This window comes from Choloepus didactylus, chromosome X (assembly GCF_015220235.1).
Source record: "Choloepus didactylus isolate mChoDid1 chromosome X, mChoDid1.pri, whole genome shotgun sequence".
In the NCBI taxonomy this organism is placed as follows: Eukaryota; Metazoa; Chordata; class Mammalia; order Pilosa; family Megalonychidae; genus Choloepus; species Choloepus didactylus.
In genome coordinates this window covers 118,618,345-118,690,433 of record NC_051334.1, presented here as the reverse complement: position 1 = coordinate 118,690,433, position 72,089 = coordinate 118,618,345, and the positions used below count along the sequence as shown (strand labels likewise).

Sequence of the window (72,089 nt, the reverse complement as noted above, 5' to 3'; positions counted from 1 at the left end):
AGTGAAGGTACCCTATTGTTGATGTCTTATCTTGGTCACCTTGTGGCCTTAAGACTGTAACTTTGTAACCAAATAAACCCCCTTTATAAAAACCAATCCATTTCTGGTGTTTTGCAAAATGGTGGCATTAGCAAACCAGAAGAACCAGTAAATTGTTCCCTCTGTGTGGCAATTACCAGCACCCATTGCCCATTATCATGGCTGGCCACCATAGGATCTTACTACTAGCTGGTGACAGAAAGGGACATAAAAATCCCCTTTCCCAAGACCAGGAGTGGGTATGGCTGATAGCTGATCATGGCTTTTGATTAATGACTTTGTGATGCTGGGGAGGCCATTGCTCCAACCCACTCCAGACAAAGGCCATGGTGGAGGACACTTAAAGATGTTATGCTTCCTCAGAGCTGTTGGGGACTAAAAGTTGAAGGGCTGCATTCAATCATGAAATCCCAGCTTTGGGGAGCCATGTAAGAATTTCCTACCTGATCTCTTCCCCAGGGCACTTTGGAGACAATCTGTGGCAACTTTGTGGGTCCCTGTCCTTTTTTTCAGCTGGAAACACTAACTTAGGAATCTCCTCTTGACTGTGACAACCCCCCCTCCACAATTTCCTCCCAGAGAAAGTAGCTTGAAACAACAAAGGGAGTGTAAGAATCTGTAGAGGTGGGCAGTGTGTGGTACAGGCTTGTCTGTTTTAAACAACTAGAGAGGGAAGTCTGTCTCCTGGGAAATAGAGAGGGCATTGAAATTCCTGTAAACAGTGGAACTCCAAAACAACTAATAAGCACAAGCTGAGGACAAGACACAATCCCACAAAAGACAAGGAGGACCCTGAACACTGTATTTGCTTTGGGCAGACTTTGCTGATAGGAGGGATGAAGCTCAACAAAATCTGTGTCTTATCACCAGATGATTACAAAATCAAGAAAGAGACATTCCAGGGAGTAAATCCCAGAGTAAACATTTTAAAATATTGAAATATACAGGGTGCAACAAAATAGTATGGGACAAACAAAGAAGCAGAAAATGATGGCCCATCCAAAGGAAGAGGATAAAAATCCAGAAAACAGCAATGCAGAAGACCAGACTGTGGATGTACTAAACAAAGATTTTAAAAAGTGATCTTAAAATGTGCAAGGAGATATAATAAAATACAGAGAAAGAACTAAAGGATATCAGGAAAACAATGGACAAGCAATATGAGAATCTTAGTAAAGAGATAGAAATTTTAAAAGGGAATCAAACAGAATTACTGGAGTTAAAGACTACAATACCAGAAATGAAAAATCCAAGGAGGGTTTCAACAGAAGATTGGAGCTGGCAGAAGAAAGAATCAGTGAATTCTAAGACAAGACTATTGAAATAAGTCAGGCTGAGGAGCAGAAAGGGAAAATAATTATAAAAAGCAAAAATAGCCTAGGAGATCCTAGTACAACATTAAGAGTAACAACTATGAGAATCACAGAAGGAGAAGAAAAAGAGAAAGTGGCAGAAGGAATAATCAAAGAAAAAAATGATCGATAACTTCCCAATCTTAGCAAAATACTTGAATATGCCCATCTGAGATGCCAAGAGAATACCAAAGAGGGTAAACATGAAGAAAAATAAACCATGCCATACATCAATCACATAATTGTATGCAAAGGACAAGGAGAGAGTTCTGAAAACTGCAATAGAAAAGCAACAGGTTATGTACAAAGGAGTCCCAATTAGATTGACTGCTGGTTACTCATCAGAAACCATGGAGGCAAGAAGGCAGAGGGTTTAAATATTTAAAGTGCTAAAGGAAAACAAATGCCAACCATGAATCTTATATCCAGCAAGACTTTATTTCAAAAATAAGAATGCAATTAAGACATCTTCAGATAAACAAAAGCTGAGGGATTTCATCACTACACCTGTCCTACAGGCAATCCTGAAGGGAGTTCTTCAGACAGAAAGGAAAGGACACTAGATGATGGTTCAAAGCAGCATAAAGAAATAATGACCTCCAGTAAAGATAATCATTTTGTATTTATAATTGCCAGTAATATTGTATTGTATTGTTTGGAATGCAACACCATTTTTTACTTCCTACAGGTGATAAGATGCAAATGCATAGATAAGTCTATGGTTTTGGGCATACAATGTACAAAGATAGAACTGGTAACAAGGACAAAATGATGGGAGAATGGAGGGGTATAGGAAAAGTATATGTGTATGCTATTGAAGTCAACTTGGTATCAAATTAAGTATGATTGTTATATATTTTGGATGTTAAATTTTAACCCCATGATAACAGCAAGGAAAATATATGAAAAATATATCCAGATAGAAAAGAGAAGGCACTCACTATGGTTCAATACACAAAAATCAAATGAATATAAATTTAGGCATTAATGGAAAAATTGGCGGCAAAAAAGGTATAGGACTTACAAAGCCTAAATGGCAACATCACAGAACAAAGTCTTGCTTTATTAGTAGTGATTTTAAATGTAAATGAATTAAACTCTCTTGTCAAAAGGCAGATTTTGACAAGAGAAGCATTTCTTAAATTCAAAGATACAAGTAGGTTGAAAGTGAAAGGATGGAAAAGAAATTCCATGCAAGTAGGAAGCAAAAGAAATCTGGGGTAGCAATAGTAAAATCAGATAAAATAGACTTTAAGCTAAAAACAATCATATATAGAACACTGCACCACCCAATAAAATCAGAATACATATTCTCAATTGCACATGGATCATTGTCCAGGGCAGACCATATGTTAGGTCAGAAAACAAGTCTCAGTAAATTAAAAAAATATTGAAATCACAGACTGTATCTACCCCAACAACAATGGAATGAAGCTAGAAATCAAAAACAGAGGGAGGACAGAGAAAGAAGATGGCAGCATAGAGAGGAGTGGAAGTTAGTTAGTCCCCCTGGAACAACAAATAAGTGACCAGAAACAACTAGTAAATAACCTGGGATAACTGCTGGGGGATGAACATGACTGTCCACAAATCATGCATCAACCTGGATTGGAAGGAATGCCTGAGATAGCAGCATAAAATCTGTAAGTATAGACTGCAGTCTCTTGCCAAGAGCCCCTTCTCCCATGGCAACCAGAACTGCAAAACCTCACTGTGATAGAGAGCAGCACTCTCTGAACAAGTGAATATACCTCATTCCAGTCTCTACTGGGGTATTAACAAATATGGACTGCTCAATACAAGCTACATATCCCCAACAGGCAGACAGAGGCTTTTAGTGATGACTGACCTTAAAGAGATGGTGGTCTTCTCTCTGTCAGGAGGGGGAGCCCAGAGGACCAGGTGCTATCTCTGGCTGGTGGGGGAAGCTGGGGGGACCATGGACTGGCCCTGAAGGCTTTCTGTCCCTTTTTTTCTCTCTCAACCTGGGTGGCTCAGTAGAGAAAGCTATAGCCATTTTCAGTTCACAACCTCTGACCCAGACAAGGCTGGAGATAGCAGAGTCAGAGAGACAAAGAGCCTATTTAAACGCAAATGAAAACTCCCTGGAAGGTGTATCTTCCCTAAGAGGAAGGAGGTGGTGCCCAGCCTTACTACCAGCTTCCCATTCAGAACCAGACCCCAGAGACTGGGGGAAAATAGCCAAAATAGAAACAAAAGACTAAGGGGGTCAAACCTCCTTACACCAGTTAGGAGCTACAGGCTGACAGGTGCCACCTTTTTTTAAAAAGGATTTTAAAGATTCAATGCAATCCCAAGAAAAATCCCAACAACCTTCTTTGCAGAAATGGAAAAATCCAATCATCAAATTCATATGGTAGGGTAAGGAGCTCTGAATAGCTAAAGCTTTCTTGAAATGAGAATGAAGTTGTAGGACTCACACTTCCTGATCTTAAAACTTATCACAATGCCACAGTAATCAAAGCATCATGGTTCTGGCACAAGTACAATCATATAGACTAATGGAATCAAATTGAGAGCTCAGAAATCAACCCTCATATTCATGGCCCACTGATTTTTGACAACAGGACAAACTACTCAATTGGGAAGGAATAGATTCTTCAACATAGGGTACTGGGAAAATTGGATCTCCATTTGCAACAAAAAGGAGGAGGATTCTTACCTCACACCTTATAAAAAATCAACCAAAATGGATCAAACACTTAAATACAAGAGCCAGCATTATCAGACTCCAAGAAGTAAATGTAAGGAAGCATCTTCAGGACCTTGTGTTAGACAACGGTTTCTTAGAATTTCCACCCAAATCACAAGTGACAAAAGAAAAAATAAATGGGATGCAATCAAAATTAAAAATTTTGTGGCTCAAAGGACTTTTTCATGCAAGTAAAATGGCAACCCACACAATGGGAGAAAATCTCTGGAAAACACATATCCAATAATGGTTTTTCTTAAATGAAGAAGTTGAGTGTTTTATTGTAATTAAAGTGTTTCTTATTTTGCTGCAAGTCTGTTGCTTTGTTGTATGAAAATAGCACCAGAAAATGTGGTATATTGCAAAATTATGATAGCACTGTTCCTCACCTGACACTGCACAACTAACAAAACTTATCTGCACTCCCAGTTATTTCCAATGAAAATGTCATTAAGTATTTTGACTCAAATCCAGGAATTGATGTAAGCAAGTTACAATATTATGTAAGGCTTAAGATAACAATATTACCAGTGAAGTATGTAATTTTTACAAGTAGTTTTATCTCAGATAAATTCATGAATTCTGAATATAATAAATAGATACTAGCCTAAATCATTGGGTGACATGAAAAAATGCAAACTGTGTTTATCTGCTATTATTAGAAACTTCAGGGGTATTTTCTTTCAGTAGCATAGTTGGAATGAGTAGTTTCTGTTTTCCTATTGTTATTGCTAAAAGTTAATATTATAAATGTCTATCCACCAGTAACTTTAAATGCTTCTGGATTAAGTTGTTTCAGACAAGTTAATTTAAGTGTTCCATTTTCACTCTTCAATAGATTTTTTATATTTCTCATATGCTTCTTCTCTCATTAGTTCAAGTTCTAAAGGATTACTCAGAGCCATCTCAATCAACCATCTTCATAACAAGATTTATTGACAATTTCTGGGATTTCTGCAAGAGCTTAATTAATTTCTTCTGATGGAGGAGTATAAAATTCACTAGCAGCTTTCACAATTTCAAAGCACCAAACTCCTCTTGTTTGTTCACTTTTGTCCCAACCTCATGAAGACTACTGTAAACATCTCCCAAAGCTTCCTGGACAAAAGTGCTGATTCCCACTTTCCCAATACCATTTTCTGTTGTTATCCACTCATGTTTGTCTGTGAATTTCTGCACTGAGAGAAGAGCAGGCCCAGTGGGCAGCATCTGGATGGTGCCGGCTCCAGCCCCAGGGCTGCAGGCAGGACATGGCTGCTGGGACTGAGGACACTGACAGGCTAGAGACAATGATCCACTGGCTCCAGGCTGCAAGCAGCACCATGTTTGCATGCATACCAATAATGGCTTTTATATCCAAAAACTATAAAGTAATCCTTCAACTTAACAACAAAAAGGCAAATAAACCAATTAAAAAATTAGCAAAAACTTGAATAGACATCTCTCCAAAATAGATATACAAATGGCCAGAAAGTTCATGAAGACATACTCAACATCATTAGCCATCAGGACATGCAAATGTAAACCAGATTGAGATATCATTTCACACATACTAGAATGGCCACTATTAAACCTACAGGAAACTACAGGTGTTGGAGAGGATATAGAGAAATAGGAGCACTTATTCACTGCTGATGGGAATGTAAAATGGTATATCCACTGTGGAAGATGGTTTTGTGATTCCTCAGAAAGCTAAGTTTAGAGCTGCCATATGATCCAGCAATTCTGGTACTCGGTATAAACCCAGAAGTAGTGAAAGCAGGGAGGCAAACAGACATTTGCACAACAATGTTCATAGTGGCATTATTCACAATTGTTAAAGGAGGGAAACAACCCAAGTGTCCATCAACTGATGAATGGATAAACAAAATGTGGTATATACATATGATGGAACATTATTTAGCAGTAAGAAGCAATGAAGTCCTGAGGCACACAACATGGATGAACCTTGAGGATATTATATTGAGTGAAATAAGTCACAGAAAAACATAGATATGGTATGGTTTCCCTAATATGAACTAATTAATATATGTAAAACTCATAGACATACAATCTAGAATATCAGTAGCAGGACATAAAATGAGACTAGAGAATGGGGAGCAGATGCTTAATATGTGCAGAATTTTAAAATAGGTTGAATTTAAATGTTTGAAAATGGATAGAGGTGATGGTAGCACATTACAATGAGTGTAATTAACAGCACTGAATTATATGTGTGACTGTGGCTGAAAGGGGATATTTAGAGTCATGTATGTTACTAGAAGGAAAGCTAGAAGTTAAAACATGGGACTGTATAACACAGTGAATCTTGTGGTGGATGATGACTGTGACTAACAGTACAAATATTAAACGGTTCTTTCATAAACAAGAACAAATTGCATGTGACTATTATAAGGAGTTGATAATAGAGTGGTATATGGGGAAAATGCACCTATTGCAGGCTATGTACTATAGTTAACAGTAATATTTTAATATTCTTTCATCAACAGTAACAAATGTGCCACACCAATGCTAGGGTTCAATAATAAGGGAGGATAAGGGGTATAGGGTGATTTGGGTTTTTATTTTTTATTTTTTTTTTGGAGTAAGAAAATGTTCTAAAATTGATTGTGATGATGAATACAAAACTATGTGATGATACTATGAGCCACTGGTTATATACATTTGAGAACACCAATTCAAATGAGAGTGGATATCTCATCTAAAACCATGGCTATCAGAAGAAAGTAACATAGTATTTTTCAAGTGCAAAAAGAAAAGAACTGTGAACTGCAAATTCTATATCTGGTACAGCCATCTTTAAAGAATGAAGAGGAAATTAAAACCTCAGTTGAAGGGAATCTAAAAGAATTTATAAAAAGGTATCTTCAAATATTGGTTAAAAGAAGTTCTTCAAGGAAAAGGAAAATAATAAAAGAAGGGATTTGACAGCATCAAAAGGAGGAAACAATGAAAATAATAGAAATATGCCTACATACAACAGACTATTATTTTCCTTATTAGGTTTATAAATCTTATTAGGTGACTGAAACAAAAATAATAACACCATATGATACTAAAGATAAAAATAGTTAAAAGTGAGTAAAGTTATCTAAGTGGAATAAAGGTATCACACTTTACTAGAAGTAATAAAGTATAAATACCAGTAGAGTGCTGAGAGTCTCATATGTATACTGTGACATATGAGAAACCACAACAAAAACTATACAAAAAGGTACACTCAGAAACACTATTAATAAATCAAGATTAAATCCTAAAAAACTGTTCAAGTAACCCACAGAAAGACTACAAAGGAAAAATAGAAAAAATAGAAAACAGATAAGAAACTAGAAGAATTAGTCCCTAACAACAAATACCCATATAAAATGTAAATCCTCTAAATAAATCAAAAGAAATTGACAAAGAGGAAAGATTTAAAATAACTCAACTCAAATTGGCTACAAGAAACTATCCTTAAATTCAACAACATAAGTAGATTCAAAGTAGAAGCACAGAAAAAGTTATACCATGAAAATCTTAATAAATTAACAAAGAACCATGTCTATGTTAATATCTGACAAAATAGACTCCAGAGAAAAGAAAATTACTAGAGACAAAAAGAAACATTACATAATAATAAAAGGAGCAGTTCACTGGGATGACATAATGATCATAAATGATTATGCACCAAAAAAGGTGTCAAAATGTATGAAGCAAAAAATTACAGAACTGATGGGAGAAATAGACAAATTTGCAATTATGGTTACGTACTTCAACACCATCCTTTCTGCAACTGATAAAACTACTAAACAGAAAATAAGTAAAGATATAGATGATCTGAAAAATACAATCAATTATTAACATCTAATTGACATAAACTTGAAAAAACAAATGGCAGAACTTATGAGAATGAAAGGCACAATGGAGGAGATGGAAAACACAATGCAGGGACACAACAGCAGATTTGAACAGGCAGAAGAGAGGATCAGTGAATTGGAAGACCAGACATCTGAATTCACACACACAAAAGAACAGATGGTGAAAAGAATGGAAAAATATGAGCAGGGTCTTAGGGAGCTGAGTGAAACATGAAGCATAAAAATATATGCATTATGGGTGTCCCAGAGGGAGAAGAGAGGGGAAAAGGGGAAGAAACAATAATAGAAGAAATATTCACTGAAAATTTCCCAATTCTTATGAAAGACAGAAAATTACAGATTCAAGAAGTTCAGTGTACCCTAAACAGAATAGATCCCAATAGACCTACTCCAAGATACTTACTGATCAGATTACCCAATGTCAAAGACCAAGAGAAAATTCTTAAAGCAGCAAGAGAAAAGCAATCCATCACATCCAAGAGAAGTTCCATAAGACTATGTACAGATTTCTGCACAGAAACCATGGAGGTGAGAAGACAGTGGTATGACATATTTAAGATACTGAAAGAGAAAAACTGCCAACCAAGAATTCTGTATACAGCAACACTGTCCTTCAAAAATGAGGGAGAGATTAAAATATTTTCAGAAAACAGACACTGAAAGAGTTTGTGAATAGGAGACCAGTGCTACAAGAAATACTAAAGGGAGTGCTAAAGGCTGATTGGAAATACCGGAGAGAGAAGTTTGGAGAAGAGTATAGAAATGAAGATTATCAGGAAGGGTAATAAAATAAAATAAAAGGAGAAAGAGAGGAAAAAATAATATATGACATATAAAATAAAAAAGACAAAATGGCAGAAGAAAGTACTGCCCTTACAGTGATAACACTAAATGTTAATGGACAAAACTCCCAAATAAAAAGACATAGACTGGCAGAATGGATTAAAAAACAGGACCCATCTATATGCTGTCTACAAGAAACTCACTTTAGACACAATGACAAAAATAGGCTGAAAGTGAAAGGTTGGAAAAAGATATTTCATGAAAGCAACAACCAGAAAAATAGTGGGAGTAGTTATATTAACATCAGACAAAATAGACTTCAAAAGTAAAACTATTAAAAGAGGCAAAGAAGGACACAGTATATTAATAAAAGGGTCAATTCATCAAGAAAACAAAAAAATCATAAATAGTTATGCATAAAGCCAGAGTGCCCCAAAATTCATGAGGCAAACACCGAGAACACTGAAAGGAGAGGTAGATACCTCTATAATAATAGTTAAAAACTTCAATACACCACTCTCATCAATGGATAGAACATGTAGACAGAGAATCAATGAAGAAACGGAGAGGCTGAATAGTACCATAAATGATCTAGACAGATATTTATAGAACACTACACCCCATGACAGCAGGATACACATTTTTCTCAAGTGCTCATGGAACATTCTCTAGGATAGACCACATGTTAAGTCAAAAGCAGGTTTCAGGGGGCGGGGCAAGATGGCAGCATAGAGAGGAGTGGAAGCCAAGTAGTCCCCCCTGGAACAACAACAAAAAACCAGAAACTACTAGTAAATAATCCAGAATAACTGCAGGGGGAAAACGAGACCATCCACTCATCATACACCAACCTGAATTGGGAGGAATGCCCGAGAACACAGCATAAAATCTGTAAGTAAAACCTGCGGATCCAAGTCGTGAGACCCCCTCCCCCATAGCCCAAGCTGCAAAGCCTCGTGGTGCCAGAGAGAAGCTCTCTCCCAGCAAGCGAATATAGCTCAGCTGAGCTCCAACTGGGGTTTTAAGTAGCGAGTGTGAACTGCTCACTACAGGTACACATCCCCAAAAAACAGACAGAGGCTTTGGGTGACGACTGACCTTGGAGGGCCGGAGGGTCACCTTGGACTGGGTCTGAAGGGGACTATCTGTTTCTTTTTTGGCTCAGTGGAGAAAGCCCCAGTCATTTTCAGTTTCCAGGGCTGTGACTCAGGGAAGGGTGGAGACGGCAGAAGCAGAGAGCGAGACCATTGAAATGCTGATGACCTCCACCTGGGGGGTCTGTTTTCTCTAGGAGGAAAGGGGTGGGGCCCTTTCCATTCAGAACCAGACCCCAGAGCCTAGGGGAACACAGCCATACCTCCTCACACCAGTCAAGAATTATAGGCTAACAGGCATCACCTGCTGGGCAGAAAAGCACAGTGACCTGAGGCATCACAGGGTGGAGCAATTTTCTAAGACACACCCTCAGGGAAACCAGATACTGAATATTTCTTCCCTCTGGGACCTGAGCCTGTTCTGGTCTGGGAAAACCTGATTTGGATAACCAAGGAAACCATGCCTAGACAACAGAAAATTACAACCTACACTAAGAAAAACAAAGTTATGGCCCAGTCAAAGGAACAAACGTACACTTCAACTGAGATACAGGAATTTAAACAACTAATGCTAAATCAAATCAAAAAGTTTAGAGAAGATACTGCAAAGAGATAGAGGCTGTAAAGGAATCACTGGGCATATATATGGCAGAAATCAAAAGTTCAAAAAAACAACTAGTAGAATCTATGGAAATGAAGGGTGCAACACAGGAGATGAAAGACACAATGGAAACATGCAACAGCAGATCTCAAGAGGCAGAAGAAAACACTCAGGAACTGGAGAACAAAACACCTGAAAGCCTACACGCAAAGGAGCAGATGGAGAAAAGAATGAAAAAATATGAGCAATGTCTCCAGGAACTCAAGGATGAAACAAAGTACAATAATGTACGTATCATTGGTGTCCCAGAAGGAGAAGAGAAGGGAAAGGGGGCAGAAGCAATAATAGAGGAAATAATGAAAATTTCCCATCTCTTATGAAAGACATAAAATTACAGATCCAAGAAGCACAGTGTACTCCAAACAGAAGAGATATGAAGAGGCCTACACCAAGACACTTAATAATCAGATTATCAAATGTCAAAGACAAAGAGAGAATCCTGAAAGCAGCAAGAGAAAACCGATCCACTACATACAAAGGAAGCTTAATAAGACTATGTGCGGCTCTCTCAGCAGAAACCATGGAGGCAAGAAGGAAGTGGTGTGATATATTTAAGATACTGAAAGAGAAAAACCACCAACCAAGAATCCTATATCCAGCAAAGCTGTCCTTCAAATATGAGGGGGAGCTCAAAATATTTCCTGACAAACAGACAATGAGAGACTTTGTGAACAAGACACCTGCCCTACAGGAAATACTAAAGGGAGCACTACAGGGTGATAGAAGACAGAAGTGCATGGTTTGGAACACAATTTTGGGAGATGGTAGCACAACAATGTAAGTACACTGAACAAAGGTAACTATGAATACGGTTGAGAGTGGAAGGTGGGGAGCATGTGAGACACCACAAGAAGGGAGGAAAGATAAAGACTGGGACTGTGTAACTTGGTGAAATCTAGAGTATTCAACAATTGTAATAAAATGTACAAATATGTTCTTTTACAAGGGAGAACAAGCAAATGTCAACCTTGCAAGGTGTTAAAAATGGGGAGGCAATGGGGGAGGGATGCAATCAGCATAAACTAGAGACTGTAACTAATAGAATCATTGTATTATGCTTCCTTTAATGTAACAAAGGTGATATACCAAGGTAAATGCAGATAAGAGGGGGGGATAGGGGAGGCATGTTAGACACTTGACATTGGTGGTATTGTCTGATTCTTTATTCTACTTTGATTTAAGGTTATTTTTCCTTTTGCTGCTTCCTAGCTGTCATTTTTTTTTCCTCTTTCTTTTGCCTCTCTACCTTCTTTGACTCTCCCTCCTGCCTTGTGGAAGAAATGGAGATGCCCTTATATAGATAGTGGTGAAGGTGGTGAACACATAAATGTATGACCATGCAGAGAACCATCGATTATTTACTTGGGATGGAATGTATGGTGAGTGAACAAAACCATATTAAAAAAAAATGGGTTGATGAGAAAACCTCGAGGGCAATATACTGAGTGAAATAAGCCAGACACATAAGGACAATTATTGCAGGGTCTCACTGATAGGAACTAATTATAATATGTAAACTCATAGACATGAAATATAAGGTACCAAGATATAGGACGAGGCTTAAGAATGGGGAGTGGTTGCTTAGTATGAGCAGAATGTTCAATTAGGATGAACTTAAATGTTTGGAAGTGAACAGGGGTGTTGGTAGCAAGATGTGAGAATAACTAACAGTGCCGAATGGTGTGTGAATGAGGTGGAAAGGGGAAGCTCAGAGTCATATATGTTACCAGAAGGAAAGTTGGAGGTCAAAAGATGGGAATGTATAAAACTGAATCCTATGGTGGGTAATGTCCGTGATCAAGTGTACAAATACTAGAAATCACTTCCATGAACCAGAACAAATGTATGACAATACAATTAGAAGTTAATAATAGAAGGGCATATAGGGAAGAACTATATACCTATTACAAACTATATACTACAATTAGTAGCATTTCAACATTTTTTCATAAACAGTAACAAATGTACTATATCAATAGTATGAGTCAACAATTGAGGGGGGTTGGTTAGGGATAGGGGAGGATTAGAGTTTCCTTTTCTTTTTTCTTTTTTCATCTTTCACTTTATTTCTTGTCTGGAGTAATGAAAAGTTTCTAAAAATTGAACAAAAATTAAGTGTGATGGATGCACAGCTGTATGCAGGTACCCAGGGGCAAGTGATTGTACACTTTGGATCTTTGGATAATTGTATGGTATCTGAACAAGCTCAATAAAAATGAAAAAAAGCAGGTTTGAACAAATTAAAAATTACTTATATTATACAAATACTTTGTTGGATGATAATGGAAGGAAATTGGAAATAAATAAATAACATGCAGAAGGTCATAAAATTCACAAATATATGGAGGCTAAAAACACCCTCTTAAAAAATCAGTGGGTAAAGGAAGAAATTAAAAGAGAAATTAGTAAATACCTCAAGGGAAATGGCAATGAAAATGCAACATATCAGAACTTATGGGATGCAGCAAAGGCAGTGCTGAGAGGGAAATTTATTGCCCTAAAAACCTATACTAAAAGAGAAGACAGAACAAACATTGAGGAATTAACTGTTCACCCAGAGGAACTTGAGATAGAACAGCAAACTAACCCCAAAGCAAACAGAAGGAAACAAATAACAAAGATTAGAGCAGAAATAAATGAAATTGAGAATAGGAAAACAATAGAGAGAATCAACAAAACCAGAAGTTGTTTCTTTGAGAAAATCAATAAAGTGGATGGACACATAGCTAGGCTAACAACAAAAAAAAAGAGAGCATATGCAAATAAATACAATCAGAAATGGGAAAGGAGACATAACTACTGACCATGCAGAAATAAAGGAGATAATGAGAAGATACTATGTGCACCTATATGCTAATAAACTAAAGAACTCAGACAAAATGGCAACTTCCTAGAAAAGCATAAACAGCAAACATTGACTCAAGAAGAAATAAAGTACCTCAACAAACCAGTCACAAGTAAAGAGATTGAGTCAGGCATCAAAATGTTCCCCAAAAAGAAAAGCCCAGGACCAGATGGCTTCACATGTGAATTCTACCAAGGATTCAGGAAAGCATTACTACCAATCCTGCTCAAATTCTTCAAATAAATTGAGGAGGAGGGAAAGCTACCTAACTCATTCAATGATGCCAACATCACCCTAATACCAAAATCAGGCAAAAATACTACAAAAAAGGAAAATTATAGACCAATCTCTTTAATGAATATAGATGCAGAAATCCTCCACAACATACTCACAAATTGATCCAGGAGCACATTAAAAGATCTATACACCAAGAACAAGTTCGATTTATTCCAAATATGCAAGGCTGGTTCAACAGAACCAATCAATCAATCAAAGCAAAAGAACCACATGATCATCTCAATTGATACAGAAAAGGCATTTGACAAAATTCAACATCCTTCCTTGATGAAAACACTTCAAAGACTATCAGTAGAAGGGAACTTTCTCAATATGATAAAGGCAATACACACACAAAAAAACCCACAGCTATCATCATACTCAATGGGGAAAGTCTGAAAGCTTTCCCTCTCAGATCAGGAACAAGACAGGGATACCCACTGTCACCATTGTTATTCAGCATGGTGCTGAAAGTCCTAGCTAGAGCAATTATGCAAGAAAAAGAAATTAAAAGAATCCAATGGACAGGAATAATGAAAACTTTCACTGTTTGCAGATGACATGATTCTATATGTAGAAAATCCAGAAAAAAAGCTACTAGAACTATTCAAAGAATACAGTAAAGTGGAAGTCTATAAGATCAACATGCAAAAATCTGTAATGTTCCTATACACAAGTAACATACAACAAGAGGAAGAAATCAAGAAAAAATTCCATTTACAATAGCAACCAAAAGAATCAAGTATTTAGGAATAAACCTAACCAAGGCCACCAAAGACCTATAAAGAGAAAACTACAAGAAACTGCTAAAAGAAATCAAACAGGACCTAAAAAAATGGAAAAAGATACCATGTTCATGGATTGGAAGACTAAATATAGTTAAGATGGCAATTTTACCTAAACTGATTTATATATTCAATGCAATACAAATTAACATTCCAACAACTTACTTGGCAACTTACTTGGTTATTGGGAAACCAATAATCAAATTTATTTGGAAGGTCAAGGTGCCCCGAATAGCCAACAATATCTTAAGAAAGAGGAACAAAGTGGGTGGTCTCACACTACCTGACTTTGAAGCATATTACAAAGCTACAGTAGTCAAAACAGCATGGTACTGACATAAGGATATTTATATATTGACCAATGGTATTGAATGGAGTGTTCAGAAATAGACCCTTGCATCTACAGGCAATTGATTTTTGATAAGGCAGTCAAGCCAAGCAACCAGGACAGAGAAGCCTCTTCAAATAAATGGTGTTTGGAAAACTGGATATCCATTTCCAAAAGAAAGAGGACTCCTATCTCACACTTTGTACAAACATTAACTCAAAATGGATCAAAGGCCTAAACATTAGCATTAAGACAATAAGACTCTTAGAAGAAAATGTCAGGTAATATCTTAAAGATCTTTTGATAGGACATGGTTCCCTAGACCTCACACCCAAAGTGTGAGCAACTAAAGAACAAACAGACAAATGGGAGATCCTCAAAATTAAATATTTCTGTACATCAAAGGATTTTGTCAGAAAAGAAAAAAATGCAGCCTATGCAATGGGAGATTATATTTGGAAACCACATATCAGATAAGGGTATAGTATCCAGATATATAAAAGGATCCTACACCTGAACAAAAGAAGGACAAACAACCCAATTAAAAAATGGGCAAAAGACATGGACAGACACTTTTCTGAAGAGGAAATACAAATGGCTCAAAAACATATGAAAAAATACTCAACTTCACTGGCCATTAGGGAAATGCAAATCAAAACCACAATGAGATATCATCTCACACTTACCAGAATGGCCACTATCCAAAAAACAGAAAATTACAAGTGCTGGAGAGGATGTGGAGAAATAGTCACACTTATTCACTGTTGGAGGGAATGTAGAATGGTGTAGTCATGCTGGAAGACAGTGTGGCAGTTCCTCAGGAAACTAAGAATAAATTTGCCTTATGACCCAGCTAGTCCATTGCTCGGTATATACTAAGAGGAACTGAAAGTTAAGACACAAACAGACATTTGTAAACTGATGTTTATAGCAGCATTATTCACAATAACCAAGAGATGGAAACAGCCCAAATGTTCATCAATGAGCAAGTGGATAAACAAACTGCAGTATATACACACAATGGAATGTTACACAGCTGTAAGACAGAACAAAGATACAGAACATATAATAATGTGGATGAAGCTTGAGGGCATTATGTTGAGTGATGTTAGCCAGAAACAAAAGGACAAATACTGTATGGTCTCACTAATATGAACTAACATTAATGAGCAAACATTGAGAGTTAAAAGCTGATAACACAGGCTATCAGGACATAGAAAGAGGGTAGAGATTGGGCATTAGATGATGAAGGACTACAGAATGTTCAGCAGGATTGATTGTATAGATCCAGAAATAGATAGCATAATACTGTGTGATGGTAGCACAATATTGTAAGTACACTGAACAAAGACGTCTGTGAGTAAAGCTCAATGAGGTGTGATGGGGCATGTATGACACTAGAGGTAAAGATAAATGATAAAGACTAGGACTGTTTAACTTAGCAAAACTGGAGTGGTCAATGACTATTACTAAATGTTCAAATATAAAAATATTTTTACATGTAGAGAACAAGTGAATGTCAACCATGCAGAGTGTTGAAAAAGGGATGGTATTGGGGAAAATATAATCAATGCAAACTGGAGCCTATGGTCAACAGTCACATTGTAATATGCTTCCATTAAATGTAACAAAGGCAATATACCAAAGCTTAATGTGTATGAGAGGGGGATATAATGGAGGGATATGGGATTTTTGGCCTTGGTGCTGTTGTCTGACCCTACTATTACATTGTATTTTATGATACTTTGTTTTTCATTTTATTACCTTTTTTATTAGTTGTGAAAAAAACAAATGTTTTTTCATAATAATCAATATGTTCAAGTGTTGACTATATGATGATACCATGAACAACTGTGGATAATTGTATGGTATGTGAATATATCTATATAAAATTGTAGGAAAAATATTAACAGGGTTAAAAGTGCTGGAGAAAATATGGAGAGACGGATGTACCTATTTGCTGTTGATGAGGAGGCAGAATGGTGGAGCCTTTCTGGAGGTCAGTATGGTGGTTCCAAAAGAAGCTAAGTATGTGTGTGACATAAGGTCCTGCAACCTCATTATGGGGTATGTATTTGGAAGATCTGAGAGCAGAGACATGAATGGACATTTGCACACTGGTGGTTATGGAGTCAGTATTCATGATTTTCAATGGCTGGAGGTGGCCTAGGGGTGCATCAACTGAGGAACAGAATGGTAAACTGTGGGTTGTGCATAAAATGGAATATTGAGGAACTACAAGAAGGAGTGAAGCTCCTGTGCATTCTTGGTTCCTTCTCCCAGGATGTTTCTCTCAAGTGCCTGGGGGTCCTGTCTTAGCATATCCCAGGGCAAACTCTGGGCTTCATCTCTTAACTAAATGTCCTTCTGTCTGCATCTCCAAGCATTTCTAAGCATCAGCATCAGCTCTTAGCTTCTCTCCAAAATGTCCCTCACAGCTGCTTTGAGCTCTTTCTGTTTGTGAATGGATCCTGCAGACAGCATTTTGAGTGAAGTGTGTGAGAAACAAAGGCAAACACTACAATGCCTCACCAATATGGACTAACTACAATGTGTAAACTCAGAATTGAATCTTAGAAAACAGCCTATCAGGGAAAAGATTATTGTAATTGTCCCTAGACTGTAAGTTCTTACAGCAGTCAAATCTATTCCTGAATTGCAATGACTGTCTCCAAACTCTGAGATGCTGATCCCTTTATGTATAACCAGATCAGTCTCTGGAAGATTGGGTAGCTGTGTTACACTTGAAACTCAGAACTAGAGCTCAGAAGATATGAATGTCAATGTATCAGTAAGGGTTCTCAAGGGAAACAGAGTCAACAAAAGATATCTAAATATAAGATTTTATAAAAGTACCTCATACACCTGTGGGGATGCACGAGTCCAAATTCCATAGGGAAGGCAGCAAACTGGCAACTCCACTGAAGGTGTTCGATGAACTCCTCAGGCAGCAAACTGGCAACTCCAGTGAATGTGTTCAATGAACTCCTCAGGAAATGCTTCAATGGCTAGCTGAAGAAGAAGTGAAGGTCTTCTATCTGTTTTGCTTAAAAGTCTTCAACTGATTGGATTAAATCCAGATGATTGAATTCTCTCATTGTTGAAGACATGCCCTTTGTCGATGTAATTAGTCACAGCTGCAACCAATTGACTGATGATTTAATAAACCAGCCTTCTGCTTATTAACCGGAAACAAATGCCCTTGCAGTAATGGATAAGCCAATGCTTGCTTGACCAGACACCTGGACACCATCACCTGGCCAAGTTGACACATGAACTTAACCATCACAGTCCACCCCTTGTCAACTTGGCAGTTAAACACATCACCTTAAACCATACTTTATCTCTAAGTAGAGAACAATGACAGACATATATTTTGCCTATCAATACTCCACTGTTTTGCATACAATCAGAAATGCACTAAATTTCTCCAGAATAGGATGCAAGTCCTTGGGTGGCATTAACTCTCTAAAAATTGATTTCCTTTAACTTAAATACTACAAAATGAACAATACAGCTAATGCCATATGATAAGGGGATAAGATAGGAAGACAACAAAGATATTTGCTTTATAGACAAATACAAGCATACTCACTACAAAACAAGAAGGAAATGTTGATGCAATCATAGTCCTCATTTCTGTAACTGGCCATGCAGTCACAGTTCATATTTATCACTACCTTCTTCCACTACCCATTCCATATTCCCTTTACCATCAGCAAGCACTTCAGCACGCCAGGGTTCTTTGCCTGGTGGGGTGACTCAAACCTTCATTCCTGAAGTTTCTTGGCCATTTGTAGTCCTGCCTGGATTGGGTTGTTGCAGCTTTCCATTGACTTTAATGACGGGGCACAGTAGTATAAGAGATGCCCTAAGGGATCTCCTGTATTCCAGGAAAACTCTTCTTTACCTGCATTGTGTATTTGCAGTGCTATTTCCCCTTGCTAGTCAGGATCAATCACCCTAGTCAGTACAGTAATCCCCTACCTTGCCTGTTGATTCAGAGGCATAAGAGGACCAAAGTGGCCAGGTGACAGTCTTAACTTCCAGTTCAATGGAATTATTGCTCTGTTTCCTGGTGGAAACACTCCTCCTTTTGGAACTAAGACTTGTAGGCTAGCAGAGCTTAAGCTCGCAGGGAGAGGAAGCAAAAATTTTCCTAGTGAATCAATAGGAGTGATAGTGAGTGGTGCCACTCTTGTTTCCACCCTTTGATTCTTGGACCCATGAATCCTGTCTATGGGAGAAACAGCACCATAAAGTGGATGCTGATTCAGAGCATAAAAAATCTCCTGGAGAACACTGCCCCAGCCCTGCAAGGTATTTCCATCTAGTTGGCACCATAATTGAGTCTTCAACAGGCCATTCCACCATTCTATCAACCCAGCTGCCTCTGGCTGATGGGTAACATGGTAAGACCAGAGAATTCCATGAACATGTGCCCATTCCCTCATTTCATTGGCTGTGAAGTGGGTTCCTTGGTCAGAAGCAATGTTGTGTAGAATACCATGATGGTGGATAAGGCACTCCATAAGTCCACAGATGGTAGTTTTGACAGAAGCATTGCATGCAGGGAAGGCAAAATCATATCTGGAGTATGTGTCTGTTCCAATAAGAACAAATTGCTGCCCCTTCCGTGATTGAAGTGCTCCAATGTAATCCACCTGCCACCAGGTAGCAGGCTGATCACCTTGGGGAGTGATGCCATACTGGGGACTGAGTATGGGTCTCTGCTGCTGGAAGATTGGGCACTCAGCAGTGGCTGTGGCCAGGTCGGCCTTGATGAGTGGACATCCACATTGCTGAGCCCATGCATAACCTCCATCCCTACCACCATGACCACTTTGCTCATGAGCCCATTGTGCAATGAAAGGAGTGGCTGGGGAAAGAGGCTGATCGGTATCCACCAAATGACTCATCTTATGCAATTCATTATTAAAAGTTTCCTTTGCTGAAGTCACCCTCTGGTGAGTATTCCCATGAGACACAAATATCTTCATGTTTTTGCCCACTCAGAAAGGTCTATCCAAATACGTCTTCCTCAGACTTCCTTGTCACCGGTTTTCCAATCATTTTCCTTCCAGTTCCCTGACCATCCAGTGAAACCATTAGCAACAGCCAATGAATCAGTATACAAATGCACCTCTGGCCAGTTCTTCTTCCAAGCAATGTGAACAACCAGGTGCAGTGCTCAAAGTTCCACCCACTGGGAGGATTTCCCCTCATCACTATCCTTCAGGGACATCACAGAAAAGGGCTGCAGTGCTGCAACTGTCCACTTTCAGGTAGTGCCTGCATGTTGTGCAGAACCATCTGTAAACCATGCCCAAGTTTTCTATTCCTCAGTCAACTGATTGTAAGGAAATCCCCAAGATGCCATAGTTGTGGGCTGGGAAAGAGAAAGTAAGGTGGAAGGAGTGGGGGCCATGGGCATTTGGGCCACTTCCTCATGTAACTTACTTGTGCCTTCAGGACCACTCAAGCTCTATCTTGTATATACCATTTCCATTTTATGATGGAGTGCTGCTGTGCATGCCCAACTTTATGGCTTTGTGTGTCAGACAACACTCAGCTCATGATAGGTAACTCAGGTCACATAGTAACTTGATGGCATATGGTTAAGTGTTCTGTCCCTATGAAGGCCCAATAGCAGGCCAAAAGCTGTTTCTCAAATGCAGAGTAGTTATCTGCAGAGGATGGTAAACTTTTACTCCAAAATCTTAAGGGCCTGCATTGTGATTCTCCTGTAGGAGACTGCCAAAGGCTCCAAACAGTATCTCCCTTTGCCACTGACACTTCCAGCACCATTGGATCATTGGATCATATGGTCCAAGTGGCAGAGCAGCTTGCACAGCAGCCTGGACCTGTCACAGAGCCTCATCTTGTTCCAATCCCCACTCTAAACTAGAAGCTTTTCTGGTCACTCAGTAAATGGGCCAGATTAGCACACCCAAATGAGGAATGCATAATCTCCAAAATCCAAAGAGCCTAAGCATTGTGCCTCTTTTTTGGTCATAGAAGGGGCTAGAGGCAACAGTTTATGCTTCACCTTAGAAGGGATAACTCAACATGCCCCACATCAATGGACACCTAGAAATTTACTGAGGTGGAAGGCCACTCTATTTTTGTTGGATTTATCTCCCATCCTCTGACATGCAAATACTTTACCACAAATCTAGAGTAGTTTCTACTTCCTATTCACTAATTCCAATCAACATGATACCATCAATATAATGGCCAATGTGATGTCTTGTGGGAGGGAGAAATGATCAAGATACCTGTGACAGTATTATGACATAAGGCTGGAGAGTTGATATAACCATGAGGTAGCACAGTGAATGCATACTGCTGGCCTTTGCCAGCTGACTGCAAACTGTTTCTGGTGGTCCTTACTAACAGCTATTGAGATAAAAGCATTTGCCAGGTGAATAGCTGCATACCAGGTACCAGGGTATGATGATTTGCTCAAGCAATGATACCATATCTGCAACAGCAGCTGCATTTGGAGTAATCACCTGGTTAAGTTTATGGTAATCCACTGTCATCCTCTAAGACCCATCTGTTTTCTGCACAGGCCAAATAAGAGAGTTGAATGGGGATGTGGTGGGAATCACCACCCCTGTATCCTTCAAGTCCTTAAGAGTGGTATTAATTTCTGCAATCCCTCCAGGAATCCAATATTGTTTCTGGTTTACTATTTTGCTAGACAGGGGCAGTTCTAACGGCTTCCACTTGGCCTTTCCAACCATAAGTCCACAAGTCAAGTAACCAATGTGAGGGTTCGGCCAGTTGCTGAGTATGTCTATTCCAATTATGTATTCTGGAACTGGGAAAATAACCACAGAATGGGTCCAGGGATCCATTGGACCCACTGGGAGATGAACTTGAGCTAAAACTCTATTGATCACCTGACCTCCAGAAGCCCCAACTCTGACTGGTGGACCAGAGTGATGTTTTGTCTCCTGGAATTAATGTCCCTTCTGAACCAGTTTCTCATAATCCCAAATTATCTGATCATTTCCTTTAACCCAATGCACAGTTACCCTGGTAAAAGGCCATAAGTCCCTCTGGGGAAGGCTGGGAGGAAGATTAACAGCATAAATTTTGGGCAGTGTAACAGGGTCCTTCCCCAACTGCACCCAGCCTTCCCCTCATTGAAGGGGATCTGGATCTGTAAACTGTCTCAAGTCTGGAAATTGATTAAGGGGCCATGACTCTCTGTTTTTGTAATTCAAGGTAGACTTTTGTTCACTTGACCTAGAATTCTTCTGCTTATACAAATCAAACAAGAATTTAGTAGACTGCCCATCTATTTTACTACTAGGTACTCCATGATCTAGCCAATGCCATAAGTCTCTGCAAGTCAGATTATTTTGACTCCTGCTTTGAGCCTGTTTTCCATTATGGTGGCCATGCCTACCTTGTCTTCGGCAATTAACTGCTGCCACGCGGCTTCTGCCAACTCAGGATCCAATTATCCCCAAGGTGTTTAAAGATTCCAGCTCAGTAACAGCAGTTCCCACAGTAATATCTGACCTACAGAGAAGGGTGACTACAGAGCTCTTCAGGGATGATGGAGATAGTCTCATAAATTTATTCCTCACAGTGCTGGAAAAGGTGTATCCTCTGGACATTCCAGGGGTGTGTGAACAGGTCTTCCATGATAAATCTACTCTAAGATTCCAATCTCTCTAAGCCTTTGAATCTCCTCCTCTGCATTATAACAGGGCAGTTCTGGCATTTTGACCTCAGGTAACATCAGCCACCTCTTGACCCACATTTCAGCTAACCAACCAAACAATTAACACCCCTTCTAACTCCTTGAACTACAACACTGAATGCAGAATCTTTGCTTATTGGGCCCATATCAGTAAATTCAGCCTGATCTAACTTTACACTCCTTCCACCATTATCCCACACCATTAATGTCCATTCCCACACATATTCTCCTGATTTCTCTCTATATAAATTTGAAAATGCATACAGTTCTTTTGGAATATAGCATACTTCCTCATTGGTAACACTTTCTACCTCACCCTTCGAGGCCTGTTGGGACTTTAGTTATTGGTCTTGAAGCAAAGATTGGTGGTGGGGGTGGGTCATGAAAAGAATTAGAAGTATGCTTCAAGCCATTTACCTCAGGACATTCAGTTGCAGTTTCATCTTGTGAAACAGGATTAATCTCTCCAGACAGAGGAGTGAGAGCACCTTCTTCATGGATGTGATTATAGGTTTAGCAGGCACTGACAGGTTAATCTCTTTAGGTGGAGGTTGGATGTCAGGCTCCTCAGGGTAGACTGGAGGTTGGGAAGCTGTTTCCTCAAAGCAAGCTGGAGGTTGGCTAGCTGTCTCTTTAGGGCATACTGGAGGTGGGGTGGGGCTGTTTCCTCAGGACAGACCACTACAAGTATATCTAACAAAGACTCAGCAGAATTCAGGGTTCCAATGTCCTCATTGCCATTATTATCAATCCATATGTCACCATCCCATGTTTCAGGATCCAATTCTTTTCCAATCAATGCCTTTACTTTAATAGCAGACACCCTGTGAGTTTGAGATTTTAGCTTAAGTTGTAAATCTGCTACTCACACAATGGACTCTGGGTCTGGTTTTCAGAAATCTCAAGTCTGTGGTCAAAAGAAGTAAGATTTTCTTTCAGGGCACACATAGAAACCTTTACTCCTGTCATATTGCACTTAAGTTTCAAATTTGAAGCCTTTAGCTCATCCCTTTCTCTTATAACTTTATCCATCATATCTAAGAGCAACCAGCTAACATCATTATACCACTTAACTCTGCAAAACTCTGTTAAGGTGTCAAAAACACAGTCACTCAGAGCCTTGCATCATGCAAGAGTATGATCAGGAGAATCAAATCTTGATATTTTAAGTATCTCCATTGTCAGCTCACGCCATGGGCTGTCAGTGCCATCTTGATTATTGAAAATGTAGTCATTAGTGCCTTTGAATCTAATCAGAGTAGAAAAACAATTGTAAAAGCCTGTTTTAAGATTCTGTTTCTCAAGAACAACTCCTGGTACCAGGTTATATTATTTAGGGTTCACAAGGGAAACAGAATCAACAAGAGATATCTAAATACAAGATTTTCTAAAAGTATCTCATGCAACTGTGGGGATGCATGGGTCCAAATTCTGTAGGGCAGGCAGCAAACTGGCAACTCCAATGAAGGTGTTCAATGAACTCCTCAGGCAGAGAACTGGCATCTCCGATGAATGTGTTCAATCAACTCCTCAAGAAATGCTTCACTGGCTAGCTGAAGAAGTGAACATCCTCCCTCTGTCTTGCTTAAAAGTCTTCAACTGATTGAATTAAGTCCAGCTGTTTGAATTCTCTCATTGTGGATGACATGCCTTTTGTTGATGTAATCAGTCACAGCTGCAGTCAACTGACTGATGATTAAATAAACCAGCCTTCTGGTTTTTTAGCCAGCCACAAATGTCCTTACAGTAATGGTTAGGTCAGTGCTTGCTTGACCAGACACCTGGGTGCCATCACCTGGCCAAGTTGACACATGAACCTACCCATCACAGTCACTATTAGCACATACAGCAACTGTTAAAAAGAAGTGGAAAAAGAACCCAGACTTCAATTAGAGAAATGAATGAAGCAGATCTGGTTAAGACTAGGGCAAATTGGGCCAAAGGGCAAAGGTTGAAATTGACTGTGTTTTGGAGCTTCAGCTTCCATGTGAGACCAAGGGAAGACATGTTTATTTGGTGGAGGATCTATATTTTCTGAACAGTGTAACTTCTACAGTTTGTTCAAATACCATAATTGCATGGAACTTTGAATAAGAAGTGAGCTCTGGTGGGCTTGTATATGTTGGTGTGAAATAGCGACACATCCCAAAGTTATTTGGCCAGAGAATTAAAATATATATGCAGGCCCCCCCTGAGGAGCTGAGTGAAAATGTGGAAATATTGGACTTTCTCACCTAGATTGCTGCTGATGTTCTCACAATCATTGTGGACTGACAGCTTGGTATGCTGGGCCCTCTATCTTTGGGCTTGCCCTTATGAAGCTTGTTACTACAAAGGAGAGGCTAAACCTGCTTGTAATTGTGCCTAAGGGTCTCCCCCTGAGTACCTCTTTGTTTCTCAGATGTGGCCCTCTCTCTAGCTAAGCCAACTTGGCAGGTGAACTCACTGTCCTCCCCCCTACATGGGACCTGACTCCCAGGAGTGTAAATCTCCCTGGCAGTGCAGGATATGACTCCCAGGGATGAATTTGGACCCAGTATCATGGGATTGAGAACATCTTCTAGACCAGAAGGGGGATGCAAAATGAAACGAAACAAAGTTTCACTGGCTGAGAGATTTCAAATGGAGTTGAGAGGTCACTCTGGTAGACATTCTTATGCACTATATAGATAACCCATCTTAGGTTTCGATGTATTGGAATAGCTAGAAGTAAATACCTGAAACTATCAAACTCCAGCCCAGTAGTCTTGACTCTTGAGGATGACTGTATAATAGTGTAGCTTACAAGAGTTGACAGTGTGATTGTGGAAACCTTGTGGATCGCACTCCCTTTGTCCAGTATATGGATGGATGAGTAGAGAAATGGGAAGAAAAACTAAATGAAAAATAGGGTAGGATGGGGGCATGATTTGGGTGTTCTTTTTTACTTTTATTTTTTATTCCTATTCTCATTCTTTCTGGTGTAAGGAAAATGTTCAAAAATAGATTGGGGTGATGAATGCATAACTATATGATGGTACTATGAACAGTTGATTGTACACCATGGATGATTGTATGATTTGTGAATATATCTCAATAAAACTGAATTAAATTAAAAAATGTATTTGTAAAAAAAATCTAATTGAGATATATGGAAGAGTCCACCTAACAACAGCAAAATACACATTTTTTTTTCAACTGCCCATGGATAATTTGCCAAGGCTTACCACATCCAGGGCCATAAAACCAACTTCAACCAATTTAAAATAATTGAAATCATAGCAGAGTGTATTCTCTGACATAAGGGAATAAAATAAGAAACCAATACAAAAAGACAAAAGGGAAATCTCTAAACACATGAAAATTAAACAACCCACTTCTATATAACTCATGGATCAAAGAGAAAGTTCCAAAGGAAATTAAAAAATACATAAAGATGCATGAAAATGAAACACATTATAAAAAATATGCAGAATGTAGTTAAAGCAAATTTAAATGAGAAACTTACAGGAAAAGATGTTTACTTTAGAAGCAAAAATGCATGCCACAATTCTCTAAGTTACTACTTCAAGCAACAAAAGAAGAGCAAAATAAATACAAAGCTAAGAAAAGGAAGAAATAATAAGAGCAGAAATCAATGAAATTGAAAATAGGGAAATAGAAAAAACTACCTTTTTCTGTTTGTTTAACAAAATTTTTTATATGAAAAGTCTTTAGCAAGTGTACCGGTTTGTATATATTATGTCCCCCAGAAAAAGCCATGTTCTTTGATACAATCTTGTGGGGGCAGACATATTAGTGGGGATTAATTTGGAAAGTTTGGATTAGGTTGTTTCCATGGAAATGTGCCCCACCCAACTGTGGGTGATAACTCTGATTGTATAGTTTCCATGGAGATGTGGCCCCGTCCATTCAGCATGGGCCTTCATTAGTTTACTAGAGCAATATATAAGCTCAGACAGAAGGATTGAGCTTGCTACAGCCAAGAGGGACACTTTGAAGAATGCACAGAAGCTGAAAGAGTAGGTGCAGATGAGAGACAGTTTGAAGACAGCTGTTGAAAGCAGACTCTTGCTCCAGAGAAGCTGAGAGAGGACAAACACCCCAAGAGCAACTGCGAGTGACATTTTTGAGGAACTGCATCCTAGAGAGGAACGTCCTGGGAAAAAGCCATTCTGAAACCAGAACTTTGGAGCAGACACCAGCCACGTGCCTTCCCAGCTAAACAGGTTTTCCGGACATCATTGGCCATCCTCCAGTGAAGGTACCTGATTGTTGATGCATTACCTTGGACACTTTATGGCCTTAAGACTGTAACTGTGTAGCCAAATAACCCCCTTTTATAAAAGCCAGTCCATTCCGGTGTTTTGCATTCCAGCAGCATTAGCAAACTAGAACAGCAAGACTGAAAAAAATAAAAAGATAAAAGACACAAATCATCAGTATCAGCCATTGTATTTTAACATGTAGCAAAAGTGCTTAATGTGTGCTTCCCATTTGGCAACACAGAACATAAAAGATACATATGAATGGCTGTAACAAGACTATAGGAGAATGAGGGAAATAGCCAAGATTATATAATCAAACTAGCAAAGGAGAGAACCTCGATGACCTATGTTTATAGAAAAGACTAAAACTAAGGCCAAAGGATTGGACAAAAGTCAGTTCATAAAAAAATTACATGTACTCAAGTGTTGAGGTTTAATAAAATTAATTTAATTTTAACTATTTCATAAAGGACATTCTTATGTGAAACTGGCATTGTTATTTTTTCTGTGTGTGTATGGCAGTGAAGAATAAAATGACTAAGTGAAATTTTGTGCCACCGCCTTGACTCATGCCAAAGTACTAGCAAAACCCAACATTGATATTGCACCATTACAGTACATGCAAAGACTCTTACAAAAGACAAATAATGTCTTAGTAATATTGTGAAAATGATTTTGTCTTTGGGGACCCTGCGAAAGGATCTTGGAGACCACCAGGATTCTAAAGACCATCTTTTTTCTTCATGTTGGTCTTTTTTCATAAAATTACTTTTTTGAATTTTTTATTCAATTTTATTGAGATATATTCACATATCATACAATCATCCAAAGTGTAAAATCAATTGTTCACTGTACCATAATGTTAAAAATCAATGATTGAAGTTTCCATCTTAAGAAGCTACATGAGTAATTAAACACAAGGTAAGTAGAAGAGAGGAAATAAGAAAAAATGGAAATCCCTTAAACAGAAAACATAAAAACAACATATAAAATCAGTGAAGCCAAGAGTTATTTTTGAAGAGATTAATAAAAATTTTAGTTACCTAGAAAAACTGTTCAAGAATATAGAGGAAAGACAGATTACCAATATAAAGAATGAAAGAGGGAATGACATTAAACATCCTACAGACATTAACAGAACATGATGACATGCTGAGCAGATGAGCAGCTTTATGTCCATAAATTTGATGATGTAGATAAAATGAATAAATTTCTTGAAAACAACAAGTTATCAAACTGACACAAGAAGACATAGAAAAACTGAATAGCTCTGTGTCTAATAAAGGAATTAAACTCTTAATAAAAAATCTCCACAGAAGGAAATTGCAGATTACTTCACTGGTAAATTCTAACAAATATTTAAGAAACAAATAATGCCAATTTTCCAGAAAATATTTCAGATAATATATATGTGTGTGTATATATATATATATATATATACATAGAAAATATTTCCCAACTTATTTTATGAGGCTGGTGTATCTCTGATACCATAACATGAAAAGGACATTTCAAGGAAAGAAAATTGACCAATATTCCTCATGATCACTGATGTAAAACCCTTAACACAATATTAGCAAAACAAATTCAGCAACATATTAAACAATAATATATTATAGCCATGTGGAGTTTATCCCAGGGATGCAAGATTGGTCAAGCATTCAAAAATCAAGTAATGTAAATAACCACAATATAAGAATAAAGGAGAAGAAAGATGAGCATTTCAATAGATGCAGAAAAAGTATTTAAAAACCTTCAACCTTCATTTATGAAAAATAAACCCTCTGAGCACACCTAGAATATATGTGACCTTCCTAATTTTGATTTAAAAATTATAAAAAACCAACAGGTAACACATAGTCAATGGTTAAATACTGAACATGTTCACTCCTAAGAAAGGGTATGACCCAAAAATATCTTTTCTCATCTCCTTTATTTAACATTATACTTGAGGTCTTAGCTAATGAAATAAGTAAGATAAACAAACAATGACAAAACAGGCATACCTATTGAAAAGGAAGAAATATGATTGTGTATATGCACAATATCCAAATGAATCACAAGGTCAATTACAGAAAATGTAATTTTACTAGCACCAACAATTGGAAAATGAAGTTAAAACAAAAACCATCATTAACAATACTATCAAAAACATAAAATTCTTATGAATAAATTTAAGAAATGATTTTCAAGAGCTCTTACACAGAACAGTACAAAATACGACAGCAAGAAATTAAAAGAGACCTAAAGAAATGGAGAAACTGTATTCAAGAATTGAAAGATTCAGTATTGTTAAGATGTCAGTTCTTGCCAGCAGGTTTTTTGTAGATATTGAGAGGGTGATTGTAAAATTAATATAGGAATGCAAAGGAATTAAATAAGCCAAGACAATATCGATGAAGAGCAAAGTTAGAGGATTTGACTATGTGATTTTTATTAAGTGGAGGTCAAAAGTACATGGTAATACCTTAATTTTTTTTCATTAACAGTAACAGGGGTACCACACCAATTCTAGGGGTCAGTAATGGGGGAAGGGGGCCGGTAAGGGATATGGGGTGTTTGGGGGTTTTCTTTTTTGTGTTATTTTTCTTTTTGGAGCAATGAAAATGGTCTAAAATTGAGTGTGATGATGATTGCACAACTAAGTGATGATACTGTGAGACATTGTATACTTTGGATGGAATATATGGTATGTGAATATATCTCAATAATTCTGCAGATTAAAAAAAAAGTATATGGTGAGAGGAGGTCTTAGCAAGGTGAAGTCAAGGATGATTCCCAGGTTTTTGGCTCCAGTAAAATGGGAGGATGCTGGAGCCAGTCCGTAAGACAAAGAACTCAGCAATAGGAGTGGGGTGTAGGGCAGGTGGAGGGGAAGGATAGGACATCAGTGAAGTCAGTGTGGCCTAAAAGGGACTTGAAGCCCCTCGGCGACATGCTGGCAAAGATGTCCAAAAGGTGACAAAAACTGGTCTGATTCCCAGGGGAGGGGAAGGGGAGGAGAAGAGATTGGAGCCTTAGATTTGGAAATCTTCAGTGCTTAGAGGAATGTACCTAGGAGATCACCGAAAGGAAAGAAAAAAAAAACGTGTGGCTTGGGAAGAGCGGCGTTCCGGAACAGAATACCAAGCAAGGAAAACTGGCACTCAAGGTGGCGAAGCAGCTCTCTAGCAGGAACCACCCCAGCGTTCTGGAGTCAGGCAGAACTGCTCTTGAGAGCCGGCTGTGGACCTCAGGAGCTGAGCGCGCACTTGGCTGAGTCGGGTACCTTTCCTGTGCCTCAGCTGCCACACCTGGCGATGATCTGCATCTGAGAGGGATGTTGGACCCAGGACCTGACAAGCGCCAGATGAAGCGCCCGGAGTCAGGAAGCCTCCTCCTCCTCATCTTTTCCCTGATTCGCCTCCTGGGTCCTCCATTCCTGGTTCCCTATGGGAGATGGTGGGAGGCGGGAGGCCAAGCTCTGGGTGACGCGCGGCACTCACGTGACCTACTGGGCGCAGACCATGGCACCAGTCCGGGAGCCTTCACGCCCGCCCTCTCCGTGGTCGGGTCCCGGCGCTGTCTGCTATCTGAGCTGCCTGCCCAGGCGGCAGGAAAGCAGGCTTCAGGTAGCCGGAGGAGCCGCTGATCTCCCCGAGGCCAAGCAAGTCAGCATAACTGGGCGCCACAGGCGGCCCCTGGGCTGGGGTGGAGGAGGGTCAGGGGAGTGGGATCCAGAAGCAGCCGGGAAGGCTGTGGGGGAGGGAGGACCTTTCAGTGGGTCCGGCCCGCCTTCTCAACACCCCAGCCTCTGTGCCCCCAGGCATTTTAAAGCCAGAAAAGGTGGGGGAGGCGCCCCCCCCCCTCAATGTGACAGTGGAATTTAGGCGTATTCTTGAAATAACCCAGCTTTCACATTCTGCACCTAGGAGGAAATGTTGACCTCCAGGTGAAGGACTCTGGGGGAGGAGGCCAGAGACCCAAACACAGTTTGGAAAGCATTCTGGTCTGGTGCCCATGGCCTGAGAATAAACGGCAGCTCTGAAAGGTGCAGGGGTGGGGGACAAGAAACGTTGGGTGAGGAAGATTTGGATGCAGGAAAGGGACCTGTGACCCTGTGTGTCCACTGCTCCTGTGTCTTATATGCAGGACTGCACATCTGTTGTTCCCAGCACCCTGGGAGGCTAGAAAAAGAAGAGGAACTTGCCCAGAATCCTTGCAGGTCATTGGGGGATGGAGGTGGGGCTGGACAGGTACCTGGGGTGTGGAGGCCAGGAATGTGAGGGGGCAAGGGCTAAGCAGAATTTGCAGGTTCCACTGCCTCCCCCAACACATACACGCCCACACCTTCCCACGCTGAGAGTAGAGATGGTGGCAGGGCCTGCAAGGGAAATAGTTGGCTCACATGAATAGGAGGAATGATGGGGTAAGAGATGAACAGAAGGCACACTTGGAAGACTTAGCAGGTTAGGGGAACCCTGACTAGGGGCAAGATGCAAGTACCATCAGTTCTTCTTCCTGTGCCCTTTAGTCTCCTTTGTCTCCTCTCCCCCCATCCATTCCGTGACAGGATAAGGATTGGAAATCTCAACACCAAGAACTCTACAATGAAAATGAAGGAATGCTGGAAGAGGAGGGAAAGCCAGAAGATGTAGTAGAATCTGAAGGTGAAGGAGAGTCAGAGGAGGAAGAAAAGCTGGAAGTGGAGGGGAAGCCAAATAATGAAGGCCAATCAGAAGATGAGGGAAAGCAAGAAAAGCAGGGAAAGCCAGAAGATGCAGGAAAACCACAAGGGGACGGCAAGCTGAAACCTGAGGGAAAGCCAGAGAGCCAGCCAGGGGCTGCTGCAAAGCACCCAGCTGAAGATTATATGCCCAGGAAAGCTGCCCCTTCTGAGCCCTCAACTGTCTTATGGCTCCCAACATGTGTGACTCTTTTTCTTATCTTTGTTCATTCATCTCCACTTTTTTCCTAAAAGAAAAACAGACAGGGGGATGGACGATTCCCCCAAGGACTATCAGGAGGACTTACAGGAAAGGCATTTGAGCAGTGAGGAGATGATGAGAGAACATGGTAATATGTAAAGGGCTCAGGAAGAGCCAAGGGAATAACAGAAAATGGGTGGTTTTCACTGGATGCAAAGAGATGTACAGGATCCTTTCTCCCCAGGGGGCCAATGGGGAGTCAGGGGAGTGAGGGGCAGAGGTAGGGGCCATGACATCTCATACCTTTAATACCTTTGGCCTTCAATTTTGCTTTCTCTGATGAGAATATTGCCAGCACTGTTTTCCCAGGTAGGTATTTGACAGGCTCTGTGCTTCAACTTTAAGCTGATACTTTGCCTTACTTTACCTCTTGTTACTGGCAGCCTTTTGACCCATCTGTAGCACTCTATGTTTCAACAGGCAATTTTCACTCACATGCATGTGAGAGATGTTCATGGTACATTGTAATATAATAATAAAGAAAACAGTTTGCAGAACTGTATATACAGCATCAACCCATTAAATATACATATATATGTATGCATGTATTTGCAGAATACATTTAAGCACACAGAAAACTCAGAAGGTATGTACACTGAAATGCAGGTAAGGGATATTCCTATGTGATGGCAAAAAAATAAGTCTTACCTATTCATGAAAAAGAGTCCAATCACCTTACAGTTAGGTATCTCTATATTAGGCCTCTGCTGGTATGTCCCATCCCCATGTTTTCCCCTAGGAATAACCATATTGCATGGGCACTGCTGCCCCTTCTTCTGAGCCCTCTACTGTCTTATGGCTCCCAACATGTGTGACTCTTTTTCTTATCTTTGTTCATTCATCTCCACTTTTTTCCTGAAGGATATGAATTGTGTTTGTCATAAATTAATATTAATGGAAAAATAACGTTAATGAAATTAAACAACACATGATAAGCAATTGAACTGTTCAGTGAGTTAGGAGGGCAGTGGGGACACTTTAAATTCTTGTTGTTAGAATATAAAATGAGAGATAAACATCTCATTATCTCTGGGGCTAGTAGCTGGCAGTTATCATAGATCCTTTGCTGTAAGGTTCAGTCGCATCATCTGTGAAGTTGGTATATTACTTTCCTCCCAAGGCTGCTAAGTGGATCAGATGAGGTACTGAGTTTGTAAGATGTGTTGAGACCTGGCCCCCATCAGACACTCAGGAGAGGACTGGTTGCTACACCATTCCCATGAGGAACATGGACAGAATCAGACATTTGGGGGAGGGCTGAGAGAGGTCTTGCCTGTGCCTAGGAACAAGTCCAGGCACCTGGGAGGTGAGTTTCACTCTCCTGGCTACTGCCATGTCTGCTGGGCACTATGTCTCTTCTCCTGGGTCCTTTACCCTCTACTGATAGCTGCTAATGAGCTGGAGTCTTGTTTTTCTTCAAAATACATTTCATTATCTTGGACTTTTTTGCTGTTGTTCATTCTAATACCATCTGTCCAGACCTATTCTGGGGACACTGGGCATCCCACAGCTGGGCTAGGACTCACTCTAAACCCTAGCCCTCTAAGCCCAGGTTTACTTGCAGTTCTGAAAGTAGTGGGAGTCATGGGTCAGAGCCACCACCAGGAAAGAATACAGATGCAGCAGCACCAAGGAAAGCTCCTGGGTTACAGAGGGTGGAACTTCATGAAGAGGAGCTCTGCCTAGTGCAACTAAACAACTGGAATTTGTGCTGTAAAAGGACCCAATGGAGGGCTCAGTATATGCCACAAGTGCATAGCTTCACAAGGGAACAGAAGCACACCTGGTAAGGTGTGAGGCCAGGGGTGGGAGGCTTCCCTGGAGGGGTAGCCAATGAGCACATATCTGCAGATGATCTTGCCCTAACTGGCTTGAGAGAATCAAGCCCTTGAATTTTAGAGACAAAATATATTCATATTGGTTTCATGCTTGGACTCCATATGGTTTCCAGTTTTAAATGGTGCCCAGAGCAAGAAAAAGATCTACTGTAGGTCCAGGCTGTAGTGCAAGTTCCTCTGCCACTTCAGCCCCATGACCCTGCACACCCCATTATATTGTGTTTTTGCCAGACAGAGAGGATCCATGAAGACTTGACAAGCCCAACTAGAACTAGAGTACACACTCCTAAGCTTTTACAGTGAAACCATTCCATCTTCTCTTGGCAACTAATCTCCATTTGAGAAGCTGCTCCTGGCTTGTTATCAGATCATGGTAGAGACTTTACCTCTAACCATGAGGTATTAATTTTCTACACAAATGAGACACCCATTATAATCTTCTTATCTACTCTATTCTATGATCACATTTGGTGTGGGCAACAGGTTTTGATCATTGATTTCAAATGGCTTTTAAGAAATCAGGTCTAAGTACAGAAGGCCAAGTAAATTATGTTTGCAGGTGAGTCAGACTCCTGTGGTTCCTACTGCAGCTATATCACTGCCTCTGTCTCAACTTACATCTATAGCCTCATAGGCTATACATCTATAGCCTCATATAACTGGTTCAAAAAGAGGGATAAAACAATGGCTCGATTCATGGACGGACCTTCTTGGTATGTTGATAATAGGTGCAAGCGGATAGCTGCTGCACAATAGACCCACTCAGGTAGGCTCCTGAAGGAGACTGGAGAACAGACATGCTACCAATGGGCAGAATTTTGTATGGTTCATATAGTTTTCCATTTTGTGTACAACCCGTCATAGTTGGTGGTGTTCCAATTTGCTAATGCTGCCTTTTCACAAAACACCAGAAATGGAGCGGCTTTTATAAAAGGGTGTTTATTTGCTTACAAAGTTACAGTCTTAAGGCCATAAAGTGTCCAAGATAAGGTGAGTTATCACCAATTAGGTACCTTCACTGGAGGATGGCCAATGGCATCTGGAAAACCTCTGTTAGTGGGGAAAGCACATGGCTGGTGTCTGCTCCAGAGTTCTGCTTTCAAAATGGCTTTCTCCCAGGATGTTCCTCTCTAGGCTGCAGCTTCTCAAAAATGTCACTCTTAGTTGCTCTTGGGGTGTTTGTCCTCTCTTAGCTTCTCCGGAGCAAAAATCTGTTTTCAAGGCCATCTCCAAAATGTCTCTGTAAGCTGAAGCTCCTCTTTCAGCGCCTGTGCGTTTTTCAAAGTGTCCCTCTTGTCTGTAGCAAGTTCGCTCCTTCTGTCTGAGCTTATATAGTGCTCTAGCAAACTAACAAAGGCCCACTCTGAATAGGCAGGGCCATACCTCCATGGAAACTATCCAATCAGAGTTATCACCTACAGTTGGGTGGGTCACATCTCCATGGAAACACTCAAGCAAAGAATTACAATCTAATCAACACTAATACATCTGCCCACACAAGATTGCATCAAAGATAATGGTGTTTTGGGGGACATAATTCATTCAAACTGGCACAGGTGGTGTTCTAGTTTGCTAATGCTGCTGGAATGCAAAACACCAGAGATGGATTGGCTTTTATAAAAGGGGGTTTATTTGGTTACACAGTTACAGTCTTAAGGCCATCAAGTGTCCAAGGTAATGCATCAACAATTGGGTACCTTCACTGGAGGATGGCCAATGGCATCCGGAAAACCTCTGTTAGCTGGGAAGGCATGTGGCTGGCATCTGCTCCAAGTTCTGGTTTCAAAATGGCTTTCTCCCAGGACGTTCCTCTCTAGGCTTCAGATCCTCAAAAATGTCACTCTTAGTTGCTCTTGGGGCATTTGCCCTCTCTTAGTTTCTCTGGAGCAAAAGTCTGCTTTCAAAGGCCATCTCCAAAATGTCTCTGTAAGCTGACACTCCTCTCTCAGTACCAGTGCATTCTTCAAAGTGTTCCTCTTGGCTGTAGCTCCTCTTAAAAATGTCACTCTCAGTTGCTCTTCAAAATGTCACTCACAGCTGCACTGAGTTCCTTCTGTTTGTCAGCTCATTTATATGGCTCCAGTGATTTAAATTTAGACCCACCCTGAATGGAAATTATCCAATCAGAGTCATCACCTACAGTTGGCTTGGGCACATCTCCATGGAAACACTCAAAGAATTACAGTCTGATCAACACTGATACGTCTGCTCACACAAGATTACATCAAAGATAATGGCATTTTGGGGGGCATAATACATTCAAACTGGTACACTAGGGAAGAGGGGAAATTTGCATCTGTGTAAATTGAGGAATTCCTAGGGCCACACACATGCCCAACACAAGATGCATGCACAAAAAGGAACAGGGAACACCCTGCAATTTACCTAGGCTTATTCTTCAAATTAATTATATGGATAACCTCTGAAGGACAGCATTCACACAGGCCAACCTGCAAAGACTAGGAAAGACATTTTCTTTTTTTCCTTTATTTTTCTGTTAGTCCTTGACATTCAAGGAAAGATCTATAATAATGCTAGCTGGATACAAGCTTAAGGAACAGAAGCTCTAAATTCCAACAATAGTACATTAAAATATTAAAATGTCTAGGTTTCAACAAAAGATTACATAGCATATAAAGAAAACAAGAATGATGTGCCATGGAAAGGAGAACATTAAAGCATTATAAACCATCAATGAGGAGGACAAGATCTGGGATGTACCAAAGACCTTAAAAAAAAGTGGTCCTAAATATGCTCAAAAAGCTAAAGGAAAACATGGACAAAGAACTACAGGGCATTAGGTAAACTATAGATGAACATAAAGAGAATATGAATAGAGAGATTGAAATTATGAAAAGAAACCAAACAGAGCTGAAGACCATGGTGACAGAAATACAAATTTCTCTAGAAGTCTTCAATAGCTTATTGTACCTGGCAAAAGAAAGAATCAGGTAAACTTGAAGATAAAACAACTGAAATTATTCAGTCTGAGGAGCAGAAGGAAAGAATGAAGAAAATTGAACAAAGCCTGAGGAACTTATTTGATACCATTGAGCATACCAATATACACATTGTGGGAGTCACAGAAGGAGAAGAGAGAAAGAGGCAGAGAGAATATTTGAAGAAATAATGACTGAAAACTTCTCAAATATAATGAAACATATGAATATACACATATAAGAAGCTCAACAAACACCAACCAGGATAAAACCAAATAGACCCACATCACTGCATAGTATAATCAAACTGTCAAATTCCAAAGATGAAGAGAGAATTCGAAAAGCTGCAAGAGGGATGCAACTTGTCACATATAAGGAAGACTCAATTTAGCATCAGAAACTAGGTAGGCAAGAAGGCAGTGTGATGACATATTTAAAGTTCTGAAAGGAAAAAAATGCCAAACAACAATTCTATATCTGGCAAAATTGTCTTTCAAAACTGAGGTAGAAATGAAGATATTCATAGACAAATGAAATTGAGAAAGTTCATCATGAGTAGACCAGCCCTACAAGAAATCCTAAAGGGAGTACTACAGGTTGAAAGGAAAGGACACTACACAATTGACTGAAGTCACATGAAGAAATAAGGCTCCCCAGTAATGACAATGACTTGGGTAGATATAAATACAAATACTATTGTATTTTTATTCATAATTCCACTTTTTACTTCCTATGAGCTCTAAAAGGCAAAATATATAAAATATAATGTATAAATCAATGACTTTGCACTCACAATATATAAATATGCAATGTAAAAGTAATAATATTTGCTTTTTATTATTCATGTCTTTAAAGCCTTTTTCAGAACAAGTGCCAATCACTGAAACTGTATATAATAATGCCTTGACTACATATTCTTCTCTGATACTTCATATCTGATTTTTTCCTGACTCAATAAACAATTATTAAGTGGTTTTCATTCACTGTCAATTTAATAAAGACAATAAATTTTGTACATTTATTAAGGTTTTACACAGAAATATAATTTTCTCTACTTCTTATTTGTGACTTAGTTATTTAAATGTCAAGCCATTTGGTTTAAGTCTCTGTTACACGGTAACTGAATGAACTTGATCAATGTAGTTAGCCACACTAAATTCCATCATTCTATTATAATCCTACATTTATTCTCAGGGGTGTGAGTTGATGTTTGGTAATTTCACTTCCATATGTATATGTACCACTCCCTCCATTAAAGTGAAAATTGTTCAGCCATGTGCCCATTCCTGTTTACTACAAGAACTCCATGAGTAGGGCAGACCAAAGAGACCTAAGGATAGAATTCTAGTGTCCAGACTGAATTTCAATGTATTCCTTTATGGAGAAGTTTGTCTTGTAAACTGTTTTATTAAATTTGAAAACATTGTATATTCACATGAAAGAATTATTTTCCTTAACAAAAAGCATTCAGAAACATAAAGGACGGGATTGAAATTATTCTACAATAGCCATTAAGAAAAAGATTCATTTTTATTAGTTATTCATTCAACTTCACACATAATTTGTGTTTAGTTTGGATAAATATGTATATACAATATTTATTCCTATGGTTGGAATAGAAATTCAGACACTATTTAAATGGAAATAGAGATTGTATCAGTCTAATTGCTATATGATAACTAACAAAATATGCACTGAAGGGTACAAAGAGAGAAGGGAAAATTTCAAATTCATTTGCCTAGAACAGAACTTTATGAACTGTGCAAATGCTTAATATAAATGGTGATACCTGCAGACCTGAAATAAAAGGGATGAGGATCTATCAGTGGGATAGATTTAAGAAAAAAACAAAACTTGGAATTGTTGGTGCCTAACATTAATGGTCCATTTGGAGGAACCCCATGAGAATATGATATATGAATATCTTTTTTAACATGTCAAAATGTTTTGCCTATTGAAATAAGCTAATTAAAATGCAGATCAAGTACCACCATTCATTTGCTTTTTCCATATACAGTTAACATTACCTTAATATGCCTAAGTAACTTTGCAAATGTAAAGAAGTACTAGATAGTTTCACTTGATGTTTTTAAGACCTAATTGCATTCCACTGGTTATCAGTTACTGAAAAACAAAGTACAGTCTTGGTAAAAGGTGCCATTGTTGACAGGACTAAATTGTTTTGCAGCCTGTTTTTTCTCAGTCTCTTACAGCAGGGTCCTTTAGCTCAAATTGATAGAGCTGGAAAACATAATCTCACTTTGCAAACACAAGAAATCTTTCATACTTCTAATGTCTGCTCTGTTTCTGATGCTAGACTATAATTAAAGGAAAGATGTGATTAGGCCAAGCCCACCAGATAATTTTCCTATGTTAAGGTCATCATATTTGGAATCCTAATTACATCTGCAGAATCCCTTCACAAAGTCACATAGATGAGTGTTCGAATAACTGGGAGAAGATAAATTTGCATTGTTTGACGTTGCTAAGTGTGTGGCAATTTGTTACAACAGCAACAATATTAAACTAACATATATGGTAACTCTATGTTTAACATTTTGAGGAACTGCCAAACAATTTTCTAAAGTGGATGCACTATTTTACAACTCCATTAGCAATGCATGAGGGTTCCAATTTCTCCATATCCTCATCAACAATTGTTACTGTTTGTCTTTTTAAATTTTATCCTAATTGGTATGAAGTGGTATCCCATGATTTTTATTTGTATTTTCCTAATGTTTTAGGATATTGAGCATCTTTTAGTGTGTATTTTGGCCACTTGTATATCTTCTGAATCTCTATTAAACTCTCTACTCAAATCATTTACCCACTTTCTAATAAGGTTGTCTTTTTATTATTGAATTTAAAATATTAGTTTTATATTCTGGATACTAGTATATTATCAGATATATGATTTGAAGATATTTTCTCTCATTCTGTGGGTTGTCTTTTCAATTCCTTGGTATTTTCCTTTGACACCAAAAGTGTTCTAATTTGATGAAGTCTAATTTATCATTTTTTTCTTTTTATTGCTTGTGCTTTTGGTGTCCCACTTAATGAACTATTGCCTAATCCAAGGTCACATAGATTTACTCATAAGTTTTCTTCTAAGAGTTTTACAGTTTTATCTCTTAAATTTAGGCCTTTGTTCCATTTTGAGTTAATTTTGGTGTATGGTTTGAAGTAGGGGTCCAAATTCATCCTTTTATATGTGGATTGCTAGGGTTCCAGAATCCTTTGTTGAAAAGACTATTCTCACTCAATTGGATTGTCATGGTACCCTGGTCATACAACAAGTGATCATAGATCTTCTCAACTTTCAAATCTGTTCTGTTGATCTAGTCTATCTTTATGCCTGGGGCACATTGTATTGATTACTGTATGTAAGTTTTGAAATCAAGAAGTGTGGTGACCACAACTTTTTGCTTCTTCAAGAATGTTTTGGCTATTCTGGGTTCCTTACATTTCCATATAATTTTTTAATTCAGCTTGTCACATTCTGCAAAAAAGCAACTGCAATTTTGATAGAGATTGCATTGATTATGTAGATTAGTTTGGGGATATTGCCATATTACAATAGTAAGTCTTCTGATTCATAGCACAGAATTTCTTTCCATTTATTTAGGTCTTTTTTTATTACTTTCAAAAATGTTTTGTAATTTTCAGCATACATCTTGCACTTCTTTTGTTTTATTTATTCTGAAACATTTCATTCTTTTTGATGTTATTATAAATTGAGTTGTCTTAATTTCATTTTCTGATTTTCATTGCTGGTGTATAGAATTGAAGTTGGTTTTTTAAAAAATTTCCATCTTGTATCCTGCAACCTTGCTGAACTTGTTTCATAGTGCTAATAGTTTTGTGTGTGTGTGTGTATTCCTTAAGATTTTCTCTATACAAGATCATGTTGTCTGTGAATAGAGACAATTTTACTTCTTCCTTTCCAACCTGGATGCCTTTTATTTCATTTCCTTGCCTAATTGCTGTGGCTGGAATCTCAAATAAAATGTTGAATAGAAATGGTGAGAGTGGACAACCTTGTCTTACCCTTAATTTAGGGGAAAAATTTTAGTCTTTCACCATAAAGTATGATGTTAGCTGTGGGTTTTTCATAGAAGCCCGTCATCAGGTTGAAGAAATTCCTTTGTATTTCTAGTTTGTTGCATGACTCTAACATGATGAGATGATGGAGATTTTGTCAGACTCTTTTTCCTTGTCTATTGTGATAACCATGTGGTTTTTGCCCTTTATTTCATTAGCATGGTGTGTTTACATTGATTAAATATCAAATGTTAAATGAACCTTCCATTCCTGGACAAATATTTGTGTGTGTGTGTGTGTGTGTATTAGATGCTTTAATGTTCAGTTTACATCTTTAACTTATAACAGTGTACAATGGAGTAATATTAAACCACTTCATGTGTATTATAAGAAACTTACAACATTATACTTACATAACTTCTCTCCTAGACTTTGTGCTATTGTTGTCACACATTTTAACTCTACATATGTTTAAACTACATTCTACATTGTTATTATGTTAAATAAAAGTTAGGTATCTTCAAAGATTATTAAAAGTATAAAAAGCCGTTTACTGTTTCCCACATATTTTCCACTTTTGGCACTCTGGTTGTTCTTAAGGTTTCATCTTTATCACTGGTTTTAAGCAATTTGAGTATACTCTACCTGCGTGTAGTATTCTTCAGTTTTCTTGTGCTTTGGATTCATTGAGCTTCTTAGATCTATTGGTTTGTAATTTTCATCAAAGTTGGAAAATTTATGTCCATTAGTTTTTCAAATATGTTTCTGTTCATTCCTTTCTGTCTTTTGGATATATTAAGTTGCTTCATGTTGTCCCACAATTCATGATGCTCTGTTCTTTATTTGTTATTATTAATTTTTGTCTTTGTTTCATTTTGGATAATTTCAAATGCTTTATCTTCAAGTTCAATTTACAACAGAATAAAAATGAATAACATACTTCTGGATGAAATAACAAAAGAAGTGCAAGATGTATACCACCAAAAGATACAAAACATTTTTGAAACTAATTTAAAAGACCTAAATAAATGGAGAGAAATCCCATGCTTATGGATCAGAAGACTTAACACTATAACATGACAAATGAGAGAGATGGAGATATGGAGATCTGCAAAGGGCTCCTCTCAAGTCTTCAGCTGAGTACTGGTCAACACATGTGTGTACAAAAACTACTTGAAGCAGTGTGATGGTTTGAAGCATCTACATACCCCTAAAAGATCATGTTCTTAAAGCTAATCCATTCCTGTGGGTGTAGACCTATTGTAGGTGGGGCCTTTTGATTAGGTTATTTCAGTTGATGCATGCCCCAGGTGGGTCTTAATCTCTTACTGGAGTCCTTTATAAGAGAGACAGAAGATAGGAAAAAAAAAATACAACCAGAGAAGCTGAGAGAGAAAAGTCAGAGAAGCTAAGAGACAGGACATACACAGAAACTCAGAGAGGAAGCCGCTGAAGCCAGAAGCTGGAAGCAATGAAATCCAGGAGAGAAGGGAGAGACGAGTAGACATCACCATATGTGTGGCCATGTGACAGAGGAGTTGAGGATCTTCAGTAACCAGTCTTCAGGGAGAAGGTATTGTCCTGTTGATGCCTTGATTTGAATATTTTCACAGCCTCAGAACTGTAAACTTGTAAGCTAATAAGTCCCCATTGTAAAAGCCAATCCATTTCCAGTATATTGCATTTTGTCAGCTTTAGCAAACTAAAACAGACAGGATAAAGAACCACCCAAAATGAACAGAGAGAAACAATCTAAAATGTCTTTAGATAAATTCTGCAAGATTTATGCAATATTTCTATTATTATTCAGCTTACATTACATTCCAATTTCCACTGTAATTCCATCTTCACACATGGTTATTCAGAATTGAACTGCTTAGTTTACAGATGTTTTGAAATGTTCATGTTACCTTTTTGTTTTTAATTTCTAGCTAACTCTCACTATATTAAGACAACATTCTTTGCACAATTTTAATATTGTAAATTTTTTAAAGATTTTCTTTAAGGCCTAGCAAATAATTAATTTCAGGCCATGTCTTATGAGCTTGAAAAAAATGTGTATTTTGCATTTGTTGGGTGAAGCATTCTGCAAATGTCTATTAGGTCAAATTCATCAATCATGTTGTTTGAATACTCTGTACCTTTAATGAACTTTTCTGTGCTTGTTCTATCATTTGCTGAAAAAAGCATATTAAAATAACTCACTATTACTATAGATTCATCTAGTTCTCCTTTTGCTATGCCAAATTTTGGTTTCTATATTTTCTCTTTTCTTGCCTTCTTTTAGATTAAGATTTTAAAAATTCTATCACCCTTTCCATCAGGTATTAACATTCATGCTTTGCATTATTTTATCACTCTTTTAATGGCTACCCTAGCAATTACAACATGTACCCCTGACTTTTCACTGTCTAATATGAAATTGAAATTTTACCACTTTCCAGACAATGTAAGGACCACAGAAAATTTTAATTCCCTTTACCCTACTCCTTAATTTCTGCTGTTGTTTAATTATCTTTTGATTCCTTATATTTTGGTAACTCCACAAGATATTATTCTTTAATCATTAGATGGAAACACATATCCACCTTTCCTTCTCCTTGCTCTCCTTCCCCTTCTTTTTCTTCATCTTCATTTCCTCTGCATCTTCTTTTTCTTCCTCCCCCTCCTTTAACCTTGCATCTCTGTGCTTCCATATGGGGTCAATTTTCTTCAGTCTGAAAAATTTCCTTACTATTTATTTTAATAAGTGTTGGCTAATGACAAACTATCTCAATTTTTGTCTTAAAATGTTTTTGTTTATCCTTATTTTTGAAGGAAATATATCTCTGAGTATAGAATTCTAATATATCATCCATTTCCTCCCAGTACCTTATGACATCATTACATGTACTTTTGGCTTCCATTGTTTCTGTACAGAATTTAGCTCTCTTATTTTTGTTCCTTTACAGGTAATATATTCCTTACTCTGTCTGATTTTAATATTTTTTCTTGATCTGTTGTATTCAGTAGGTTTTCTCTGACTAGCCCAGGTGGTTTGTCCTTGTATTTATTCTTGTTGGGATTAGTGGCACATTGTGATTCTGTGGCTTGATGTCTTTCATCAGCTTTGGAAAATTCTTGGCCACTATTTCTTTACAGTTTTTCAGCACCATTCTTCCTCTCTTCTGCCTCTAGAAATCTGATTATGTATGCATTCAATATTTTCATCATGCACCATTGGTTTCTTACTATTTTGTCTGTATATTCCATCCTTTTGCCTCTCTGTGCTTTAGTATAGATATTTTCTTCCAGCACGGCTTTCAGTTTACTTTTTTTGCAGTTGTATGTAACTGGCTTTCAAATCTTTTACAGATTTTTTAATTAAGTTATTGAATTATTCAGTTCTCAAATTTTCATTTGATCTTTTCTCTTATGGTTGTTATTATGGTCTCCAATTAATTTTCCCAGCTTTTCATTTAATTTATTGAGCACATTTATCATGGTTCTAAAAGTCCATGTTGGATATATATATATATAGTGTCTGTTTCTATTATTTGTTTTGCTTAATGATTTTGTTCACTTCTTTTTACCTGCTAAACATTGTATATGAAAAACTGTAAAGCTACATTTGAGGCAATGGATGATACTGTCTTTTTTTACAGAAAGGATTACCTTTTGCTTCTGACAAGCAGTTAGAATAGGGGCAAATCACCTAATCCATTTAGGGATTGATATAATATAAAGCTAGACTTCAGGAAGGAATAGACTTTAAGCCAAAATCTGTTATAGGAGACAAGGAAGACACTATATGGTAATAAAAGAGTCATTTCATCAAGAAGAAACAATTATAAATGCATATGCATCTAACTACAGAGCCCCAGAATACATGAAGCATACATTCACAGAATTGAAGCAAGAAATAGAAAGTTCTACAATAATAGTTGGAGACTTCAATACAGGACTTTCAATAATGGATAGAACCTCTAGTCAGAAGATCATAAGGAAAAATGATTTGAACAGTACTATAAGTTAACTAAATCTAACAGCTATATTTAGAACATTACATGACCAAAAACAGAATACACATTCTTCTCAAGTGCACATGGATCATTCTTCAGTATAGACCATACGCTGGCCTACAAAACAATTTTCAATAAATTTCAAAAGATTGAAATCAGACAAAGCTTCTTCTCTGGCCACAATAAAATCAAGCTAGAAATCAATAACAGAATGAAAACTAGAAAATCCACAAACATGTGGAAACTAAACAACAAACTCATTAAAAACCAATGGGAACACAGTTCAGTGTGGCCAACATGGTAGTGGCCATATGATCCCTTGTTAGTCTTGATATATCGTCAGAAGCTTAGTCTTTTCAAGATGACTTATCAGACATCTCTTTCTCCTTGTTCTCTAAATGTTCAGGTGCCCAATAGATACTTTGTTGTTGTTACAAAACCTGCAAAGAAAACAAAAAAGGCCCCAAAGGACAAGCATCAGATGAAAAAGAAAATATAATATAGAAAAATAGTCATATCCCTATATAGAAAGCAAGCCTGAGTATGATGTCTATTTAAAATGCTTTTACCTGAGGAAGATATATGAGGTGGAGAAAGCTACTCACTTACTTAAGAAATTTCAGATTCTGGACTTTACTAATTCAAAGCAAGGAGTTTATCTTGATTTGACACTGGATATGGCATTGGAGAAGAAGAAAAAAGTGGAACCATTTGCCAGTGTTCTTACTTTTCCACACCCATTCATTTCAGAAATCAATAAAATTCCTGTATTTATAGGGAATGCATCAGAAATTAAAATGGCAGAAGAAAATGGAGCTACATTTGAGAAGGAACTAATCTGATTCAAAAGATTCTGGTTGATGAAACACATGCAGACATTTATGTAGCTGTCCCAGAAATAATGCCTGAACTTAATCCATTAAAGAAGAAACTGAAAAAAAAATATTTCCAAAGCTCATTTGAAATTTCATTGGCCATGACATCCCCAAAATGCCTGAATTATTTAAACCTGGATGAGAAATTAAGGTAGATGAAGAAAAGGAGAACTTTCTCAAAACTACAATAGCAACAGCTGATATGTTAAGTGACCAGATAGCAGCCAATCTACAAGCAGTTATTAATGATGTTTGCAAGCATAGATCCCTGAGATTGGGACCCTTTGTGGTATGCACTTTCCTTTGTAGTTAAACAGATGAAGGTCTATTACTAAAGACTGATCTATTGTTGACTAAAGAAGTAGAAACCAAATAAAGTAACAAAGAAGTGACTGGGAAGTATTGAATTGTGAAATTATTTTCAGTGGATTAAAAAGTTACAGAGAAAATTACAAAACTGCATAATTTCTAAAAGAAGAAAATGGGTCAAAGAAGAAAGGGAAACCAGAAAATTCTTAGAGATGAATGAAAAGAAAACACAATATACCAAAATCTATGATTGCAGCAAATGCAGTGCTATGGTGAAATTTATAGCTTTAAATGCCTACATTTAAAGAGGGAAGATTGCAAATAAATAGCCTAACTTCACATCTTCAGGAACTAGAAAGAGAAGGGCAAACTAAACCTAAAGTTAGCAGAAGAAACTCTATAATAAAGATTAGAGCAGAGATAAATGAAATAGAGAATAGAAAAACAATTTAGAGAATTCACAAGCCAAACATTGGTTCTTTGAAAAGGTAAATAAAATTGACAACCCTTTAGTTAGAATGGCAATGAGAAAAAAAGAGATGATGCAAATAAAAATCAGAAATGAAAGTGAGGACATTTACAGAAATTAAAAGGGTGGTAAGAGAATATTATGAGCAATCATTTGCCAAAAAATCAAATAATCTAGGTTAATTGGACAAATTCCTAGACACACAGAAATTATTGAAACTGACTAAAGAAGAAATAGAAGATCTCAACAGACCCATAACAATAGAGAGTTTGAAACAATAAACAAAAACCTTCCAAAAAAGAAAAGTCCAGAATCAAACAGTTTCATTGGTGAATTATACCAAACATTCAAAGAAGAATTAAAAGCAGTCCTTCTCAAACTCTTCCAAAAAATTGAAGAGGATTGAACCATTCCCAACTCATTCTATTCTATTCTATCATTCATTACTCTGATACCAAAGACATATGAAGACATCAAAAGAAAACTACATATCAAATTCCCTTGTGAATATAGATGAAAAATCTTCAACAAAGTACTAACAAATCAAATCCAACAGCATATTGAGAGAGTTATACACCATGACCAAGTGCTATTTATTCCAGGAATGCAGGTGTGGTTCAGCATAAGAAAATCAATGTAGTGCACCATATAACAGAATGAAATAAAAAAAATAGTCATCTCAATTGATGTATGTCTTACTTTCCTGGCTGTAACCACAAACACAGCAAAATGGATTGGCTTAAACAATGGGAATTTATTGCCTTTCAGTTTTGAGGCTAAGAGAAGTCCAAAATCAAGGACTCAGCAGGATGACACTGTCTTCCTGAAGACTTTGGTGTTCTGGGACTGGCATCTGTTTACCCTTGGTTCTTGGCTTTTCTGTGACATGACAGTGCACATAATGATGCCTTCTCCTTTCTCCTCCTGGTTCGGTTGACTTCCAGCTCCTTCCCTTGGCTTTCTGTCCTTGTGTCTGAAATTCATTCTTCTTATAAAGGACTCCAGTAATCTGAATTAAAACCCAAACTGATTCAGTTGGAACACACTTTAACTGACATAACCTCTTCAAGAGAGCCTATTCACAATGGTTTCACACACACAAGAATTTGTACTAAGATTGTACTGGTTTGTATATATTATGTCCCCCAGAAAAAGCCATGCTCTTTGATACAGTCTTGTGGGTGCAGACATATTAGTGGGGATTCAGTTGGAACATTTGGATTAGGTTGTTTCCATGGAAATGCACCCCACACAACTGTGGGTGATGACTCTGATTGGATAGTTTCCATGGAGGTGTGGCCCTGCCCTTTCAGCATGGGCCTTGATTAGTTTACTAGAGCAATATATAAGCTCAGACAGAAGGAGCACGCTTGCCACAGCCAAGAGGGACACTTTGAAGAGTGCATGGAAGCTGAGAGAGGAGCTGCAGATGAGAGACAGTTTGAAGATGGCCATTGAAAGCAGACTCTTGCTCCAGAGAAGCTAAGAGAGGACACCCCAAGAGTAACCGAGAGTGAAATTTTGAAGAGGAGTGGCGACCTAGAGAGGAACGTCCTGGGAGAAAGCCATTTTGAACCAGAACTTGGAGCAGATGCCAGCCATGTGTCTTCCCAGCTAACAGAGGTTTTCTGGATGCCACTGGCCCTCCTCCAGTGAAAGTACCTGATCGTTGATGTGTTACCGTGGACACTTTATGGCCTTAAGACTAACTGTGTAAACAAATAAACCCTCTTTATAAAAGCCACTCCATTTCTGGTGTTTTACGAAAAGGCAGCATTAGCAAACTAGAACAAAGATCAAGAACATATCCAAAGTGGGGTACACAATTCAATCTACCACAATGTAGACAAGGCATTTGACAAAAACCAACAACCTTCCATGATAAAAACCCTCAGAAAAATAGGAATAGAAGGGAATTTCCTCAACATGAAAAAGGACATATTTGAAAAATCCACAGCTAAAATTATACTCAATTGTGAAAGACTGAAAACCTTCCCCCTGAGATCAGGAACACAAGAACATGATGTCAACATTCACCACTATTATTCAATGTTGCACTGTACTGAAAGGTCTAGCCAGAGCAAGTATGCAAGAAAAAGAAATAAAAGTCATCCAAATTGGAAAGAAAAAAAGTAAAACTATCTCTGTTCACATCTGATATGATGCTTCATATAGAAAGTAAGAAAGAATGCACAAAAGCACTTTGAGAGCTAATAAACCAGTTCAGCAAAGTTGAAAAGTACAAGATCAACATGCAAAAATCAGTTCTGAACTGGTTTATTAGCTCTCAAAGTGCTTTTGTGGCTGAGAGATTTCAAATGGAGTTGAGAGGTCACTCTGGTGGACATTCTTATGCACTATATAGATAACACCTCTTAGGTTTTAATGTATTGGAATAGCTAGAAGTAAATACCTGAAACTACCAAACTCCAACCCAGCAGTCTGGACTCCTGAAGACAATTATATAACAATGTAGATTACAAGGGGTGACAGTGTGATTGTGAAGACCTTGTGGATCACACCCCCTTTATCTAGTATATGGATGAGTAGAAAAATGGGGATAAAAACTAAAGGACAAATGAGGTGGGATGGGGGGATGATTTGGGTGTTCTTTTTTCACTTTTATTTTTTATTCTTGTTCTGGTTCTTTCTGATGTAAGGAAAATGTTCAGAGATAGATTGTGGTGATGAACGCATAACTATGTTATCATACTGTGGACAGTGGATTGTATACCATGGATGATTGTATGGTGTGTGAATGTATTTCAGTAAAACTGAATTTAATAAAAAAAAATCAGTTCTTTCTATACATCACCAAATAACAAACTGAAATGGAAATTAAGACCCAAAATAGTAAAAATCTAGGAATAAATTTAGCAAAGGAGGTGAATGGTGTGAACACTGAAAACAATAAAACACTGCTGAAAGAAACTTCAAAAGACCTAAATAAATGACAAGAAATCCTGTCTTTATGGATAGGAAGATTTAATATTAAGATGTCAATACAACACAAAACTGTCTACAGAGTCAATGCAATTCCTATCAAAATTCTAGTTTTTTTTTACAGAAATGGAAAATTCATATTAAATTGCCAGAGGCCTGAAAGAGTCAAATCAATATTAAAAAAGAACACTTCATGATTTCAAAACTTACTACAAAGTAACGAGTGTGACACTGGCATCAGACAGGCATATAGACCAATGGAATAGAGATGAGAATCCAGAAATTGAACCCATTCAACTATGGCCAATTGATTTTCAACAAAGGTCCCAACTATATTAATTGAGGAATGAATGGTCTCAACAAATCATCCTGGGAAAACTGTATGTTCACATGCAAAAGAATTAAGTTGGGGCCCTACTTCACAATATACACAAAAATTAACTCTAAATGGATTAAGGACCTAACTGTAAGAGCTAAAACCATAAAATTCTTAGAAGAAAACATAAGGAAAACCTTCATGACCTTGGATTTGGCAATGATTTCTTAGTTATGACATGAAAAGTGCGAGGAAGAAAAGAAAACAGAGAAAATGGACTTCCTCAAAATTAAAGTCTTTTGTACATGAAAGAAGATTATCAAGAAAGTGAAAAGACAACCTACAGAATAGGAGAAAATAATTGTGAACCATGTATTTGAGAAAGTTTAACATTACGAGTCTATAAGGACTGCTATAACAAAAATACAAATAATCCAATAAAAATATGGTCAAAGGACTTGAACAGACATTTCTTCAAAGAAGAAATAGAAATGTCCAATAAACACATGAGGAGATGCTCAACATCATTGGCTATCAGGGAAATGCAAATCTAAACCATGAGATATCAGTATACACTCACTAGGATGGTTGTTATTTTACAAAGAAACAGATAAAAAGTGCTAGTGAAGATGTGAAGATACTGGAATCCTTATACATTACAGTGTTGGTTGGATTATAAAATGGTGCAGCCACTGTGAAAACTAGTTTGGCAGTACCTCAGAAAGTTGAACATAGAATTAGCATATGACCCAGCATTCCCATTTCTAGGTATATACCCCCAAAATTGATAACAGGAACTTGACCAGATATTTGTACACCAATGTTCATAGCAGCATTATTAAGAATAGCCAAAAGTTGGAGGCAACCTAAGTGTCCATCAACAGATGAATGGATAAACAAAATATGGTATATACACACAATGGAATATTATCCAGCTGAAAAAGAAATTAAGTTCTTATACATGTTGCAACTTAAAGATGTCATGTTGCCTGAAATTCATAGAGACAGAAAATAGATTATAGTTTACCTGGGGATGTTGGATGTTTTGATTTGCTAAAGCTGTTGGAATGCAATATACCAGAAATGGGTTGGCTTTTTCAACAGGGTTTTATTAGGCTACAAATTTGAAGTTCTAAAGTCATGAAAATTTCCAAATTAAGGCATCCAGAGGAAGGTACCTTCTCAGAGGAAAGGCTTCTGGCATCCAGGTTCCTCTGTCACATGGGAAGGCACATAGCAATGTCTGCTTGTCCTTCTCACCTGGTTCTGGTTTCAGTGGTTCTCTCTCTCCTCCAGAGGCTTTTCTCTGGATTTCATCTCTTGGCTTCACTGAGCTCTCTGAGTTTCATCTGTCTTTTATCCTCCCATAAATGATTCTAGCAAGGGGATTAAGAACTACCTTGAATGGGCTGAGTCACATCTCCAAGGAAACAACCTAATCAAAAGTTTCCACCCACAGTAGGTCTGCACCCACAAGAATGGATTAAAAGAACATGGCTTTTCTGGGGTACATAAATGCCTCAAACCAGTACAGAGGGAGTGGGATGAGAAGTTATTGCTTAATGGGTGCAGAGTTTCTGTTTGAGATGATGAAATATTTGGGTCATGAATGTTGGTGATAGTAGCCCACAGCATTGTGAATGTAATCAATACAACTGAACTGTACACTTTAATGTGGTTAAAATATGAAATTTTGCATTTTAAATACGTTGTTATAATAAAAATTTTTAAAAAGAAGCTGGGCTTTAAATCTTGCGAGGGCAGGTTTACTTCCATTCACCTTTATTCCTACAACATAGTCTTATTTGGTCCTAACTGAAAGTCATGGACATGTACCAAGACTCCTCCTCCTTTGGGACATTGAACTCCAATTTCTGTGCCCCAAGCCTTTGAGACTGCTGAAAGCTCCACTCACTTCTCAGCCTCATATCCTGAACTTTCCAATCAGCAAATACCTCAAGGAAACAGTGGTGCCAATCAAGGAATATACCCCAAAGAATTTAATGCAGGGATTTGAACAGATATTTGCACACCAATGTTCATAGTGGCATTATTCACAATTGCCAAAAGATGGAGGCAACCCAAGCACCCAACTGATGAACGGATAGACAAAATGTGAATATTATTCAGCCGTAAAAAGGAGTAAAGTTCTGACACATGCGACAACTTGAAGACATCATGCTGAGTGAAATAATCCAGGCACAAAAGGATAAATATTGTATGATCTCACCGATATGAAATAATTAGAATAAGCAAATTCATAGAGTCAGAAACTAGAATACAGTTTACCAGGTGCTAGGGTGAGGGTAGGGAACTGGGACTCGATACATAATTTTTACATAGTTTTTATCTGGGTTGATGGAAAGCTTTGTGAATGGATGGTGGGGATGGTAGACAACACTGTAAACATAATTATTAGCACTGAATTATATATTTGAATGCAGTTAAAGGGGAAATTTTAGGTTATATGTATGTTACTAGAATGTAAATTAACAAAAAAAAAACCACATAGGACTGTACAAAACAGTGAACCTTAATGTAAACCATAGACTATCATTAATAGTACGACTATAAAAATATTCTTTCATCAATTTTAACAAATGTACCATGATAATGCAAGGTTGTCAATAATAGGGTGGTATATGGGAACTGTATTTTATGCATGATTTTTCTGTAAATCTGTAACTTCTCTAACAGAAAAGATGGTGCCAAGTGTGGGAATCACTTCTGTAGGTTTGTTTTCTCTTCAAGATTTTGGTCATCCAAACCTTCGTTGCCTTATTCACTCTCCATTGTCTTCAAGCATTTGTTTATTTTTGTAGCTCATATAGGTCAGACTCCTTGGGACACAGCAGAGTGGAGAAGGGTGGAGAGTGACTCCAGATGATAAGATAGGAAGTTAGCAGGCAAATGGGTGAGGTCCATGTTAGAGAATGGTGGCTGGAGTGGGGAAGGGTACCTGGAATCAGATTAATTCACATTGAAAGGAAGAAAGGAATAGGTAAAATGCCCATTTTTCTGTGGGTGTTGATTGGGATTTACAAGATTTGTAGCAGGATTGGGATTTGTCTGAGTTGTTCTACTCAAATAAGAAATGCGCCTGCATGGTACTGACTCATGGATGAGACGTGAAACAACACTGATTAATAGTATTATTTTGTAACCGTGTGTCCTTGGAGTTTTGGGGTGGTTTATACCAGTTTATCAACACTGTTTACTGATAACAGTGATGCTGCTAATTTGCATCTGATCTTTGTGAACCACCCTGCCCCCAAAGGATCTGCTATTGAGACTGGCTATGTAGCAAGAATATGCTTACATGACCAGCAGAGTAAAAGAAAACTGGGCTGACTCCATTTTGTGCTCCTCGTTCCAAGATGTTTTGTGGACACACCAGTGACTCCTTATCCAAGAGAGGAAGTGCATCCTACTTGGGCTTTTATAGAGGGAAGACAATTGGAAGCTCATACCTGGCATCTCCAGATCCCTTGCTTGTGAGACAGCTTTTGGCTATGATGGATATCCTAAACGTTGTTGCTATATTGTATCCTTTATCTGCAATTAACTGTAGATTTGCAAGCGCTGCCATTTGGAGTCCTGTGAGTCATTTTTAACAATGGAATGTTCAATTGCCTTGGTTATTATGGCATCTGGACAAGGAAATACACCATGGTATGACATGCTTTGCCTCTGCCTTTGTTTATGTGCTTGATTTGCTCTAAAGACACTTTAGGGTTCCATGCAGGAGAAACATTAATCTTTGCCTTTATGGACTCTCACTCCCGAACTTTGCTTTATACCTTAGAAAGGCCTTCAACTCCAACCCCACCACCCCTCAAAAAAGACACTGCAACTCTTTTCTTCTGCTTACCTTGTGATTTACACTTGATATGACTGAGATCATAATGAATACTTAAATCAGCGGCCTTAGCCTGTCACCTAGATAGCTTGTTATAAGTGGAGATTTTAGAGTTCCACCCAGTGGATCTGAAGTGAGGATCAGGAGTTCACATTTTCAACAAAGTTTTCTGATATGGGTGACAGGCTTGCACAGTTTAAGAAGCACTAACACATGAATTAATAAATGAAATAGGATTAAATTTGTGGTACTAACCCTTCCTCCATGGTATTCTTCAAGAAATTGCAAATAAACACTGCTAGACAATTAAAGTTATTTGTCCAAGGTTATTTATGTAGACAGGTGCCAAACTTGAAGAAGAACACGGGGTTCCTGAATCAGCCATTATTATTTACACTATTATTTACACTTTTATTAAGTACCTATTGCTTGTCAGGTACTGTGCTAGGAAATAGCAATACCAGAATGAAAAGAACAGGCTGTGCCTTAAGAAGCAGAGCCTGATGCAGTGTTCCTCAAATTTTAAAAACTACAATCCAGTCAGAAACACACTTTTCATCACAACTCAGGGTATATATACTTACATACAAAATTGAAACACACACCGTACAAAACAATACTTTCCCTAACTACCTACAATATAATCTATTTACTACTTGGCTCTATTTGACTCTATTCTATCCCATTTCACTAAACACAATTTGCAGGTCTTGACCAAATGAATTTATTTCAAGACCTACCAATGCAGTGGGAGTGGGGATGGGGACTGAAGTTTGACAAACAGAGGTCTACTTAATAATTTGTGATGTGTCTTTTATGTAGTGCATGTATTTGTCCTTCTAGGCACATATTTCATGTGGAGGGGGAGTGGGGAGTCTGAGAAGTCTCCACTGGTTCTTCTCAAACTTTATTGTGCATATGAATTACTAGAAAGTCTTGTTAAAATGAAAATTCAGATTCAGTAGGTCTGCAATGGGGACCTGAGATTCTGCATTTCTGAGGAGCGCTCAGGTGATGTCAATGCAGCTGGTCCATGAACCACTATTTGGGTAGCAATACTCTAACCACAAGTATGCTCAATTAGTAAGGCAGGGCCTGGCAGGATTTTCCTGGTAGACAATTTCCTCTAAGGAAAGAAGAATCAAGTGGTCAAGACATTGACACATGAGAAAAGCATAAAGTATGCCCTTTAGATTTTATCCCTGACTCAGCCTCACAAATCTGAATCTAGTAGAGATGGCTATATGGAAAGAAAAATTTACAAACCAAAAAAAAAAAAAAAAATCACAAAAGGTATTGTTTTGCTAAAATATTCGAAAGCCTAAGCATCACTGGGGTGTTACCAACTTGGGTAAGCATAACTCTAAAGTGAGGGAAAGAGCTTTATCCACACTTCTGTAGGTTTTGTGGGTATAGGATGGACTTGGGCTCAATGGGGACTCCAGGGAAATCAACAGGGCTTTACCTTAAGGACTCCAGCTCATCAGCAGCAGCAGGGGTCTTACAAGGGTGCAGGATCTAGAAGGGGCACAATGCCCAGCAGACATGGCAGTACCCAGGGGACGGTGGCACCCACCTCTCAGATGGGTGGACTGAGACTTCCCTCAGTTCTCCTCCAAGTGTCTTATGGGGTCCTAATTCTGCCAGGGCAGGGGAAAGGGTAGAAGCCAGCCCATCACAGGTCATACACTGATATCCCCAGCCCTGGGAGGCAAACAGTATCCCCTTTTCACAGATTCAAGTCTGACCTTTACAGCAATGGATCTGTAATAACTGCCAGGTTGATTCCTCCAGGGAGTCACAGAGGTAATGTGAGTTAGTTCTGACATCAAGAACTTTAAGTGTTTCCACTGTCTTCAAAAATTCACTGAGCAATGCTTTTGATTGCATTTTATGCCATTTTCCTATTTTTTAAATCTTTTATTTCCTTATGACAAAAGTAATCTGTCTTTTTTAGGATAAAATGGACAGATGCACAGAGAGAAAAGAAAGAAATCAGTCATATTCTCACAACTTATAAAATCACTGTTAACCTTTTATGGATAACACTTATTAATATTTCTGTGTATGCATGTTAAATGCAAATTTATTTTTTTAAATGAGCCGATTCTATACATATGATATTATAAGCGGCTTTATTTTCCAAACAATCACGAACATCTTTGCAATGCACATGGGTGAAAATCTTCTACTGAGACACAAAGCACTGCAGTTGGGTCAAAAGGCTGGTAACGGGAAGGACACCAAAAACAAAGTATCCGCATAAGGTTAAAGCACAGAACCTAGCTTTGTGGAAATGCAAGGAATAAGAAAGCAGAGTTGGCAATGTTCTAATCAGTCAAAACATAAGTGAAGCCCAAAGGCACTACACATAAGGAATGTCTTCAAAGCCCCTTTGTGGGGCCCTACAGCCACCCCTGAGATCCCTTGGGCCTCTAGGGTGGAAGGGGTTCTGTAAACATTTTTGCATCCATATAAACCCCCTGCCAGTTTCTGTTTGGTTTTGTTCACCTCATCCTCCACCCTGGCCATCTCATCAAATTCTCTTACCTCTTCATTGCTCAAATGCATATCGTGTATGGCCTCCTTATACTCCTTTAGGTATTCAGCCAGTCCTTTGTTGGTTTTTCTTTTTGCTTTTCTGGGTACATCATCCTCAGTGGGGCGCTTTCTTGCAGCCCTTGTTTTGCTCTCTGGATTTCCTTCTTTTGACTTTCCCCCTTTCTCTGTCTTTCCCTCGTTCTTGGGCTTTTCCTCATTCTCTGGCTTTCCCTCATTCTCTGATTCTCCCTCGTTCTCTGGCTTTTCCTTATCCTTTAGTATTTCCTGATCTTTTGTCTTTTCCTCATTTTCTAACTTTTTCTTGTCTTCCAAAGTACAAGCAACTTCTGGCTTTCCCTCTTCCTGGAACTGTTCTTTGTTTTCCATCTTTCCTTGGTTTTCAGGCTTTCCTTCATTTTCACTGTAGAGTTTTTCCATGTCGAGATTTTCCTTCCTTCTTCTGCTCTGGGGGGGGGGGGAGTGAGGAGAGGGAGGAGGAGACAAGAGACTGAGGAGGTTGGGGTGGAATACAGGTCCTGATAGTACTTGTATCTCGCCCTCAGACAGGGTTCCCCTAACCCGCTAGACCCTCAAAGTGTGCCTTTCTGTCCACCCCTACCGCCGATTCCTCCCACACAGGTGCACCAACCATTTCCTTGGCAGGCACTGCCAGCATCTATATTCTCAGCATAGGAAAGTGTGTGTGTGAGTATATGTACGGGGGTGGACAGTGGGGCCCCCACATTCTGCCCAGCCTTTGTCCTCTACACTTCCCACACCCGAAGTGCCTATCCAGTACCCCTCCCCACTGACCTACTAGGATTCTGGGCAAGTTCCTCCTCCTTTTCTATCCTCGCAGAGTACTGGGAACAACAAACGTGCAGATCTGCCAACACACAGAAAACAGAGGCAGGAGAAGGGCAATCCATGGACGCACACGGACACAGGTCTCTGGCGAATCCGGGTCCTCCTCGCCTCGTTTCCCTCCCCCACCTCTTCAGCCCCTCTTTCCCTTCAGTCGCCATTTCTTTTCAGGCTTCGGGCAGCAGACTAGGGTATTTTCCAAACTGTGTTTGGGTTTCTGGGTACCCCTCTCCTGAAGGCAACCTGCTTTACCCTCCCCTTGGCCCATCCCGGAGGTCAATGTTTCCTCCTAGGCACAGAACGTGAAAGCAGGGTTATTTCCAAAATATGTCTCCGTTTCATTGTCGCACTGCGGGGGGGAGGGGGGCGGAGGGTGTTTCCACCCACCACCATTTTTGGCTCTGAAATGGGTAGGGTTGTGTAGAGGATGGGGTGTCGAGAAGACGGGCGAGTCCCACTGAAGGGTACTCGCTCGTCCACTCCCTCACCGAGCTCCCGGATTCTACTCCCCCAACCCCTCCTCCACCCCAGCCAGTCCAGGGACTGCTGGCGGCGCCCACGGTTACACTGACCTGCTGGACCAGGGGCAGGCCTGCGCCTCCTACGGCTCACCGAAGCCCGCTCGCCCGCGCCCGGGCAGCTCAGCTAGCGGACAGCGTCGGGTCCCGACCGCGGGGAAGGCTAGCTGGAGGGCTTGGGGACTGGTGCCCATGCCGGCGCCCGGCAGGTCACGTGAGCACCGCGCGTCACCCGGAGTTCGGCCTCTCATCTCCCACCCCATCCCCCGTTCCCTACCGAGGGGACCGGGAAGGGAGGACCAGGGAAGCGAACCGACCTGGCACCTGTCGACTCCTCAGTCCAGCATCTGTCTCAGATATCGATCATCGCCAGGTGTGACAGCTGAGGCACAGGGAAGGTACCTGACATAGCCAAGTGCGCGCTCAGCTCCTGAGGTCCACAGCTCGCCTTTCAAGAGCAGCTCTGCCAGACTCCAGAACCCCCAGGTGGTGCCTGCTAGGGAGCTGCGCTGCCATCTTGAGTGGCAGTTTTCCTTGGGATTCTGTTCCGGGATGCCTCGTCTCAGGCCACACGCTGTTTCTCCTTGGATGATTTCTTTCTAAGCACTGAAGATTTCCAAATCTAAGACTCCAGGCTTTTCCCCTCCCCTGAGAGTCACACCAGTCTTCGTTACCTGTCTATTGGACATCTTTGCCAGCATGTCCTTAAGGGACTTCAGAACTCCTTTTAGGCCACACTGATTTCTTCAACTTCCCTCTCCCCTTCTCTGTTCACCTTTCTTCAGAAAGGTGTAACAAACATACCTTCAAACATTTGACCTGTTTTCATCTAGAATGTGAGGCCGCTAAAAAAGAAAACATTAAAACACTTTTTAATAAGGACTTCAGATGCACAGTCATTGTAAACCTTGGTTCACGATACATTCTCATCATTAACCCATTCTTGTGTCTCTTTCCTTTCCTTTCTTTTTCTCTTTTACGCTAGTGAGACCACCACCCAAAGAACCAGAAAATTGTCAATACTGTAACTGCTACTACACTGTAGTGCCACATATATATATCTGTGTGTATAAATATGTTTATTTGTGTGTACATATGTGTGAGCGTGTGTACGTGTGAATTTGGACTAGTTTTTTTGATTTGCATAATACATCGTTTTCACACTTATGTGTACAACACAACCAATTCTGATATTTGTTACATATTTCTTAATTTAGTAAAACATTTACTACAATGCTCTGCTCCACCAGAATGTGTATTCACACTATCACCTCGAAACAAATAATTTTATCCTTAATGTTGAATTTTTAAACTGAATTCACAATGGCATTTGTGATAAGGCTGGATGTTTCCCTTTCACAAGTATGAATTTCAAAAAATTTATTATTGTTCTTATTCCATGAATTTGTTGGAAAAAATGATCAAACTGCTGCTGGAATTAACTGATATTTGTTTTAATAATCTGATGATACTGCTTTTAAACTGCTATCAATAATTGTTTGTTATGTTCTTCTTTTAATGGAGCCAACATATTAACAGCTACCACTCCTATTTTTGAACATGCACACAAAAACTTAGAATTCAAAATTAGTATAATTAAATTAGAAAAAGGTAATTTGAGTTAAATTAAAAGTTGTGCCTCACAACTATAAGTCAATGCAACTTCTGCATCTGCTGTACTAAATTGACACATTCTTCTTAAAATAACTACTATCTTCTGAAGTAGGTGATGCTAATGCTTTTTCAGTATGTTTGTATATTTTGGTTTTCATGAGTTCAATGATATAACTACAGTTCACTTGATGCATAGCAAATGTCAACAAATACTTAGAGCAAGTTAAATGTTTATCAACAACTTTCCTGAGAAGAGGAAATTGGACATTTAATTTTCCATTAAGTACATACTTTCATTTCTGATTACAAAAAATCATTCCACATGATAAAATAAATGTAGTTGTAGGTTTATACCATATAATAAATTACAAAACTACTATAGCAAGAATGTTCATGTTCCACAGCAGAACATCTCAGTCCTTACTTCCCACAGATATTTCACATACAGTTATCCCATTATTTGCCATATTTTCCACTGGCCCTCTTGTCTGGTGGACTGACACTCTCATGAACTTTGGATGTTCATAGCATGGGTTGTGGCTGAACTAACTAATCACAAATGGCTAGTAGAGGTAGCAGCATCATATACTTCTCCCACCACCAACCTAGATATAAAGGAGCTAATTCTCCCTAGCTGCTCCTATAAGCATCTAATTCATTTTACCAATGAATGACCTGCTTTTTTTTTTTTGAGAGGGAGATATTAGTTATGTTGAATTAGGAAAGGTTCAGAAGAAACAAGACTGGTTATCACTGGTCATCTTGTAGTTGGAACCAAATGTTAAAGTGAGAACTGCTTACTGCAAATGCATCTCACAAACTACCAGACAAACCACAACAAAGGGAAAGTAAAAAGTGGAGGTCTGTGGGAGGCTGAATGATGGTCACCAAAGATACCCAGGTTTTAATTCGTGAAACTGGTGAATGTTCCCTTATGTGGCAAAAAAAAAGAAAGGACATTACAGATGTTATTAAGTTAAGGATTTTGAGATGGGGATATTATCCTGGATTATCCACATGGTCCCTAAATTTATTACAAGTGTCCTCCTAAGTGGAAAGCAGAGGGAGCTTTGACTACATAAGAAGAAGGCAATGAAAGGACTGAAACAAGATGCTATAAGGGCTGGCTTGGAAGAGGAAGAAAACCCATGAGGCAAGAATTGCAAGGAATGCAGCCTTTAGGCTGAAAAAGGCAAGGCAAGGTATTCTCCCCTGGAGCCACCAGAGGGAATACAGCTCTGCTAGCGCTAGCGTCTTTATTTTGGCTACATGAAACTGATTTCTGACTTCTGACCACCAGAACTTAAGAGAATAAATGTTTGTTGTTTTAAATCACCAAGTTTGTGGTTGTTACAGTAGCAATAGGAAAATAATACGAGATCTTCTGAACCAATTCTGGCTTGCTTTAATGTAAATAGTAGTAGCAAGAATACCTTGTTTAAAAATGAAAAATTGAGGACAAATCTTAGACTAGATGAAATGCAGATCAATAAGTAACAGGACTATTGACGGCAAACCAGGAGGTATTATTTTCCTAGAGTTAATCCATGTAAAGCCACTAGCAAAGTGCCTGGCATATAACAAAGGTTCAATTGGGCAAGTTTTCTTTAGTTCCCAAGATGAGAAAAGCCATAACTTCTTTAAAATATTGTTTTAAATAATTGCAGATTCACACGTTTGTAAGAAATAAAAGGGAGATCCTTTATGCCCTCACTAATTTTCCCTCAGTAGTAATGTAACTACAGTACAATACCACAAGAAGCAAATTGACATTGATAAAATCCACTGACATTCAAATTTCACTAGTTTTACGTGCACTTTTTGTGTGAGCATGTGTATTTAGTTCTATGCAATTTTATCACATTTGTAGTTTCTTGTAACCATCACCACAATCAAGTTACAGAAGAATTCCACCACCACAAGGAGCTCTTGTGCTACCTTTTTATAGCCACAGCTACCTACCTTCTCCTACTCCCTATCCTTTGGCAATCACTAACCTTTTCTCCATCTCTATAATTTTGTCATTTAAATGTTGTATAAATGGAATTATATAGCATGGAACATTTCAATGTTACACTTTTCATGTGCTTTTTTCACTCATCAATATTCCCTTGAGGTCTGTATTAGTCAGGGTTCTCCAGAGAAACAGAACCAACCATATATGTAAATATATGTAAATATTAAGAGATTCATTATAAGAATTGGCTAACGTGACTATAGGGATTAGCAAGTCTGAGTTCCATAGGGCAGGCTGCAAGTTGGAAATTTGATGAAGGTGACATTGAATTTCCCTGGAGAAGCTGGCTGGCTGAAGGAGAGATAGAAATTCTTCTTTATGACTTCTAAAATCACCCATTCTGACTTTAAGATTTCCAAATGATTGGATGAGTAAACTCCTCTCATTGCTGAGGGCAATATCCTCCATTGATTATAAATGCCATCAGCTGTAGATGCAATCAACTGACTATAGATGCTAATCCATCTAGGAAATACTCGCACAGTATCAATCAGGCTAGTGCTTGCTTGACCAAACAACGGACACCATAATCTAGCCAAGTTAACACATGAACTTAACCATCACAAGATCAATCCAAACTGTTGTACATATCACTAGTTTGTTCCTTTTTACTGCTGAGTATTATTCCTATTCCATGGTATGTATGGAGCACCATTTGTTTAACCATTCACCACCCATAAGGGCATTTGGGTATTTTGGAGTCTTTTGGTTGTTATGAATAAATCTGTTATGAACATTTATGCCCAGGCTTGATTATGTCCTAGATATTTTGAATATTATATTATGAATTACCGAATCCTACTTTTCTTTTTTACCAGGCAGTGCCCCTGTAGAGGTATAGCTCAAGGGCCCTATGGGTGCGTGTGTTCAGCTTTCCACTGGATCCCACTGACACCACCTTGGGAAAAGTAGAGTGCTGACTCATACTGCATCACTGCAGATTGATGGGGTTGAAGATCAGCTCTCCCTCAGCACCACTGACACCTTCCTTGTGAAAGTTGGGCACCAACACTCATAGCCTCATTGCCCCTGAGTGGAGATGTACACTCAGCTCCCTGCTAGGCCCGATTGAATCCAGGAGAGGGGAAGAGGAGATTCAGAGTGCCAAATAGACCTGCTTCCTACCACCTACTTCTGCTTCATTGACATCAGGGTCCCGGTAGAGGCAGAATCATGCATTTTTAGCTAGTATTTTTCTCTCAGTTCACAAATGGATTTATAATACACATTCATAATTAAGATCACCTAAAAAGGTATAAAACTTTAAAAAAACAAATTTACTGAAGTAGGTCCTGTCTTATCAGTAAATTATTTTGAATGTAAATGGATTAAACTCTGATCAAAAGGCAAAGATTGTTAGAATGATAAAAAGCATGATCTAAGTACATGCTCTTTAAAGAAACTCACCTTCGATCCAAAGACACAAAGAGGTTGAAAGTTAAAGACTGGAAACAAAACTATTCCATGCAAATAGTAACCAAAACAGAACTGGGGTGGCTATGATAATATTAGACCAAATAGACTTTAAATCAAAACTGTTACAAGACATTGTGGGATGTTGAAAAGGGGATGGTATTGGGGGAAAGAATATAACCAATGCAACTGGAGTCTGGGGTTAACAGTAACATTGTAGTATACTCCCATTAAATGTGACAGGGGCAATATACCAAAGTTGAATGTCTGGGAGGGAGGAGTGTAGGGGAGGGGTACAGGATTATTGGTAGTGGTGTTGTTGACTGACCTTATTGCTGTATTTTATTTTATTTTTACTTTTACCCTTTTTATTATTCTTTTGTTTCAACTCTTTTTTGAGTAATGAACATGTGTAAGTGCTAATGTGGTGATGAATGAATTAATGCACAGCCATATGATGATACTGTAAACAATTGTACACTGTGGATGGTAGTATGGTATTTGAATATATCCCTATAAAATTCCAGGGAAAAAATAAACAGAGAGACACAAGTACTGGAGATAACTTGGAGAGTGAGATGTAGGTGTTCACTGTTGGTGGGGAAGTAGAATGGTGTAGCCTATCTGGAGGACAGTATGGTGGTCCCACAAGAAGCTAGGTATGTGAGTGCCATAAGGTCCTGCAACCTCAGTATGTGGTATATACTTGGAAGATCAGAGAGCAGAGACATGAATGGACATTTATGTACTGGTATATATAGCAGCAGTATTCACTATTTGCAATGGTCAGAGGTGGCCTACGAGTACATTGACTGATGAACAGAATGGTGACCTCTGGGGTATGCATACAATAGAGTACTGAGCAGCTACAAGAAGGAATGAAGCTGCGAGACATGCAACTAGGTGAATGGATCTTGAGTGCAGCATTTTGAGTGAAGTACACCAGAAACGAGAGGACAAACATTATAACACCACACCAATATGTACTAACGATAATGTGTTAACTCTGAGAACTGAATCTTAGGGCACAGCTTATCGGGGAATACTTAATATAATGGTCCCTAGACTGTAAGCTCTTACAGCAGTCACATCTATTCCTGAGTTGTAATGGTTATCTCTAAATCCTGAGATGCTGAGGTCCTGGTGTATAACCTGGTTGGTCTCTGGAACTTTGGGTATCTGTGTGACACATGAGACTCAGGGCTAGAACTTGGCAGCTATGAATGTCAGTATTACCCCATATGACAACTGTTGAAAGAGCTGAAAAAGAATTCAGACTTTAATTAGAGATATGAAAAAAGAGGATCTGGTTAGGACAAAGGAAACCAGGCCCAAGGGTAAAGGATAATGCTGACTGGGTTTTAAAACTACAACTTTTGTGTGAGACCAAGGGAGGAGATGTTTATCTGGTGCAGGATCTATATTTTCTGTAGCACATTAGATAATTTAATCTGTACATTCAGTTTGTTTGAACACCATAAGTGCAGGGAGCAGTGAATGGGAAGTGGGATTTGGTGAGTTTGTGCAGGCTGGGGTGAAATCCCAATACATCCCATAGTGATATGGGCAGACAGTAAAAGTGTATTTGTGGGGCCCCTGAGGAACTGGGTAGAAATGTGGAAATGTTGAACTTCCCCACCTGGGCTATTGCTGATTTTCCCACAAACATTGAGGACTGCCAATTTAATGGGCCAAGCCTGTGATCTGGGGGCTTTCCTCTGTGAGGCTAGTTGCTGCAAGGGAGAGGCTAAATCTACTTATAATTATGCCTAAAAGTCCCCCACACACCTAGACAGCCTCTCTGTTGTTCAGATGTGGCCTCTCTCTCTCTCTAAGCCCACTAGGCAAGTGAACTCACTATCCTCCCCCCCCTAAGTGGGACATGACACCCAGGGGGGTAAATCCCCCTGGCAATGTGGGAAATGACTCCTGGGGATTGAGCCTGGACCCAGCACTGTGGTATTGAGAGGATCTTCTTCAGCAAAAGGGAGAAGAGAGATGAAACAAAATAAGGTTCGAGTGGCTGAGAGATTTCAAATGGAGTTGAGAGGTCACTCTGGAGGTATTCTTATGTGCTATATAAATATCACTTTTTAGTTTTTAGTGTGTTGGAATGGCTAGAGGGAAATACCTGAAGCTGTCAAACTGCAACCCAGTGACCTTGATTCTTGAAGATGATTGTATAATTATGTAGCTTCTACAGAGTGACTGTGTGACTGTGAAAACCTTGTGGCTCGCACTGCCTTTATCCAGTGTATGGACAGATGAGTGGGAAAATGGGGACAAAAATGAGATAAAGAATAGGGTGGAATGGACCGGATGGAAAGATTTAGGTGTTCCTTTCTGCCTTTATTTTTATTTTTGAGTAAGGAAAGTTTTCAAAACTTGGTTCTGGTGATGAACTGTATAATGGTGCTGTGAATAATTGATTGTACACTGTGGATGACTGTAGAGTGTGTGACTATATCTCAATTAAACTGTATTAGCAAAAACTGTTACAAGAGACAAAGAAATACATTACATATTGATAAAAGGGCCAGGCCACCAAGAAGATATAAGAATTGTAAATAAATGCACCCAATAATAGAAATCCAATATACATGAGGCAAACAGTCACAGAATTGAAGGGAGAAATAGAACGTTATGCAATAGTAGTTGGAGGTTTTGATGCACCATTTTTAGTAATGTAAAACCTAGGCTGTGAGATGTTGATCCCCTAGTGTATAACCTGATTGGTCTCTGGAACAATGCATATCTCTGGGACACCTGAAACTCAGAGCTAGAGCTCGGCAGATGCGAATGTCAGTATTAGTGCATACAGCCACTGTTAAAAAAAAAAAAAAAAGCTGAAAAAGAGCCCAGACTTCAATTAGTGATATGAATGAAGCAGCTCAGGTTAAGACCAGGGCAAACCGGGCCAAAGGGTAAAGGTTGAAACTGACTGTGTTTTAAAACTTCAACTTCCATATGAGACCAAGGGAAGAGATATCTATTTGGTACAGGATCTAAATTTTCTAAACGGTACAACACTACAGTCGATTTGTTCAAACACCACAATTGCATGGAACTTTGAATAGGAAGTGAGATACGGTAGGTTAGTATAGGCTGGAGTGAAATAGTGAGACATCCCAGAGTAATTTGGGCAGATAATACAAAATATATTTACAGCCTCCCCCTCCCCAGCCCTGAGGATCTGGGGGAAGGTGCGGATGTGTTGGACATCCTCACCTGGACTGGTGTTGATGTTGCCACAAACATTGGGACTGGCGGTTTGATGTGCTGAGCCCTCGATCATGGGACTTGCCCTTATGAAGCTCGTTACTGCAAAGGAGAGGCTAAACTTGCATATAATTGTGCCTAAGAGTCTCCCCCGAGTACCTCTTTGTTGCTCAGATGTGGCCCTCTCTCTCTCTAACTGAGCCATCCCGACAGGTGAACTCGCTGCCCTCCCCCCTACATGGGACCCGACTCCCAGGGGTGTAAATCTCTCTGGCAATGCAGAATATGACTCCCGGGGATGAATGTGGACCCGGCATTGTGGGACTGAGAGTATCTTCTTGACCAAAAGGGGGATGCAAAATGAGACGAAATAGTTTCATTGGCTGAGAGATTTCAAATGGAGTCGAGAGGTCACTCTGGTGGACATTCTTATGCACTATATAGATAACACCTCTTAGGTTTTAATGTATTGGAATAGCTAGAAGTAAATACCTGAAACTACCAAACTCCAACCCAGCAGTCTGGACTCCTGAAGACAATTATATAACAATGTAGATTACAAGGGGTGACAGTGTGACTGTGAAGACCTTGTGGATCACACCCCCTTTATCTAGTGTATGGATGAGTAGAAAAATGGGGATAAAAACTAAAGGACAAATGGGGTGGGATGGGGGGATGATTTGGGTGTTCTTTTTTTACTTTTAGTTTTTTATTCTTGCTCTGGTTCTTTCTGATGTAAGGAAAATGCTCAGAGATAGATTGTGGTGATGAACGCATAACTATGTTATCATACTGTGGACAGTGGATTGTATACCATGGATGATTGTATGGTGTGTGAATGTATTTCAATAAAACTGAATTTAATTAAAAAAAAAAACCTAGGCTGAAGGTCAAAAGGAAACAGAAGACTTGAACAATACAAGAAACCAACTAGACCTAACAGACATATAAAGAACACTCCACCCAACAACACTAGAATACACATTCTTCTCAAGCACACATGGATCACTTGCCTCTCTGATGTTAATCTTAAGGATCAAAGGAGGGAACATGGAAACTCACCACGTAAATGACAGTGGATGATGTTTTTCTTTCTGCAACTCAATTCCAACAGGTAACTCATTCTGTATCCCAGGAATGACACTGAATCTTCTATATTTTGAAATATTTTCTTACTTTTAATTTTTTTAGAATATTTCCAAAAGCTGTTTACAGTACAGTTAGACTCTTCACTTTATGGAAAGCCATAAAATAGAGTTGAAATAGAGGTCATTATTGCTGAATAATGGAAGAAGGAAATTATCTTGTATCAAGGAAATGTGGTGAATGAATTGGAACTGTGGATAGTTTTACTCACTAACTCAGAGAGTACAGAGGTTAGATGACTGCCTCCAATGCATTCCATCTTTTCTTTGCCCTCATTTACCCTACTGTGCTGGTTTGAAGGTATTATGTCCCCCAGAAAGAGCCATATTCTTTGATGCAATCTCGTGGGGCAGACATATTAGTGGGGATTAAGTTGCAACATTTGGATTAGGTTGTTTGCATGGAAATGCTCCCCACCCAACTGTAGGTGATAACGCTGATGAGATAATTTCCATGGAGGCATGGCCCCACCCATTCAGGGTGGGCCTTTATCAGTGGAGCCATATAAATGAGCTGACAAACAGAAGGAATTCAGTGCAGCTGTGAGTGACGTTTTGAAGAGGAGCTACAGCCAAGAGGGACACTTTGAAGAACACACTGGAACTGAGAGAGGAGCTTCAGCTTACAGAGACATTTTGGAGATGGCCTTTGAAAGCAGACTTTTGCTCCGGAGAGGCTAAGAGAGGACAAATGCCCCAAGAGCAACTAAGAGTGATGTTTTTGAGGAGCTGAAGCCTAGAGAGGAACATCCTGGGTGAAAGCCATTTTGAAACCAGAACTTGGAGCAGATGCTGGCCACATGCCTTCCCAGCTAACAGAGGTTTTCTGGATACCATTGGCCATCCTCCAGTGAAGGTACCCAATTGTTGATGTGTTACCTTGGACACTTTATAGCCCTATGACTGTAACTTTGTAACCAAATAAATCCCCTTTTATAAAAGCCAATCCATCTCTGGTGTTTTGCATTCTGGCAGCATTAGCGAACTAGAACACCTACTTTATCACATCAGTGTCGAAAGGTGATTGGGTACTGTTGTAGTATGGAACTGTCATGTACCCCAGAACAGGCTCTATTCTTTAATCCATTCCTGTGGGGGCAGACCTATTGCATTGGGAACTTTTGGTTAGGTTATTTCAATTGAGATGTGACCCAGACCATTCAAGGTGGGTCTTAATTCTTTCACTGCAGTCCTTTATGAGAGGATAGAAGACAGGAAAAGCCCAGACAGAGTTTAGAGAAAAAGCCTCCGGAATAGCTGAGAGAGGAAGCCACTGAAGGCAGAAGCTGAAATCAACAAAACCCGGGAGAGAAGAACCAGCAGACATTGGCCATGTGCCTTCCCACGTGCAGAGGTGTCCCAGATGCTGGCAGTCTTTCTTCAGAGAAGGTTATCACCCTGCTGATGCCTTAATTCGGGTATTTTCATGGCCTAAGAATTGTAAAATATAAGCTAATAAATTCTCATTGTTAAAGCCAACCATTTCTGGTATATTGCATTCTGGCAGCTTTAGCAAACTGAAACTGGTGCTATCTATGTAGTGTGCCATATGTCTGGGAGTAATATGTGAATATATGGTTAAGTGGTGGAGTACAGCACAAAAGGACACAAGAACCCTAAGAGGAACCAAGAGGTGGAAACAGTTTGACAGATCCTGCTGTCATCAAGACAGGCAGGGAATTAAACAAGTGCCCTGGTTCTTATCCACCAAGCAAACAATGCCATTCTCTCTTATTGGCCTGTCTGTAGTAGCTCTTCAGTAAATACTTCTTGAGTTAAGCTGAATTGTAAATACACTTTCAGGTTTGTTTTCACACTTTATAGATCCATTCAGAGAAATTACCTCTATTTCATAAGAACAATTTGAAAAATAAATGTCATAGCTCTGTACAGTACAGGGATTCTACCTTTCTGTTTTTATTCAATTTGGATTCCTGCCATGTGATAATTGGCATTAATAAAGAATAATTAAAACAATTTCCTTGTATATTACATTCTTACCAAGCAGAGTTCTAAAATCTTTGCACTGTGACAGCCAAAGTAATTTCTTAGAGGAACACAGTTTCTTCAATCTAATTTAATTTCTCAGATAGGCTCTCATTAAATTCTGAAACCTTCCCAGGAGATTAGGTAGCCTGGCATTATTTTCCTGTTTTCTGAATAATGTCATGGGACCCTGAATCTCACACCAATGTTCTTTCCAACATATTCTCTCATTTACTTTTTCTTCTCTAACATTTCCCATATATGGGTTTTAAATTATAATGCTACACCAAGTAATCCAGGAGGAAAAAGAAGGGTGCAAGAAAGTACATGTAATGAAATAAAATGGGGTGATATTCTTCTCCAATTCCAAACTCAATTCAATGTAAATAGATGATATTCTTCTTTTTTCCAAAACTTTTTCAGGCAATACATGGTACCACATACAGAAATTTTTAAAAAAGTAGGATTGAAGTTCCTACTTCTTCCTGTTACGTTTCAAATGCTCACCATGGTAGTAACAAAAACTGGTTTGTATCAGAGATATCTCTTATAGAATGGAGAAAGATTGGAAGGTAATATTTTCTGAGTGTTCATTATATGTCATTTTTATTTGGTAGTTTACATAGGTTTTGCCTTTAATTTCTCAAAGCAATCAGTGTGTCTATTACACTCACTTTACTTATGAGTTAAGTGAGGCTTAGAGAAGCAAAGTATACTTTTCAAGGTCACAGAACTAGCATATGAGGCAAAACAAGAACTCTAACTGAGGTTGATTTGCTTTCCAATCCTATCTCTATTTTGCCATACTCCTCCTCCATTTCACATAATGCAATTTCAGACTTTGGGGGAAGGGTAAATTAAATTTGCCAGATAGGAATTTTCAGCAAGGTAGCTGGTCCTCATGACAGGAAAGTTGGCACCTGTATTAGTTAGGGTTCTCTTGGGAAACAGAATCAATGAGAGATGTCTCTGATTATCAAATTGTAAAAGTGACTCACGCAACTATGGGTATGCACGAGTCCAAATTCTGCAGAGCCGTCAACAAACTGTCGACTCCAAGGAAGATGTCCGATGAACTCCTCGGGAAACGAACCGACAACTTCGACGAGCTCCTCAGGAAACGAACCGGCAACTTCGACGAGCTCCCCAGGAAATGCTTCACTGGGCAGCCAAAGAAGAAGTGAAGGTTCTCTAACCGTCCAGCTTATAAGCCTTCAACTGATCACCCGGACCAAATCCAGCCAATTGCATTCTCTCATTGTGGAAGGCACGCCCCCCCCCATGAGTCATCAGTCAGCTGCAGTCAATTGACTGATGATCCAACAAACCGGCTGATCACCTGGACCAAATCCAGCCAATTGCATTCTCTCATTGTGGAAGGCACGCCCCTTGATGAGTCATCAGTCAGCTGCAGTCAATTGACTGATGATCCAACAAACCAGCCCGTTGGTTTATTAACCAGCCTCAAATATCCTCACAGCAATCCTCAGGCCAGTGCCCGCCTGACCAGACAGCTGGGTCACCTAGCCAAGTTGACACATGAACCTAACCATCACAGCACCTAACTTGGAAGATCAGTGTGTGGGGTTTGGTCATTGAGTGAGGGAGAATGATTATTTTGAGAATTTTAGATATATTACATATAAACAAAATCATCACCCATATACAATCTGGAAAAGTTCAGTTGTTTTCTATTTGTTAAAAATCATTAACTGTTTACCTTGTTGTATGAATAATGTGTTTTTATTGTAGAGTATTTGGAAAATATGGAAATTATAAGTCAGCAGGTATATATTACCTACCATCCTAGCAATTCCATGAATAAATATGCATGTTTTATCATAATGCATATATAATTTGGTATTCTGCTCTTTTCTCTCATATAATAATGCTAGAAAGGATGTCATTACTGATCATTAATCTCCATCTTTTGTCTGATAGTTGAGAGGAGAAAGAGAGGTTATTTTATGTTAGGAATAGGCCTAACATGGAAGAAGGGGAGCCAAAGTCCCCTAGTCATTGATGTGTCTTGCCATTGCACTGATCACCCTAGTCTATTTCTTCAATATTTTTCTCATCAGTCTTATTATTATCATTATGCTTTGATCTTCCACAGTAACTTGTCAATGACACACACCTCCTTCACCTGTGAAAGCACATTTCAGGACTTTCTACATTTCCCTTTCCCCATTTCCAACAAGGAAAACAATAGAAAGAAACTAACAAAATAAACCCCTTTTCTGCCTGCTTCCTCAGGTGATTACGATGCTCAGCCAGGTTGGAAACACCTGACATGTAGGGAAATACTCCCAGAAAGAAATCTGTGAAAGAAATTCTTCCAGGGAAAACTCAGCTCCATCCCATCTTTTCATCCTTATCTCCCACCATATTCCTCCAAATATCATTCCCTGTCCTTAACCCCTAGCTAGTCTGACAGCCTGTAAGCTTCACATTAGTCCTATCCTCACCCCCATGCCTTTTCACATGTCCAGAACTCCCTTACATAATTTTCCCGGCTAGTCAAAATCCAGCTCATCTTGTGAGGTCATGTCACATTCCATGTTTTTTCTTGAAGCCTCCCTGATAACACCTGTTCCAGTTTGCTAATGCTGCCTTTTTGAAAAACACCAGAAATGGATTGGCTTTTATAAAGGGAGTTTATTTGGTTACAAAGTTACAGTCCTAAGGCCATAAAGCATCCAAGATAAGGCATCAATAATTGGGTACCTTCACTGGAGGATGGCCAGCGGCATCCAGAAAACCTCTGTTAGCTGGGAAGGCATGTGGCTGGTGTATGCTCCAGAGTTCTGGTTTCAAAATGACTTTCTCCCAGGATGTTCCTTTCTAAGCTGCAGCTCCTCAAAAATGTCATTCTTAGTTGCTCTTGGGACATTTGTCCTCTCTTAGCTTCTCTGGAGCAAGAGTCTGCTTTCAAGGCCATCTCCAAAATGTCTCTGTAAGATGCAGCTCCTCTCTCAACTCCTGTGCATTCTTCAAAATGTCCCTCTTGGCTGTAGCAAGCTCGCTTCTTCTGTCTGAGCTAATATAGTGGTCTAGTAAACTAATCAAGGCCCAAGCTGAATGGGCAGAGCCACACCTCCATGGAAATTATCTAATCAGAGTTATCACCTACAGTTGGGTAGGTCACATCTCCATGGAAACACTCAATCAAAGAATTACAATCTAATCAACACTAATAGGGCTGCCCATACAAGATTTCATCAAAGATAATGGCATTTTGGGGGACATAATACATTCGTACTGGCACGGCACCCAACATTGGATGGAACTCCTCCAAGTATCATCCTCAACATGACACATCCTTTATTAGTGAGTGCATGATATAGGTTATCTGGGGAGTGCTTTCAAAAAATGCTGACCTAAAACACTCCTTCACCTTTACAGAATAGGAAATTGAGATCAAATGAGGTTCAGTGTTTCAAAGAAATTGAAACAGGAGTAGCAGCCTGATATCAGAGGTGAAGACACAGATTACAGAAGTGACATGGATCAGT

At 38.9% G+C, this 72,089-nt stretch overlaps 2 protein-coding genes and 1 pseudogene across 2 annotated transcripts; 2 read left to right on the top strand and 1 right to left on the bottom strand.

The window, feature by feature from the left end:
• The first annotated feature begins 30,131 nt into the window (after positions 1-30,131).
• Positions 30,132-31,916, top strand: LOC119522321 (transcription elongation factor A protein-like 3). Its single transcript, XM_037820868.1, is given in 4 exon segments — positions 30,132-30,525; positions 30,832-30,935; positions 31,253-31,565; positions 31,654-31,916. Coding segments are annotated over 4 exon segments (1,074 nt in total).
• A 294-nt stretch (positions 31,917-32,210) lies between these two features.
• Positions 32,211-45,737, top strand: LOC119522320 (annotated as a pseudogene).
• Positions 45,738-55,378: 9,641 nt separating this feature from the next.
• On the bottom strand, positions 55,379-56,808 carry TCEAL2 (transcription elongation factor A like 2). Its single transcript, XM_037822154.1, is given in 3 exon segments — positions 55,379-55,739; positions 55,742-56,258; positions 56,612-56,808. Coding segments are annotated over 3 exon segments (750 nt in total). The 5' UTR covers positions 56,728-56,808; the 3' UTR covers positions 55,379-55,622.
• Positions 56,809-72,089: the final 15,281 nt, after the last annotated feature.